Source organism: Prorops nasuta, unplaced genomic scaffold (genome assembly GCF_024137725.1).
Source record: "Prorops nasuta isolate Cenicafe-Biocafe unplaced genomic scaffold, Cenicafe_Pnas_1.2 PNAS00009, whole genome shotgun sequence".
Lineage (NCBI taxonomy): Eukaryota > Metazoa > Arthropoda > Insecta > Hymenoptera > Bethylidae > Prorops > Prorops nasuta.
In genome coordinates, this window is record NW_027116806.1 from 2,300,641 (window position 1) to 2,372,729 (window position 72,089).

At 39.3% G+C, this 72,089-nt stretch overlaps 6 protein-coding genes across 9 annotated transcripts; 5 read left to right on the forward strand and 1 right to left on the reverse strand.

Moving 5' to 3' along the window:
* The first annotated feature begins 5,378 nt into the window (after window positions 1-5,378).
* On the forward strand, window positions 5,379-8,488 carry LOC136776150 (uncharacterized). Its single transcript, XM_066731526.1, has 2 exons — window positions 5,379-7,344; window positions 7,407-8,488. Exons 1-2 carry the CDS (start codon window positions 5,379-5,381, stop codon window positions 8,486-8,488), a joined length of 3,048 nt encoding a protein of 1,015 aa, XP_066587623.1.
* A 511-nt stretch (window positions 8,489-8,999) lies between these two features.
* On the forward strand, window positions 9,000-14,147 carry LOC136776152 (uncharacterized). Its single transcript, XM_066731527.1, has 2 exons — window positions 9,000-9,797; window positions 9,852-14,147. The coding sequence occupies exons 1-2, from the start codon at window positions 9,000-9,002 to the stop codon at window positions 14,145-14,147; spliced, it is 5,094 nt and encodes a 1,697-aa protein (XP_066587624.1).
* Window positions 14,148-20,461: 6,314 nt separating this feature from the next.
* LOC136776153 (uncharacterized) lies at window positions 20,462-25,609 on the reverse strand. Its single transcript, XM_066731528.1, has one exon. The coding sequence runs from the start codon at window positions 25,607-25,609 to the stop codon at window positions 20,462-20,464; it is 5,148 nt and encodes a 1,715-aa protein (XP_066587625.1).
* Window positions 25,610-27,590: 1,981 nt separating this feature from the next.
* LOC136776411 (uncharacterized) lies at window positions 27,591-29,833 on the forward strand. Its single transcript, XM_066731920.1, has 6 exons — window positions 27,591-27,766; window positions 27,880-28,101; window positions 28,437-28,727; window positions 28,811-28,941; window positions 29,009-29,207; window positions 29,744-29,833. Exons 1-6 carry the CDS (start codon window positions 27,689-27,691, stop codon window positions 29,768-29,770), a joined length of 948 nt encoding a protein of 315 aa, XP_066588017.1. The 5' UTR covers window positions 27,591-27,688; the 3' UTR covers window positions 29,771-29,833.
* A 15,406-nt stretch (window positions 29,834-45,239) lies between these two features.
* LOC136776154 (zinc finger protein 862-like) lies at window positions 45,240-47,315 on the forward strand. The gene has a single exon (XM_066731530.1). The coding sequence runs from the start codon at window positions 45,240-45,242 to the stop codon at window positions 47,313-47,315; it is 2,076 nt and encodes a 691-aa protein (XP_066587627.1).
* Window positions 47,316-48,176: 861 nt separating this feature from the next.
* On the forward strand, window positions 48,177-54,880 carry LOC136776393 (uncharacterized). Of its 4 annotated transcripts, none has more exons than XM_066731887.1 (8): window positions 48,177-48,385; window positions 48,590-49,076; window positions 49,281-49,768; window positions 49,974-50,483; window positions 50,932-51,688; window positions 52,143-52,917; window positions 53,187-53,443; window positions 53,760-54,880. In XM_066731887.1, the coding sequence occupies exon 8, from the start codon at window positions 53,890-53,892 to the stop codon at window positions 54,541-54,543; it is 654 nt and encodes a 217-aa protein (XP_066587984.1). In that variant the 5' UTR covers window positions 48,177-48,385; window positions 48,590-49,076; window positions 49,281-49,768; window positions 49,974-50,483; window positions 50,932-51,688; window positions 52,143-52,917; window positions 53,187-53,443; window positions 53,760-53,889; the 3' UTR covers window positions 54,544-54,880. The 4 variants fall into 4 exon arrangements, with proteins under 4 accessions (XP_066587984.1, XP_066587985.1, XP_066587987.1 ...); XM_066731888.1 differs by having other exon boundaries at window positions 53,230-53,443; XM_066731890.1 differs by lacking the exon at window positions 53,187-53,443.
* Window positions 54,881-72,089: the final 17,209 nt, after the last annotated feature.

Genomic DNA, 72,089 nt, shown 5'->3' on the forward strand with positions numbered 1-72,089 from the left:
TCTGTGCCCTTGCTGGCTAGACTATACGTATCCTGTTGTCAGGAGGGGTCTGGACAGTCTGGGTGGGGATTGGGGTGTGGGGTGAACTGAACAGTCTCTCTCCTCTTGGAGGGTGGCTGTTCATAACGCATGTGTGCTGCCCTTGCCCTCCCAAAACTCTAAAACTCATAAAATTTATAATTCAAAATCCTTCTAAGATGAAGGACCACCTCCTACTTCTTCTCCTCCCGAACTGTACTCTCTCTCTCTCTGGAATACCCACCCTATATACACTTACTACTACTCAATTACTATTTTCCCTTGACCTTTGGCTTGACTATTCGTCTGCGGGAGTGGACTGGCCTATTCGAGCGTGGACCTGGGTGAGGAGCAAGATGAATGGCTGTCTCCTTTTCTCTCTCTCGGGAAAAAATTATGCTTCGGATGCTCTCTCGATACATTCACCCTTCGTTACAAAAAAAAAAAAAAAAAAAATGATGAATGAAGAGTGGGAGATCACCCCCCCCCCCCTACCTCCCTTGTTTTTCCCCCCTCCCCCTCTATGTGAGGGAAGTGAGGGGTGTGGAACATGGAGGAAATTTTAATAATAAATTCTATTAGCACACTTGCTTTACTCGGCCTCCTCCTGGTACCCTTGTCTGGGTGCTGACTGGGGGCGAAATGGGCAGTCAATCAGAATGGACAGTCGTTCTCTCTCTCTCTCTCCCCTCCCCTACCCTCAATTCATATCAGAGTGCGAGGTCTCCTCCTTCTTCCTCTTCAGAAATTTTATATCTTTATCTATCCTGGAAGGTACATTTGCTATACTCGATCTCCATTTATTGCTCTTACTCGCCGGACTGGCTTGTCTGAGTACGAGTGGTGTCGAATGAACTGAGCGCTTGCTCTCTTCATGACTGATTCGCTCACATGGAGGAGTAGGTGCTCTAACGCATTTGTCCCCCCCCCCCCCCCCCCAATCTCTTGTCTTATGTATAATTTTATTTTTGTTTCATCATTATATTTTTTGTTTTCTATCCTGGAGAGTACATTTGCTATACTCGACCTCCGTTTATTGCTCTTACTCGTCGGACTGGCTTGTCTGAGTACGAATGGAACGAATGAACGAACGCTTGCTCTCTTCATGATTGATTCGCTCACTTGGGAGAGTGAGTTCCAACGCATTTGTGCTCTACCCCCAACTTTCTCTCGACTGGAGCGACCAGTGTAACTCGTGGGGAACTTAATTGTACAATATTCGCGACACTGGCACTCTAGTCGAGAGTTCTTTTCACCTCATCCCCACCATCTCCATCAACATTGTTACAGGACTATTTTTTCTACTCTCCTCTCTTCGGATCGGGTAAAACCGATCCAAAAGCGACTTAAATGTCGTCCCATAGTCCACTGGTAGCTGAAGTAATACTAACTGTAAATCCGGCCCAGTGTTGACTCATGGATGGGTTTTGGTGGGTAGGTGCGGAATAACCGTAAATCCTATCGAATGCGCAGGTGGAATTAAGGTTCACGGTCTTAAATTCTCTCTCTTGCTAGGTTAGGGTGCTAAGGGGTTAGGCTGCTCCGAGGCTAGGGTGCTAAGGAGGAGTCTTGACGTTGACACGTTTCGGAGTGACACGTTTTATACCGGTCATTTTTGAACGCGAAGTTTTTGGAGTTAATTTAAGTGTTTCCACAAATATATTATATTCGTTCGTTTCGTTTACAACTGCGGAACATAGTGATGTAATAGTTATTGTGACAACCATATGGATTGCTGAGAAAATTGTGGATATTGGTGGCAGGTGCCAAGACTAAGGGGGCCGCCATCTTGGCCGGAGCGGAGCGTGGGCCCGGCTGGGACTTGTAGAGAACTTTGGAGTACAATTAAGCGACCTGGGCTGGCTGGACTTGGAGTATTTGCGGATGCCTGGTATAAGAAAGGTCTGTGCAATTATTTATCCACTTTAACCCAGGACCACAGAGGCTGGCTGTGCCGAAGAAGGAGCGAACGGAGTTGGAGGCCATTTGTACTGTAGGAGTGTGTCTGTGATGCATGGGGGCCTCAGGTGCCTGCTTTTAGACTTAGGAGTGCCGCAAGGAAGCAGTGACCCAGAGTGGCTGATTCTAATTGGGTTTTATTTACTCTAAAACAGTTGGGAGCATCAGATTGTGTGTTGCGAAGGGCCCACCTGTCAAGTAACAGGGGGCCGCCATCTTGTTTGCCACGTGTATGATCTCTGTGGATAGAAAAGAGTCCCTGCCGTGCGCAGATGAATTAATTTGGAGTAAAAAAACGTTATGTGTTACTTCGTCATATTTATTTGCACATGTAGAACATTGATGCGTATGATAAGGTGATCTATATTACAGGAAATAACTTATATAAACTAATTTGCGACCCTACGGGCCTTCTGCGCAGGAGTGGCAGGGTTGCCAATCCATTTTTGGGCTACTGAGGCAAGTGTTGCCAACCCGTGAAACCTTCACCTCATAACTTTAAAGGGAGTCATTTGCGTCGTGCATAATTAAAACTGGAGCAGTACTCATAAAAAAGAAGCGCACTAAGAAGAAAATATTACGTAGCTATAAATGCATGAGTAGATTCAATGACCCTTGCCCTTGTCAAGTGAAGTATTCACTTGTACCATATCGGGGGACACCGTAACTGTATAGGGTGGAGAAGGCCTAGATAGTTCATTTCTACGTAAATGGTTGCTACGTGATGTGCTAGACCGGGATAACTCGAGCTGTATAATAACGAGAAGGATCCTGCATATGGTGACGTTCCTTCGTGTGCTTGATAGTAGCTTTGCGCCGACCTGTCATTGGGTGGGGGCCGCCATTTTGTGTTGGCTATAGGCACGGTGGATTCGGATAGTTAGGAGCGGTTGAGGCCTCTCTTGGGCTTTAAATCGGAGATTGGGAGTTGAGGGCCGTTCTGCACGCTAACCTGCGTACAAGGAACATTAGGGCGCATAAATAGATGAACTATATTATTAATAGTAGCTAATTAAACCGTTCTGCGATATTGCGGGCTGACTGCGCAGGTGGAGCAGGGTGGCCAATTCACTTTCGGCTGGCGGTGAAAAAAGTGTTGCCAATCCGCCTATATTGCCACCTCGTAATGATAAATCGAGTTTAATCAAGCGGCTTGCCACTTAGGTTGCTCCGACTACTAAAAAGAAGAGGACTGGCATGGAAGACGATAGTTAAATATACTTAGTACGGTGCGATAAACAGTGCTGAGGCACGCTGGTCAATTAATTGAGTTGCCACTTAACTTTCCCGGGCGACGCCATAGCATCTGTTGGAAAAAGTACGGAATATATTTACTGATGAGAGGATTAGAGTGGATGCGGTAATTACTTAATCGGTAGGTTGTTGCTGTTTACCCAAATACTCGCGCAAATAAAGAAAATCCAAGCGTGGGAGACGCGAGAATATATATATTTAGCTTAGTGCAGGGCCACCTGTCAAAATAGTGAGCGCGGCCATACTGGATTTTCTATATATGGACATACGCGATAATACAGACTATTAAAGTGGTTTTTTACGAGAAGAAAGCTATTACAGAGAGGAAATAAAGTGGCGAATCCCGAGGATTATTGCATTAGGGCATTTGTGAATTGAAGCTACTGAAGGAACGAGGAACTGACCACTGAGGCGCGCACATGCATGAGGTTGAACTATGAAGACCATAGCCGGATAAAGTACTGTTTGTAAACAAGCGGAAAATAAATAAGGGAACCTGGGAGTTGTACTGTAGAGTGAATCTGGCACATCAGCAACCGATAAGGGGGAAGCATTGCTGAATTCACCAAAGGCACGCCTCACTGCTGTCCGCGTGGCGACAGGGCTGACCATTAACCGCGCGAAGGGATATAGCAGTATGCTGCAAGCAGAACGTCATAGGTTGCAAGAAGCACTTTAAGACGGAAAATCAACAGTGAGGCAGATATTTATTGTAGGATAAACGCGGTTCTACGCGATCGGTCCAAGTGGGGACGAGTCAACCTGTCACTCGTCCTGGGGGCGGCCATTTTATATTCGTCGGCCATTTTGGCTGGTACAGGTGAACGCCACGAGAGCCGAGACGGAATAAAGGAGTACTACTGCGCCAACACACTACCGACGCTGTTGATAAAGAGAATCACCATTATATAAGCGCTGCCATCTGTAGTGGCGAGCAGAACTATAGTGTGCGTACCGCGCAAATACACTGCCGACGCGGCGGATAAAGAAAACCTTTACTATATGTGTGTGCTGCCATCTGCAGCGGCGGCCGCAACATTAGCATAGTACCACGCAACTACGCTATCGAAGTGGTTGGTAAAGAGAAACCCTAGTCTATGTGCTGCCACCTGTAGTAACGACGGGAATATAGTACGAGCACTGTGCAAATGCTGCCATCTGTAGTGGCGAGCAGAACTATAGTGCGCGTACAGTGCAACTACACTACCGACGCGGCGGATAAAGAAAACCTTTACTATATGTGTGCTGCCATCTGCAGCGGCGGCCGTACATTAGCATAGTACCGTGCAACTACGTTATTGAAGTGGTTGGTAAAGAGAAACCCTAGCTTATGTGCTGCCACCTGTAGTGACTACGGGAATATAGTACGAGCGCTGTACAATTACATTATCGACGCGGTGGATAAAGAGGAAACTAACTCGGTGGGTGCTGCTATCTGTAGCGACTATTGGAACCTTACACGTTTTCTATGCAACAACGCTACCGGCGGGGCTGATAAAGGAAAATTCTACTATATGTGCTGCCATCTTTACGTGCAACCTACATATTAACGGAGCCTGCCGAGGAAAGGTGGCTATTCAGCCTTATCGGCGGTCATTTAAACCACATATAATACAAGTTGGAGCACATAAATTATAACTCGATCATTAAATAAATAGGATATAAGTGCTCACACACATATAGGTGTTGATAGCCTGGGCGATAAGCTGTACGGAGAGAATTGGAGGAATTTAAGCGGTCGAGTGGTGGTACATGCGAGAAATATCTAACCCCGAGCGACGTGAGGCCACCTTGCTTTAAGGGAAACAGGTCGTCACGCACCAATACATCCAACACTGTTACGCTCCTAAGGCAACTTAGGGCACTATTAACACAGTAACAGACTATAGTTATAAGCGGAGCCATTGTCGGGGCTTACTCGTATTTAATTTAAATTAAGAATTGTAAATGCGATACTAAGCTACTAACGCAAAGGGCGCGCTTCTAGTACCACCAGCTGCAAGACACATTTTAGAGCGACGTCTTCTAGAGCCACGAACTAAATTTTTCTTTTAGGGGGTTACGGACAAGGGTAAAATCTTAATACAGAGAAAGACGCCTGTAACAAGATTTGGGCCATATTTGGGCAAACGGAGCGTGGCGCGAGAATGGAAGAGGCGGAAGACGATCCGGATGACGGTTATGAGAACTTTAAGAGTCCCGAGCCGGTACCTAGAACGAACCTGAATAAAACTGCGACACCAACCGCCCAGGCGAACGAAAGTTTCCAACTAGACCCCATTACGGGCTTGTTCGAAAATGAGGTAACCCCCAGTATACAAACTGAGGCAACAGGTGGACCCACGGTGGGGAGAATTAGTCTACCCCAACGCCCAATGAGAAGCGACGACCCAGAGACACCTGATGGAATTAAGACGGTTGAAGAGGAAATGATGGGAGTGGTAGGGATGATAACGACCAGTGCATGCGAAAACGCCAACGCACTTGATATGGCCCTGGATGTTGCGGCAAAGGAGGTAGCGAACTTGGTTACCGGCGAAAAAAATACAAGGGATAACATGAAAACTGCGGTAGAAAAGCTATGTGCACAGATAGACCAGTTATATGAAATGACAGAAAAGAAAAAAGGTGTGAATAGAGAGATCCAGGAAGTAGTACGGCAAGTTAAGGGTGGTATGGCAAAGTTAAGAGGGAATATGGAAGTCATTAGCAAGGGCAGCGAACTTCTGGAAAAAATGGATACGCTAAGTAAAAAGTCGCAACAGTTTGCCGGCAGGCAACGTGATAGCATGGCGGAGGTGGCGCGTAAATGTGAGAAGATGGTGGAGGAAAAACTGCAGAAGGTTGTTGACAGAGAAGCGAGGCGAGTGAAAAGAAAACGAACATCACCGGAGGATCTAGAAGTATATAAAAAGAGGACGGGACCTGCTTACAGTTGCGACGGCGGAAGTGTACTAGGGGGACAGAGCGCTTCAGGTAGAGCATTTACATTCAACATGGCATCTAAAGAAGTAGAAAGCGAGAGAAGTAAGGAGAAGAGAGTCGCGTGGGAGAGAACTCCCGTAAGTAACAGAGGGGAATTGACCGTAGGGGACAAAGCAGAGGTTATGCGAATTCTGGGGGATGTAGGATCGTTAATGGCCAGAATATCCGGGGTCGAAGCTCCAAGGATACCACGTGTAACAGAGGCAAGCGAGAATAGATCTTGGGCTGAGGTGGCGAGAAGAGGACGATACGGTGGAGAAAGGAACTCTTGGCGCGGCAGGGGCCGCGTGCAAGGAAGAAGGGAACTCTTTAACGCCGGGACGTCAGGTGACGAGGCGACTGAAAGTGAGTTGGAGACCGGTGAACCGCGAAGGGAGATACAGAGTAGTGAGCTAAACCTAAACGGTACGGAAATTAGAGAGCAAAATGAAAGGAGGCTGACGAGAAGACCTAGGGAAGAAGCGGTCTGTATAACGGTAGAGGATAGGACTAAAAGGGCCCAAATTCTGGCAAAAATAAGAGCGGCGGTAAACCCGAAACAATGGGGCTTAGTGGTAAGCAAGGTAAAGGAAACAAGGGAAAGTGGCACGTTAATTGAAGTATCTGGCGGCGATGGTACGGCAGTGGAAAAGTTGCGGGAAGAGATACAGGCGGTAGTGGCGGAGGAAGCAACGGTGAAGACCTTGACGCCAAGGTCTACCATAGAGTTAAAAAATGTAGATTCGATTTTGGAGCAGCGAGACATAATAGACGGGCTAGTGGAGCACTTCGGAGATGATGTTAGGCATGCACGTGTAGTTTTTATGAGACAGTCCTACGGGGGAGGGAGCACGGTACGTTTAGTAGTAAAAGCGAAACTAGCGGCGGAAATAGTAAGGAAGGGTAAGTTTGCCCTGGGTTGGACGCTTTGTACAGCCAGGGAGGTCGATACACCCTTGCGATGTCTCAAGTGCCATGCGTTCGGGCATAAGGCAGCTGTGTGCAAGGCATCAATCGACAGATCAGATCTCTGCCTAAGATGTGCGAGAACAGGACATGTAGCAAGGGACTGCGAGAACGAACCCCGCTGTGTACATTGTTGCGAGGATCTAGGGGAAAACGGCAATCATGCGGCCGGCTCAAAAAACTGTGCGGCGATAAGGAGAAGGAGAATACGGTAGAAAAAATCAGATGCGCGCAAATTAATTTAGGTAGAGGAAGAGCGGCGCAAGCACTTTTCTTGGATTGGAGCGTCGAAGTAGGCATTGATATCGCAATAATCTCTGAGCAATACAGGAACATCGCTTCTGAAAGATGGTTCGCGGACAAAACCGGCAAATGTGCAATTTATCTGGTGAACAAGGAGATCAAAGTGGAAGAGCACGAAGCGCAAAATGGATTCGTTGCAATAAAAATGGGAGTAGACTGGTTGATCGGAACCTACTTACCACCAAATACGGCAGTGAGAATCTTTAGGGAACAATTGAGCGTACTGTCGAGCTTCATGACAAGTAAAAGAAACATAACTCTGCTTGCGGGGGATTTCAATGCTAGGTCGCGACTTTGGGGAAACCGGGTGGATACAAACAGAGGTAGGAGCTTGGAGGAAATAATAGAAGAGCATAACATGCTAATAGCCAATAACGGCAGGCATACTTTTAAAAATTCGAGAGGTTCTTCGGCAGTGGATGTCACATTAGGAGGTCAGGGTAGCGGAATGGTGATAACGGAATGGAATGTGCAGGACCTGGAAACCCTCAGCGATCATTTATACGTAACGTATAACTTGGTACCTTCGACGGGTCTTAATATCCATAGGAGTGTAGCAAAATGGAATAGGAAAACATTGGACAGGGAAATCTGCGCGCTAAACGCAGTATGGTGTGAGAGTTTTTCATGCGACAAGATGGAATGTGGCGCGAAGGCGATCAAGGCGATTCTCACGGGTGCTGCGGATGCATCCATGAAGCGGTTCTCTGTGCTCGGTAAACGCACTCAATCCTTCTGGTGGAACGATAAGGTGGAGACGGCGAAGAAGGCGGCAAATAAGAGTCGTAGGAAATACCTAAGGGAGAAAAGAGAGAATGTTAGTGTTAGAGATCGGAGTGGGGGCGCGAGCGGTCTGGGACTCTCAGGCCGTCTCGCTCCTGCTCACACTCAGTCTCTCTTGGTCCTACCTCCAATCAAGGCCGACAGATGGCTCACAGCGCAGAGCTCTCTCTCGCTGTTACAATTTGTGTCCCTTGTATATATTAACTCCCCAAGAGTTCCGTCAATTTGCGGCTCTATTTAAACGGTCTAGACTCTAGACTTTGTCTTTTCTTTCTTCGCGGTAGCTTAGCCATCACTACCTTCCTGCGACGCCACTAAGTCTCTTAGTACGCATTTCCGCTCCATCGTCGATTTCTTGGACTCCAAGAAATCTTCTTCCTTTCTCTCTTTCTTCGTAGCCTGGGAGTCTCAGGTTCGGAGAATCCTGTCCTGGGACCTGGGGATCACAGGGTGGGATTTCGTATTTGCAAACTTTGGGTGGATTACTCATTTACTGTTCAGCCTCCTTTGGAGCATTTTTATTTTGTATTTATTTTTCGCAATCAAATAAACTGCCTTTTACCAGATTTCCTGGGCGTTGTTTTTTGCCACTCTAAAGCCTCCCTTCCTAGACATCCTCGCGGACATCACACAATCAACTTTCACACAAATTTCTGGTCCTTCGAGCCGGATATAACCGGTACATTTTCCATTGAGTTGAATTTTGATTGGTGATTCTTCGAGGTGACTGGGGGAGTGTCTCTGGTGGCAAAATGGTAACGCAGGAGGAAATCCTCATGTGCGCAGGTCACGTTGGTCTTTATTGCACAGAATTAGAACGGCTACTGGTCAACACCAAAAAGCGGGGTGTAGGTAACTTTACCGTTCCTTATTTAAATGGTCGTCTGGCTAGTGCCAAGGAAACTCTCGCGAAAATACAAACGAATCATGTGACGATTACTAATCATTTAACGGAGAAAGATTTGCAGCAGTTTAACTATACGACGCAGAATACTTATGAGCGAGCTATGACGGCGTATTTAACTGCGGAAGAATACATTCTAGAGCAAATCGAGAATTTAAGCGGCGAGCAAGTCGCTCCTGTCACTGCAGGGCAGACCCATGCTCCCTCATTGAAACTTCCTAAGCTAGATTTACCCAAATTTAGTGGTGACTATTCTGAGTGGTCAACCTTCTATGACTCTTTCAAATCAATGATTCACGATAATTCGACACTACCAGGTGTTCAAAAGTTTCATTATTTAAAGGCATGTCTTCACGGAGAAGCTAGCTCAGTAATCCGATCCTTAGCCGCCAGTAACGATAGTTACTTAACAGCATGGAATGCGTTGGTGATTAGGTACACAAATGAACGAATTATTACGTCCAACCTTCTTAGCAAACTAACGCTCATTCCGAAAGTCTTTTCTGACAACCTCATATCCATAAAAACACTGCGCGATACCACTATAGTTGTGCTTGACTCGCTGAGGACGTTAGGATATCCAGTTGATGGTTGGAGTGCTATATTAGTCCACATTCTCTCAAATAAACTAGATCAAATTCTCAGTGTAGAGTGAGAGAAGGAAATAAAACGTGTTTTGAAATATCCCTCCTTCACTCAGTTCTTGGAGTTCATCACCGAGCAGATTAATATGCTCGAATCTATCAGTAACAAGTTCAAAGGTAGTAAACAAAACACTGATAAAACTTCTCGCCCTAAGTCGTTGAAATCACTCAACGCAATCGTTGATAAACCAAAATGCTTTTATTGTGACGCGGATCATCCTCTCTATCAATGCAACAGCTTTATTGCTTTGAACCCTCAAGCCAGATACAAAGCAGCGCAGAACAACTCACTTTGTATCAATTGCTTGAGACCTGGTCATTCGATATCGTCTTGCCGAAGTAATTCTCGATGTAAAAAATGTTCCAAGGCACATCATACGCTTCTGCATTTTGAGAAACAATCTAATCCGACGTCTCAACGTAATCCATCTCAAGCTAATGCACCCACCAGTCTTCAAACCATTGATCAGCCTTCGACTTCTGTTGTTGCCCATGTGAGTGCCATGGATGAACGCACGGCACTCCTTGCAACTTTTCTTGCGCGCGCTACAGCACCAAATGGCCGTCAAATTATGATTAGAGGCTTAGTCGACCCGGGCTCACAAACGTCTTTCATGACGGAAAATCTAGCCCAGTTATTAAGAGTTACACGCCGCAAAGTTAATGCAACGATTTACGGAGTCACAGGAGGTGCGGTACGGAACGTCTCGAGCAAAGCTGAACTCATCTTACAGTCAGTCAAACACGATCAGGCCTCACTCAAAGTGACGGCATTAATTTTACCAAAAATCACGAATTATAGTCCTCGGTCGTATTCACCGCTTGAATTCCCTCAATTAGGTTCTCTGGACCTCGCGGACGAATATGCTTCTGCGAGAAATCCAATTGATATTTTAATTGGTGCAGATTATTGCCCTCAGCTCTTACTGAATCAAATAATTCATTCATCGAACCGTGCACTGATAGCACAAGATTCGTTATTTGGCTGGGTTGTGTATGGTACACTCGCGTCGCCCACGCATACTGCAACAGTAAACGTTCTTCATTGTTGTGACTTCGATAAAACGCTTCGAGATTTTTGGGAGATTGAAGAAGCTCCTAGCACTTATAGTTTGACCCCTGAAGATCAATTATGCGAGGACATTTTCGCGAGCAACGTTACTCAATTACCATCAGGCCGCTATCAGGTTGCATTGCCTTTCAAGACAGAGTCCTCCAAATCGGCACTGGGAGCCTCTCGCAGCATCGCCGAATCAGCTTTAAAGCGAGTTCTCTGTCGCATTAACAAATCTCCTGAGCAGTCTGAAAGCTATACTAAATTCATTAGAGAGTACGAGCAGTTAGGACACATGGAGAAGGTCACAACAAACGCGATTGACGCAGGCTCCTTGGTTTACCTGCCTCATCACGCAGTATTTAAACTCGAGAATGGAAAACAGAAAATACGTGTCGTATTTAATGCGTCCGCTAAAACTAAGAGTGGTCTATCACTCAACGACGTACTCTTAGTAGGGCCAAAATTACAAAAAGATATAACGGCCATTCTTATGAATTGGCGTGATTTTCGTTTTATTGGCGTAACAGACATTGTTAAAATGTTTCGCCAAATTCTAATCCGTCCGGAAGACAGAAAATTCCAAGCTATAATTTGGAAAGATGATTCTGGAAATACTCAAATATATCAATTGAACACGGTCACATACGGTACCGGACCTGCACCGTTTTTAGCTTCACGGGTAGTGCAGGAACTCGCAAATCAACATGGTAATGACTTCCCAGATGCGAAGTCCACCTTACTTCACTCAATCTATGTCGATGACATTCTTTTTGGAGCTAACAACCTTGCGGATTTACGCAATATCCAATCTCAATTAGTTCAGTTGTTGGATAAAGGTAAATTCGAGCTCAGTAATTGGGCCTTCAATTCAGCAAGCTCAGCTCTCCAAGAAATTTCTAATGATTCTAGTAACGCTAATCTTAATTTTAGTAGCGAAAGTCTTAACGAAACTAGCAAAGTGCTGGGCATATCTTGGAATACCAGCTCTGATTCATTTCAGTTTATAATTTCGCCTTCTTCCATCACTAAGTTAACAAAGCGCATGTTACTCTCGGAAAACGCGAAGATTTACGATCCTTTAGGCTGGATCTCACCGTTCACCATTGTGTTAAAGCAAATAATGCAATCCACCTGGTTGCTCAAACTTAATTGGGATGACGAGGTTCCCGAGCTTATCCAATCTAAATGGATGTCTTATTACTCGCAAATGTGCGAATTAACAAAAATCACCATCCCGCGCTGGAATGGTCAACTTAGTGAAGCAGATAAATTAGAACTCTATGGGTTCTGTGATGCTTCAAATGTATCATATAGTGCTGTGGTGTATGCCAAATTCACCAACAACAATAATAGTCAAACATCAGTCAGCCTCTTAATGGCAAAAGCCAAAGTAGCCCCTCTTAAAGCAATTAGTATTGCTCGACTTGAACTAGTCGCCGCTGCTTATCTGACTAAACTAATGCTTCATATCAAGTCATCACTTAAACATTCAGTGCATGACATTTTTTGTTTCTCTGATTCACAAATCGTGTTGGCTTGGATTGCACAACATTCGTCCAAATGGAAAGTTTTTGTAGCCAACCGAGTCGAATATATACAATCAAGTCTACCAGAGGCTCATTGGTCTTATGTCAATACTAAGTCCAATCCTGCAGATCTCAACTCGCGAGGAATTCCTCCAAGCCAATTAATACACAGTGCGCTTTGGTGGAAAGGACCCTCAATAATTCGGGAAATGTCATCGGGAAATTCTCCTTTAATGTTTGAAACCAACGAGGAAATAAAGACCTCGTCGATCTATTCAAATCATGTCACACGAGACTTACCGTCATTTCTTTGTAACTACTCGTCGTGGACAAAACTAATCCGTGTTGTTAGCTATGTGTTGCGATTTATAGATCGAGCGCGTAGAAAAAATGTTTGTCAACACGCGCACGTGTCAGCTCTCGAGCTACGTACTGCAACACTGCGTGTTGTGAAAATAATTCAAGCTGCTGCCTTCTTAACCGATATCTTAACGTTGCAAGGCAAAAAGTCAATTCCGTCAAATTCTCGATTACTTTCTCTTGCACCGTTTTTAGATGTGCAAGGAGTTCTCCGAGTAGGTGGGCGTCTACAACACTCATTCCTGTCAGACAACCAAAAGCATCCCATTATTTTACCAACCAATTATTTAACCGAGCTACTCATTCGGCATATACACATTACGACCTTGCACGGTGGCCTACAGCTTACGTTAACAGTATTGCGGCAAAAGTATTGGGTAATCAATGCACGAAACGCTGCGAAAAGCATAATACATAGGTGCGTCACTTGCGTTCGTCAGCGTGCCAAGCTAGGAACACAATTCATGGGATCTTTGCCTACTGCTCGAGTAAACCGTAGCCATCCGTTTGAACATACTGGCATTGATTACGCCGGGCCCTTCCTTGTAAAACTGCATCAAGGCCGAAACTCAAAAACAGTTAAGTGTTATATAGCTGTTTTTGTATGCATGGCTACTCGTGCCATCCATCTTGAGCTTGTCTCCAAATATGATACGGATGCATTTTTAGCGGCTCTAGCTCGTTTTACTTCACGTCGTGGTAAACCCGCAGTGATTTACTCTGATAATGGGTTAAATTTTCAAGGAGCAAATAAGGAATTGAAACTTGCATTCCAAGGCTCTCTGAAACATGCGCAATCTATAGATTTTGAACCTATACGCGAAATAGAATGGAAATTTATTCCCGTGGCCACTCCTCATTGGGGTGGACTGTGGGAGAGTGGAGTACGAAGCGTAAAACATCATTTAAAGCGTATTCTCGGGACTTTTCTTCCTACGTTCGAAGAAATGACCACATTGCTTTGTCGTATTGAAGCCTGTTTAAACTCCAGACCTCTTTCTCGCTTACGCGATGACATTGAAAGCTTGGAATGTCTAACGCCAGGGCACTTCTTGGTCGGTCGCGCTTTACTCGCTCCACCCGAAATGTCCGTTCTAGATTTAAAGGAATCTACTCTAAATCGATGGCAGAAAATCACTCGGATTACCGAGCTTTTTTGGCAAAAATGGTCGGGCGAGTATCTGCAATCATTACAATCTCGTCCAAAATGGCAAATCAGAAATAACGATTTTCGTGAAGGGGACATCGTTATAATTAAGACTCCAAACGCTCCACCTTGCAAATGGAACTTAGGCCGAATTACTCGTTTAATCATCGGTTCAGACTCAGTAGCAAGAGTAGCTGTGGTTCAAACAGCTAATAAACAGATTCAACGCAGCCTAACACAATTGTGTAGGCTCCCGGCATAAATACAAATATTGACAAACAATCCCAACGGCTTTGATCTGCCGAATCGTACATCTTCACCTTGACGCTCTACTTATTAAATCAGTTCTCCGTAATCATGGCTAGTGACAAGGTGCCTAATTTAGTCGACAACGTCGAAATGTTCTTAAGTGAGGTTTGGGGTGAAGAAGCGAACGCGTCCGATGTACTGGACCTTTCCTTCAGTGACTTGAGTCTTTCGGACGATGCTCCTTGTGTGGACTCTCTCCTGGAACTTCCGGATTTGCTTGTGTCAACGAAGGAGGAAGAAGACTCCAGGTTGCCGTTCATTTCAGATTCGCCCTGTCCACCCGAACCAGAATCAGCTGACGTTAGCATGGAACCCATTGCGGGACCTTCTCGTGCACCAGCACCAGCAATTGACTTAGCTGTTTTGTACGCGAGCAGTTGGGAGAAGGGAATCTTATACGATTCTACCGCTAAGGAGCTGGAGCGTACAGCAAAGTACGTTACAGTTTTAGCCTTCGGACTCACACACCGTATACCATTGCACGCTGTGTTGAAATATCGGCAGTGGAAGACGTGGGATCCCCAAGGAAAATTGCTCTTACGCTGGACTCCAGCGCTAGAGCTGAAAACTGCCAAACTCCTCGTTAAAAAATGAGTTAGTCTATGACCACTGGTGGATATTCGGAGCTTCGCTCAAAGGTTTTTTTTTTTCTCTCTCCACCATGGTCTTTGCTCTTACGGTGTTTTCACCATTTCAAATTTTAGCACATAAGTTTAGTTTCATGTCCAACATCTACGAGATTCATTTGAATTGACGCAGGATCGTCAATGCGGGGGAGGATTTGTTAGAGATCGGAGTGGGGGCGCGAGCGGTCTGGGACTCTCAGGCCGTCTCGCTCCTGCTCACACTCAGCCTCTCTTGGTCCTACCTCCAATCAAGGCCGACAGATGGCTCACAGCGCAGAGCTCTCTCTCGCTGTTACAATTTGTGTCCCTTGTATATATTAACTCCCCAAGAGTTCCGTCAATTTGCGGCTCTATTTAAACGGTCTAGACTCTAGACTTTGTCTTTTCTTTCTTCGCGGTAGCTTAGCCATCACTACCTTCCTGCGACGCCACTAAGTCTCTTAGTACGCATTTCCGCTCCATCGTCGATTTCTTGGACTCCAAGAAATCTTCTTCCTTTCTCTCTTTCTTCGTAGCCTGGGAGTCTCAGGTTCGGAGAATCCTGTCCTGGGACCTGGGGATCACAGGGTGGGATTTCGTATTTGCAAACTTTGGGTGGATTACTCATTTACTGTTCAGCCTCCTTTGGAGCATTTTTATTTTGTATTTATTTTTCGCAATCAAATAAACTGCCTTTTACCAGATTTCCTGGGCGTTGTTTTTTGCCACTCTAAAGCCTCCCTTCCTAGACATCCTCGCGGACATCACACAATCAACTTTCACACAGTTAGAGAAATTAGACGTGTAACTTACCTGGAGGCGCGGGCAAACCTGAGAAGGGAAATTATCACAGCTAAAGATATGGCGTGGCAGGCCTTTTTGGATACGCTAAACGATGACCCATGGGGAAGGCCGTATAAGCTGTACGTGAGTAAATTCAAACGCGTGAAATTTGTTAATATACCTTTTGATAGAATACCGGGACTAGTAAATGAGCTGTTCCCCCAAAGTAGTGCGAGATTCCCAATTACGATGTGTGTACCTGATGGTGTGACCCCAAAAATGGTATCTGAGGAGGAAATTAAGGCGGCAGTCAAGCGGATGAAACTCGTGTCGGCACCAGGTGAAGATGGGATTTTTGCAAGCGTAGTGGGAGTTGCGGCGGTTGCGGAGTATCGCAGATTTGCTGTATACTTCGACAGGCTCTTTGAAAAAGGATATTATCCGTGTGACTGGAAAATACAGAGACTGGTACTGTTGCCAAAACCCGAAAGCGATAAGTATAGGCCAATATGTCTGCTATCTACCACGGGGAAGCTTTTTGAACAAATAATCAAGGGCAGGTTAGAGGATATTTACGATGAGGAGCTGGCGTCTCAGCAATTTGGATTTAGGAAACGCAGATCCTGTGTAGACGCGCTAAGAAGGGTTTTGGATTTAATGACGGTAAATAGAAACACAGCGCAACTGATCAATGCAAGGAGTTTAGACGCAAATGGAGAAAGGGGAGAAACGTTGAGGAGAATCGAGTGCGTAACCGATGTCTGTGTCTTGATAACTCTCGACATAAGAAACGCCTTCAATACTATCGAGCACGAGGTCATTCTAAAGCAGCTCCGAGAAAATAAAAGGGTACCGGCATATCTGGCGGAGATGGTGCGGGCCTATCTAACGGGTAGAACGCTGAAATATGTAAATCCTGCTAAGGAAACTGAGGTATTTGAGGCGAAGGTGTCATGCGGTGTCCCCCAGGGATCGGTATTGGGACCATTGATATGGAATATCGGGTTCAATGCGGTCTTTGGGCTGGCCTTACCTGAGGATTGCTATATCACGGGATTTGCCGACGATCTGGCGCTAGTAGTTAAGGCAGTGGGGGTTCAAAGGCTTAATGAGGCAGCAAACATGGCGCTAAAAGTGGTGAACGAATGGTTAAGTTCGGTTGGGTTGGTTTTGGCGGTGGATAAGTGCAGGGCACTGCCATACACCAGGTACGATGCTGATAGGCTGACGGAAATAGAAATAGGAGTGGCGAACCAAAATATTCCCATGGCGGAAACGGTAACTTACCTGGGGGTAATAATAGATCGGCGTATAACTTTCGATGCGCACGTGAGTTACCTGTGCCAGAAGGTTAAGAGGGGAGCGAACCACTTGGCAGCTTTAATGCCGCGATTAAGGAGCCCATCACAGAGAGTGAAAACTCTATATGTGAGTATTTTGGAGTCTATCATTTTGTATGCAGTGCCGGTGTGGGGAAAGGCCCTTAAAAAGTGCAGAAACCTGGAACGTTTGGAGAAGGCAATAAGGAACCCTCTTTTGCGTGCGTGTGGTGCCCATAAAACGGTGTCCATAGATGCGTTGTACGTAATTAATAGACGAATACCAATAGACCTTTTGGCAGAGGAGCGATGCGAGGTGTATAGGAGGCGTTGTGCAGCAAGACTTGCGAACACATTGGGTGATATGCCCAGAATTAAGAGGAGTGTTAGAATACAGACTATGGCGAATTGGCAGACGAGGTGGGGGTCACTAAACAAGGCGAGGTGGACCTATAAATTGGTACCAGTGTTGGATTCATGGTGCTGTATAACGAGGGCTCCAGTTGACAACTACATAGCGCAGGTAATGACGGGACATGGCAACTTTGAAGTGTACAGGCTAAAAATAGGCAAGACTATGAGAGATGCGTGTATTTGGTGCAATAAGGAGGGGGAAATAGACACTGCGGAGCACACCCTGACACACTGTGCGGCATGGGGTAGAGAGAGGGCAACCCTGATCAGAGATTGTGGATTCCAGTGGGACATAGACCCCCGTAGTTTCATAACCATTGCGGCGAAAGAGAACAATTGGAGAGCGTTCGCAAAGTTTTGTGGGGTGGTAATGAGAGCCAAGGATCAGTGGCGGAGCGAAGGAGCACCCATGGAGGGAGAAGGCCGAGTACAAAACCTCCCTATGGTGGAGGAATAAGAGGGAGGGGCTGCATCCATAGCACGCGGCTTGAAGGATTTCATATTAAGCTACCAAGCCAAGGATGTAGTCACTGTTGGGGTTTTAGTGGGTAGTCCCAGAAATGGGGAGTCCCACATACCCCGCCTAGAAGAGGCGGGTATGCGTAAACGCATTTCCCCAGCAGAATAAAGACAAAAAAAAAAAAAAAAAAAAAGGGTGCTAAGGAGTTAGACTGCCCCGAGGTTAGGGTGCTAAGGAGTTAGGCTGCTTCTAGGTTAGGGTGCTAAGGGGTTCACTTTTAATACCCCTTTAATAACTCAAATCTAACTTCTACCTTCTCTCTCTCTCTCTTTATAAAACTCTCCCCATTGCTAAGACAACCTATCAAGAAATTACTTCTCCTTCCCTTATTAATTTCTCTTATCTCTCTACAGCCTCTTTCTAAGAGTTAATCTACCTGCTCGACGCCACGGGACAACAACTTTTATAATTCTACCATCACCTAAAAGGAATTAGACTCCAAATACTCGACTCATCTTACATAAACTATTCTGGCCTTAACTAAATGGCCTTAGGAATTCATTTTATCCTACACCTACATTAAAAATTTATTGCTCTCATGTAACATTCTTATCGCTTTCTAAATCACTTAAATACGCCCTTCACTGATCCTTCCTATCATATTTATGCGTCAACATGTCTTAAAAAAAAAAAAAAAGAGCTCTCTAGATACAATTTCTTTAACCAATCTCATCTTTTTTATTATAAAGTCTCCTACAACTTTTTCTTCCTTATTTATATTTTGTCAACAATAAAAAAAAAAAAAAAAAAAAAAGAGAGAGAGAGAGACGCAGAGGCGGATTCCTCCTAAAAGCCTTACTCCCTCACCCCTCCCCATCACTCTCCAAAACACACTGTTCTCTACTTTTCACTTAGTAACAACACTTAGTAACAATAGGTAGTGGGAGGTGGGGAATTAGGAGTAGGAATTAACAAAAGAAGGATGACCTTATCTCTCACTTGTCCACTCTCTTCTACACAGCTGTATCCTCTAATTGCTCTCATAAGGTAATATTTGATTTATTTCACTCTAAATACATCATTCTTAATATCTTTTTATTCTTTAAACATATCTTACTCTAAATACTAATAGCACATCTCTTTCTCTCTGAACATAACCTCCAAACTCACTCACTCATTCTACCACCTACCCTCAAGTTGGAACATTCTCTTTTACACAACTACTTTTAATAAACTTACTTCCCAACCTGTGTGAAAGTTGATTGTGTGATGTCCGCGAGGATGTCTAGGAAGGGAAGCTTTAGAGTGGCAAAAAACAACGCCCAGGAAATCTGGTAAAAGGCAGTTTATTTGATTGCGAAAAATAAATACAAAATAAAAATGCTCCAAAGGAGGCTGAACAGTAAATGAGTAATCCACCCAAAGTTTGCAAATACGAAATCCCACCCTGTGATCCCCAGGTCCCAGGACAGGATTCTCCGAACCTGAGACTCCCAGGCTACGAAGAAAGAGAGAAAGGAAGAAGATTTCTTGGAGTCCAAGAAATCGACGATGGAGCGGAAATGCGTACTAAGAGACTTAGTGGCGTCGCAGGAAGGTAGTGATGGCTAAGCTACCGCGAAGAAAGAAAAGACAAAGTCTAGAGTCTAGACCGTTTAAATAGAGCCGCAAATTGACGGAACTCTTGGGGAGTTAATATATACAAGGGACACAAATTGTAACAGCGAGAGAGAGCTCTGCGCTGTGAGCCATCTGTCGGCCTTGATTGGAGGTAGGACCAAGAGAGACTGAGTGTGAGCAGGAGCGAGACGGCCTGAGAGTCCCAGACCGCTCGCGCCCCCACTCCGATCTCTAACAAATCCTCCCCCGCATTGACGATCCTGCGTCAATTCAAATGAATCTCGTAGATGTTGGACATGAAACTAAACTTATGTGCTAAAATTTGAAATGGTGAAAACACCGTAAGAGCAAAGACCATGGTGGAGAGAGAAAAAAAAAAACCTTTGAGCGAAGCTCCGAATATCCACCAGTGGTCATAGACTAACTCATTTTTTAACGAGGAGTTTGGCAGTTTTCAGCTCTAGCGCTGGAGTCCAGCGTAAGAGCAATTTTCCTTGGGGATCCCACGTCTTCCACTGCCGATATTTCAACACAGCGTGCAATGGTATACGGTGTGTGAGTCCGAAGGCTAAAACTGTAACGTACTTTGCTGTACGCTCCAGCTCCTTAGCGGTAGAATCGTATAAGATTCCCTTCTCCCAACTGCTCGCGTACAAAACAGCTAAGTCAATTGCTGGTGCTGGTGCACGAGAAGGTCCCGCAATGGGTTCCATGCTAACGTCAGCTGATTCTGGTTCGGGTGGACAGGGCGAATCTGAAATGAACGGCAACCTGGAGTCTTCTTCCTCCTTCGTTGACACAAGCAAATCCGGAAGTTCCAGGAGAGAGTCCACACAAGGAGCATCGTCCGAAAGACTCAAGTCACTGAAGGAAAGGTCCAGTACATCGGACGCGTTCGCTTCTTCACCCCAAACCTCACTTAAGAACATTTCGACGTTGTCGACTAAATTAGGCACCTTGTCACTAGCCATGATTACGGAGAACTGATTTAATAAGTAGAGCGTCAAGGTGAAGATGTACGATTCGGCAGATCAAAGCCGTTGGGATTGTTTGTCAATATTTGTATTTATGCCGGGAGCCTACACAATTGTGTTAGGCTGCGTTGAATCTGTTTATTAGCTGTTTGAACCACAGCTACTCTTGCTACTGAGTCTGAACCGATGATTAAACGAGTAATTCGGCCTAAGTTCCATTTGCAAGGTGGAGCGTTTGGAGTCTTAATTATAACGATGTCCCCTTCACGAAAATCGTTATTTCTGATTTGCCATTTTGGACGAGATTGTAATGATTGCAGATACTCGCCCGACCATTTTTGCCAAAAAAGCTCGGTAATCCGAGTGATTTTCTGCCATCGATTTAGAGTAGATTCCTTTAAATCTAGAACGGACATTTCGGGTGGAGCGAGTAAAGCGCGACCGACCAAGAAGTGCCCTGGCGTTAGACATTCCAAGCTTTCAATGTCATCGCGTAAGCGAGAAAGAGGTCTGGAGTTTAAACAGGCTTCAATACGACAAAGCAATGTGGTCATTTCTTCGAACGTAGGAAGAAAAGTCCCGAGAATACGCTTTAAATGATGTTTTACGCTTCGTACTCCACTCTCCCACAGTCCACCCCAATGAGGAGTGGCCACGGGAATAAATTTCCATTCTATTTCGCGTATAGGTTCAAAATCTATAGATTGCGCATGTTTCAGAGAGCCTTGGAATGCAAGTTTCAATTCCTTATTTGCTCCTTGAAAATTTAACCCATTATCAGAGTAAATCACTGCGGGTTTACCACGACGTGAAGTAAAACGAGCTAGAGCCGCTAAAAATGCATCCGTATCATATTTGGAGACAAGCTCAAGATGGATGGCACGAGTAGCCATGCATACAAAAACAGCTATATAACACTTAACTGTTTTTGAGTTTCGGCCTTGATGCAGTTTTACAAGGAAGGGCCCGGCGTAATCAATGCCAGTATGTTCAAACGGATGGCTACGGTTTACTCGAGCAGTAGGCAAAGATCCCATGAATTGTGTTCCTAGCTTGGCACGCTGACGAACGCAAGTGACGCACCTATGTATTATGCTTTTCGCAGCGTTTCGTGCATTGATTACCCAATACTTTTGCCGCAATACTGTTAACGTAAGCTGTAGGCCACCGTGCAAGGTCGTAATGTGTATATGCCGAATGAGTAGCTCGGTTAAATAATTGGTTGGTAAAATAATGGGATGCTTTTGGTTGTCTGACAGGAATGAGTGTTGTAGACGCCCACCTACTCGGAGAACTCCTTGCACATCTAAAAACGGTGCAAGAGAAAGTAATCGAGAATTTGACGGAATTGACTTTTTGCCTTGCAACGTTAAGATATCGGTTAAGAAGGCAGCAGCTTGAATTATTTTCACAACACGCAGTGTTGCAGTACGTAGCTCGAGAGCTGACACGTGCGCGTGTTGACAAACATTTTTTCTACGCGCTCGATCTATAAATCGCAACACATAGCTAACAACACGGATTAGTTTTGTCCACGACGAGTAGTTACAAAGAAATGACGGTAAGTCTCGTGTGACATGATTTGAATAGATCGACGAGGTCTTTATTTCCTCGTTGGTTTCAAACATTAAAGGAGAATTTCCCGATGACATTTCCCGAATTATTGAGGGTCCTTTCCACCAAAGCGCACTGTGTATTAATTGGCTTGGAGGAATTCCTCGCGAGTTGAGATCTGCAGGATTGGACTTAGTATTGACATAAGACCAATGAGCCTCTGGTAGACTTGATTGTATATATTCGACTCGGTTGGCTACAAAAACTTTCCATTTGGACGAATGTTGTGCAATCCAAGCCAACACGATTTGTGAATCAGAGAAACAAAAAATGTCATGCACTGAATGTTTAAGTGATGACTTGATATGAAGCATTAGTTTAGTCAGATAAGCAGCGGCGACTAGTTCAAGTCGAGCAATACTAATTGCTTTAAGAGGGGCTACTTTGGCTTTTGCCATTACGAGGCTGACTGATGTTTGACTATTATTGTTGTTGGTGAATTTGGCATACACCACAGCACTATATGATACATTTGAAGCATCACAGAACCCATAGAGTTCTAATTTATCTGCTTCACTAAGTTGACCATTCCAGCGCGGGATGGTGATTTTTGTTAATTCGCACTTTTGCGAGTAATAAGACATCCATTTAGATTGGATAGGCTCGGGAACCTCGTCATCCCAATTAAGTTTGAGCAACCATGTGGATTGCATTATTTGCTTTAACACAATGGTGAACGGTGAGATCCAGCCTAAAGGATCGTAAATCTTCGCGTTTTCCGAGAGTAACATGCGCTTTGTTAACTTAGTGATGGAAGAAGGCGAAATTATAAACTGAAATGAATCAGAGCTGGTATTCCAAGATATGCCCAGCACTTTGCTAGTTTCGTTAAGACTTTCGCTACTAAAATTAAGATTAGCGTTACTAGAATCATTAGAAATTTCTTGGAGAGCTGAGCTTGCTGAATTGAAGGCCCATTTACTGAGCTCGAATTTACCTTTATCCAACAACTGAACTAATTGAGATTGGATATTGCGTAAATCCGCAAGGTTGTTAGCTCCAAAAAGAATGTCATCGACATAGATTGAGTGAAGTAAGGTGGACTTCGCATCTGGGAAGTCATTACCATGTCGATTTGCGAGTTCCTGCACTACCCGTGAAGCTAAAAACGGTGCAGGTCCGGTACCGTATGTGACCGTGTTCAATTGATATATTTGAGTATTTCCAGAATCATCTTTCCAAATTATAGCTTGGAATTTTCTGTCTTCCGGACGGATTAGAATTTGGCGAAACATTTTAACAATGTCTGTTACGCCAACAAGACGAAAATCACGCCAATTCATAAGAATGGCCGTTATATCTTTTTGTAATTTTGGCCCTACTAAGAGTACGTCGTTGAGTGATAGACCACTCTTAGTTTTAGCGGACGCATTAAATACGACACGTATTTTCTGTTTTCCATTCTCGAGTTTAAATACTGCGTGATGAGGCAGGTAAACCAAGGAGTCTGCGTCAATCGCGTTTGTTGTGACCTTCTCCATGTGTCCTAACTGCTCGTACTCTCTAATGAATTTAGTATAGCTTTCAGACTGCTCAGGAGATTTGTTAATGCGACAGAGAACTCGCTTTAAAGCTGATTCGGCGATGCTGCGAGAGGTTCCCAGTGCCGATTTGGAGGACTCTGTCTTGAAAGGCAATGCAACCTGATAGCGGCCTGATGGTAATTGAGTAACGTTGCTCGCGAAAATGTCCTCGCATAATTGATCTTCAGGGGTCAAACTATAAGTGCTAGGAACTTCTTCAATCTCCCAAAAATCTCGAAGCGTTTTATCGAAGTCACAACAATGAAGAACGTTTACTGTTGCAGTATGCGTGGGCGACGCGAGTGTACCATACACAACCCAGCCAAATAACGAATCTTGTGCTATCAGTGCACGGTTCGATGAATGAATTATTTGATTCAGTAAGAGCTGAGGGCAATAATCTGCACCAATTAAAATATCAATTGGATTTCTCGCAGAAGCATATTCGTCCGCGAGGTCCAGAGAACCTAATTGAGGGAATTCAAGCGGTGAATACGACCGAGGACTATAATTCGTGATTTTTGGTAAAATTAATGCCGTCACTTTGAGTGAGGCCTGATCGTGTTTGACTGACTGTAAGATGAGTTCAGCTTTGCTCGAGACGTTCCGTACCGCACCTCCTGTGACTCCGTAAATCGTTGCATTAACTTTGCGGCGTGTAACTCTTAATAACTGGGCTAGATTTTCCGTCATGAAAGACGTTTGTGAGCCCGGGTCGACTAAGCCTCTAATCATAATTTGACGGCCATTTGGTGCTGTAGCGCGCGCAAGAAAAGTTGCAAGGAGTGCCGTGCGTTCATCCATGGCACTCACATGGGCAACAACAGAAGTCGAAGGCTGATCAATGGTTTGAAGACTGGTGGGTGCATTAGCTTGAGATGGATTACGTTGAGACGTCGGATTAGATTGTTTCTCAAAATGCAGAAGCGTATGATGTGCCTTGGAACATTTTTTACATCGAGAATTACTTCGGCAAGACGATATCGAATGACCAGGTCTCAAGCAATTGATACAAAGTGAGTTGTTCTGCGCTGCTTTGTATCTGGCTTGAGGGTTCAAAGCAATAAAGCTGTTGCATTGATAGAGAGGATGATCCGCGTCACAATAAAAGCATTTTGGTTTATCAACGATTGCGTTGAGTGATTTCAACGACTTAGGGCGAGAAGTTTTATCAGTGTTTTGTTTACTACCTTTGAACTTGTTACTGATAGATTCGAGCATATTAATCTGCTCGGTGATGAACTCCAAGAACTGAGTGAAGGAGGGATATTTCAAAACACGTTTTATTTCCTTCTCCCACTCTACACTGAGAATTTGATCTAGTTTATTTGAGAGAATGTGGACTAATATAGCACTCCAACCATCAACTGGATATCCTAACGTCCTCAGCGAGTCAAGCACAACTATAGTGGTATCGCGCAGTGTTTTCATGGATATGAGGTTGTCAGAAAAGACTTTCGGAATGAGCGTTAGTTTGCTAAGAAGGTTGGACGTAATAATTCGTTCATTTGTGTACCTAATCACCAACGCATTCCATGCTGTTAAGTAACTATCGTTACTGGCGGCTAAGGATCGGATTACTGAGCTAGCTTCTCCTTGAAGACATGCCTTTAAATAATGAAACTTTTGAACACCTGGTAGTGTCGAATTATCGTGAATCATTGATTTGAAAGAGTCATAGAAGGTTGACCACTCAGAATAGTCACCACTAAATTTGGGTAAATCTAGCTTAGGAAGTTTCAATGAGGGAGCATGGGTCTGCCCTGCAGTGACAGGAGCGACTTGCTCGCCGCTTAAATTCTCGATTTGCTCTAAAATGTATTCTTCCGCAGTTAAATACGCCGTCATAGCTCGCTCATAAGTATTCTGCGTCGTATAGTTAAACTGCTGCAAATCTTTCTCCGTTAAATGATTAGTAATCGTCACATGATTCGTTTGTATTTTCGCGAGAGTTTCCTTGGCACTAGTCAGACGACCATTTAAATAAGGAACGGTAAAGTTACCTACACCCCGCTTTTTGGTGTTGACCAGTAGCCGTTCTAATTCTGTGCAATAAAGACCAACGTGACCTGCGCACATGAGGATTTCCTCCTGCGTTACCATTTTGCCACCAGAGACACTCCCCCAGTCACCTCGAAGAATCACCAATCAAAATTCAACTCAATGGAAAATGTACCGGTTATATCCGGCTCGAAAGACCAGAAATTTGTGTGAAAGTTGATTGTGTGATGTCCGCGAGGATGTCTAGGAAGGGAGGCTTTAGAGTGGCAAAAAACAACGCCCAGGAAATCTGGTAAAAGGCAGTTTATTTGATTGCGAAAAATAAATACAGAATAAAAATGCTCCAAAGGAGGCTGAACAGTAAATGAGTAATCCACCCAAAGTTTGCAAATACGAAATCCCACCCTGTGATCCCCAGGTCCCAGGACAGGATTCTCCGAACCTGAGACTCCCAGGCTACGAAGAAAGAGAGAAAGGAAGAAGATTTCTTGGAGTCCAAGAAATCGACGATGGAGCGGAAATGCGTACTAAGAGACTTAGTGGCGTCGCAGGAAGGTAGTGATGGCTAAGCTACCGCGAAGAAAGAAAAGACAAAGTCTAGAGTCTAGACCGTTTAAATAGAGCCGCAAATTGACGGAACTCTTGGGGAGTTAATATATACAAGGGACACAAATTGTAACAGCGAGAGAGAGCTCTGCGCTGTGAGCCATCTGTCGGCCTTGATTGGAGGTAGGACCAAGAGAGACTGAGTGTGAGCAGGAGCGAGACGGCCTGAGAGTCCCAGACCGCTCGCGCCCCCACTCCGATCTCTAACACAACCTCTTTTCTTTCTTAACTTTCCACTCACACTACTTAACTATAGTCCTTTTTCACAGCCTTTTCAACTTTGCTGCTGCTCTTGGGACTGGTCTCCATTGGGGACACTAAAAGATTAACTCGACTCCTAATTACTGACTAATTGTTTAACATTACTCAGACCTGGTGACCAAGTTGCGCCACTGCGACTCTGACTCCTCAACCCTTCAACTACTAGTACAACTCAACGTTTTATTTACTCTGTAATTCTTAAAAGGTAAATTTTATTTTCTATTTTATTTCTATTTCTGACTTGTTCGTTAAAAAGGAAAAATCAAGCCTAATTTCTCTCTCTCCTACCTGTTTCTTTCCCTCAAACCCTTCCTAATGGCACTATCTTTCCTAGGCCCTCACCCGCACTAGCTCTATACTCTCAGCCTTGCTTACTCTTACCGAACACTTAGCTCACCCCATAGAAATATAATATATAGTCAATTTGCTTCAACTATTTATCCTTATAGTCAACCTCGACTCATGTATATCCCATGCGCCACTCTAGTCTTACTACTAAATGAATAATACACTTTTACTTCCTCCAATATTTTATTCAAACTTAACCAATTCTTTATTAACAGTAGCTTAATCATAAATTCTTCTTTAAACCTACAATTAAATAAACAATGTCTCCAACATAATAGCCTCTTCCTCTTTCTTCACGCTCTTGAAATCTACTTTCCCATCTCATACTCCTACATATCTCTCACATTTTTATACTTAGACTCCCTACGTTACTCCTCTTGCAGCTTCAACAAAACTCTCAGTGACCTACCTGGAGCTCCGAATAAAATTCTCTTACTAATTAACCTACAATAAGAGTCTCTAATTACTTGCAATGGCTACCAATGGTACCGTCATGATTGGGCATTGCTCTCTGAAAACAGTTAACCTAAAAACTTAATTTTAACTCAGTGGATCATTAGACGTATCTTATAGGAGTTACCCTCCTGTGTGAATTTGAGCTCCAAAATGCCAATCTGCACTCGATTATAACCTGGATACTTGAGTTTGAACTTTATGTGGGTGTTACTGAGTGATCATGGAGTGTCGAGCCCAGGAGGTATAACTCCAGGCTATTTTGATGTTAAAGTTACACGCTGAATTATGGTCGAGATGTTAGTTCCAATAGGGGCGTTAATATCGCTTAGGACCATTCTGGCCAGGCCACTAAGTATCCTATCTACGTAGTTGTAGTGCTCTGCGCCCACTGTGCCTGTATTGTAGACAGCGTCTCGAGCCGTGTTTAAAAATTCACTTATCGCTCCAAAATTGGTTGTTTTTTGTATAGCTTTTACTTAAACAAAGTTGGAAAATTTATATTTTTTTAAAATGGGGAAACGATGTGCAGTCGACAACTGCAGAAGTGGATTGAAAGGAAGAAAAGTGTCCATTTTTCAAGTTCCAAAGGTATAGTTATATTTATTAATTTAATAATTACTGTATGATTATTTAAAATAAAAATGTTTAAAATGGAAAATTGAATCAATAAAATTATGCTTATTTCTTTTGATTTGTATAAGTGTCCAATCCGTCAAGCAACATGGAGAAATATTTTAAAATGCTCAAAATATCTAACTGAAAAGGATGGTATATGTGAGCTACATTTTGAAAGAACACACATTTTAAAAAATTATACGACACTCTTACCTGATGGAACAATTGATTTAATGCAGCGAGAAAGGAAAGCTCTGAAACCTAATGCTGTACCCTTCTATATAAAGAATGACACAAATACTACAATGGTATAGTATAAAGTATACATAAGGAATAGAATTAAGAAGAATATTGCATAGAACGTTTTACTTAGTTTTGGTTACATTTATCTAATCTTTCATGTTTCATAAAATGTATTGTATTTACTAAATATTTGACATCTGAAAGTGAGTACTGTGGAGTAAATGTTTTTTTTCCAATGACAGTTTTTACTATTTTAATTTATATCATCAATAATCATACTTAATTCATTATGTGATCTACTACTTATTTGGTGCATTGCAAATTAATTTTTTCATTTTTAAGCACTTATATCACTTTATTTATTTCTAGCTTTCATTTTTAAATCATATTGTCATTGCAGGAGTTGGATATAAATGAAAATATAGAAGAACCTGTTACAATAGCACAAAACATGAATGTATTAGAAAATATTGATAACGAAGAAGCTGCAGAACTCAACTATGAGAGAGAAAATAATAGAAATTCTACGTGCTTAACTTTTGAAGAGATTGTAGAAATTATAAAGGATATAAATATTGAGGGGTGGGCCTGGATTTTTGAGCCAAACACCTTTATAGCATACATGCATATAAGCAAAACTGACTTCCAGATAAAATCTATTGTAAATATAAGCAATGATTTGAAAATTACGGTCAGTATGAGAAATAAAATTTTAAATTATAAGAAATATAGGAAGTAACATTTAATCTTATTTAATGTCAATATATTTTTCAGGTTTCATTGCCTGGAATGTCAGTAATAAAAGATATAAGTGTGCAGCTTACAAACAGAGCAGATGTATTAAGTTGGCTACGTAGCATAGAAAATTTAAAAATTTGTGTAGGAACAGGATTTAAAGAAAAAAAGTGATTATATATTACTTATAAGTACATTTTTCTGTATATATAATATTATATTATATATTTTTTGCAGGTATTCACTGAATTGTAGTGCAATTATGAATCAGGAAAATGAGTACAAAAAATGGATGGGATTCCAACGTTGTGTTAGTTGTAGATTAGCACGAAAAGATTTACAAAAAAAACAGAAACGACAACAAGGAATTAAAAAAATGAATTTTAAAGTTAAATACAATATATGTCGTAGAGAAAAACGGTGCCTACAAAATAAGGTAAATAATCCTATATCATGAAATTATATTTATTATTATTTATTCACCAAAACTTAGTAAAATCACTAAAATACTATTTTTATAAATGAAACAATAAAAATGAGTATTTTTCTAACTCGTTTAAGGACAAAATATATAATTCAAGCACAGCTATTGTACTTAATTTTTGTCCAAATAATGTTTTTGCATTAATATAGTATCTCTGAAGTCGTGTTCGGTAATTACTGTAAGTAAACTTCAAGTACCGAGAATCTATATTTTATGCGACAAAAATTATGAATTTCTACTTGCAACTTACTTGCAATAATAACCGAACACGGCCTGAATTCTTTAACAATGGTTTGATAAAATGAATAAATTAATCTTAATGAAGTAAATTTTAGCAAATAAATTTGGTTACTACTGGATATTTTTAGTTCAAGATAAAAAAATACTAACCCCTTATATTTTTATTTAGGCAATAGTCCACTAATATTATATAGCTGTATAATAGAACTAATGAATATAAGGTTATAATTTGTTTAATACATTTGCAGAAATTTTCACCGTGGGATGGGTTTTGAAAAATCTAATATAGATTTTTGACAAATTGGAAATCAGAAAATTTCTTTATATTTTTATTTAAATAGCATAACAATTTCATAATAGAAAATATCAAACAGTCCACTTCGGTTAATAACCACCAGCGACTAATAAAATAATATATTTTTAATTATGCTATTTAATAAAAAAATAAAGTGAGAAGATGACTATGAGGGGATAAAACAACTAATATTGATCAATCAAAAAACAACTAATATTGATCAGTCACTGCAAACACCAAGCTGAACCAGCTTCACCAAATAAAAGAATAAGTTAAAGCATTGTAAAATGTATATTACATTGTTTTTCTTTTTATGAATAATATTACAAAATTCCAAATTTAAAATAGGTGTATTTGTTTTTAATAAAAAATAGATTTATTATAGCTTATTCGTGCTTTTTCTTAAAGAGTATATGGTTTTTACATTAATTGATTCATTCATTTATAAAAAAATGTTTGAATTCCATTTAGATTAAAATATACTTAAATAATTAATACAAATTTTTTAATTAATTTAATTTTTTTATTTTTAATTTCAACTTTGTATTTCTAATTGATAGGTAAATTTGTATAAAGGCATAATAAAAGAAAATAAGGAAAAATATGATCGTTCAAAGGCAGAAATATTTCAGGAAGAATGTTCTAAATTTCCGATTGAACAACAAGAATTAGTGAAGGTATGCCAAATGTCAGCGAATGTAAAGAGCTCAAAGGGAAGACGTTATTCTCAACAATGGTTATATCATTGTCTTCTTCTAAGAATAAAAAGCAAAAGTGCCTATAACCATTTACGTTCCCGTGAAATTTTGCCACTCCCGCATATAACAACACTAAATAATCATTTAAAGAATATAAGTAGTGATTGTGGTTTTCAAGATTCAATTTTTCACTGTTTGAAAATAAAATCTTCTGAAATGAATTTAGTGGATAAACGAGGTTTTTGTTTATTGCTTTATTATAAACTTTCATGTAAACTTCTATAAGCTAATTGTGACTCCTACCACAACCTGTAAGGTAAAATTTCATTATGTAGGATTGCAAATTTTTGGAAAATACGTATACTGATTAAATAACTTACAATAAATTGGTAATCCTACACGGTAAAATATTTTATCTTACAGGTCTTGATAGGACTCACCCTAAGTTATTGCAGGTTTATTTCATTTTTCTCTATTATAGGTACATTATTACTTGATGAAATGAAGCTGAACGAAGCTATCCATTTTGATTCAAAACTCCTAGAATTCAAAGGGTTTACATACATTGGCGAGAAAACTCCTGCATTCCAAACAAAAAAAATGGCAGATCATGCGTTAATTTTCATGTACCAACCATTTCGAGGTACATGGGTTCAAGCAATAGGAGCTTTTTTAAGTAAAAATTGCGTTACGAGTGATGCTCTGGAAAAATTAATCATTGAGGCCATATTGCTACTAGAAAATTCAGGTTTTAACGTAGATGCAGTTTGTATGGATGGGGCTTCATGGAATCGGAAAGTTTGGACATCTTTAGGTGTAAATGAAGGATGTGTGAGCAGTAGGCATCCATGCGACGTTTTAGAAGAGATCGATTCGGAAGACAGCGAAGCAACTGACAACGCTTTAGAAAGTGGCCGAAGATTATTTTTTTTATCAGATTTTCCTCATCTAATTAAAACTATGCGAAATAATATTATCAGCAGATCTGAAACTTTGGTAATCTTTACATTTTGTCTAACTAGAAATTTGGCACTTCAAATGAATATAATTAAAAATAAAATCATTTATAGACTCCAGATGGCATCATAAAATTATCTCATTGGGATGCTGTTGTTGCTGCAGAAGGGCGAACCATAGCAAGTTTAAGAATTGCATCTTTAAAGCCAGAACATATTCGACCGAAGCATTATCAAAAAATGAACGTAAAATTGGCATTTGATGTAAGTATACACAATTTATCTTAATATTCGTAATTATGAAATATTCAATTCTGTTACAGTTATTCTCAGAGCGTTCACAAGTCTCCATGAAAATTTTAAAAGATGAGGGGATCCCAGGTCTAGCAGACTGCGATGCTACTATTGCTTTTATGAAAAGAGTAAATAATTTAATATCAGCAATGATGTCTAGAACACCAATTAACGCTCTGCGAGCACAGAATGAAGAAATGAATGTGAGTTTATAATAAAATATTTAATTTACTACATTATCAATGATATTTATTTCATATTTCAATCGCAGGCAATTAAAGATTTTTTGGAATATTTAGAAGAGTGGGAATTATTGTGTAACCGAAGTTTTAGCCCATATATTTCGATACAAACGCTGACTGGATTTAAAGTGACTCTGCAAGCGACAATAGAAATTTTTCAATATTTAAGTAAAAATCATGATTACTTGTATTTAATGACAAGTCGTTTAAATCAAGATGCATTGGAGGTTTGTTATAATAGAAAATTTTGGTTAAACGAGTTAAGAAAATTAATAAAGTACTCTTTTGTTTTTAAGAGATTCAATGGTATGATTCGAGGTGCGTGTGGAAGTAATGACCACCCTGACACAAATCAGTTCATTCAAGTTTATAAACTTTTAAGCTTGTACTCATTAATTAAGCCACCGAAAGGGTCAAATATTACTGGAGAAGAAATTTTGAATTCTTTGATAACTCCAAATACTGTCTCTTTAAATCAGAACAAAGTAGAAAATAATAATGAAATTTGGCAATCAAAGTTGAATGAATTAATTGACTCTGTCGATGAAAATAATATACTTGATCCCTTGGAAACAGCACAATGCAGTACATTTGTATTAGATAAATATATAGAAACATATATGGCAGGATATATTGCAAAAAAAGCAGCAAAATACACAAACTGTAGTGAGTGTCTCAAAACAATTATAAATAGTATACAAGAGGATGAAAATAATGATAAATATAAAATGATTACTTTATTAAGTAAAGGAAATATGATATTTCCATCTAAAAAATTGTACCATTTAGTAACTGAAATTGAAACCAGTTTCCAATTAATTGTTGGCGAAAATAACGAATTGCATGCGCAAACGTTATTTGAAGTTTTACATAATTTATCTATAAAAGAAAACTTATGTCTTTTAGGATGTCAATTGCATGATAAATCTTTTACTAAGAAAGTAATAAACTTTTATTTGGTAACAAGAGGGCACTTCTTAGCAAAAAATTTTAATAAGAAATTTAGTGAAAATAGAGAAAAAACAAAAAAGTTAAGGAAAGCTTCGAAATTATAAAAAATATCTGTTAAATAGGATCTTCCTTCAATTAATAATCCAGTCTTATTAAAGTATCAAATTGTTTCAGCTTTAAACATAATTTTAATATTATACATGTATAATTATTTCTGTGATGCTTATATGTATATTTAATGTTACTATTTTTGTAAAAAATAATGTTACTATTCTTTAAATATTTAATAAATGATGTTTAAATTTTCAATAATTTCTGTTATTTATTAATTTTAAAATAATATAAGCTATACCTAAAATATTTGAAGAAAAAACCATTTATCTCTTACAGCATAATAATTTTCGTCATTTTTTAACATATTTCTACTTTACGATGATTAATATGCAGTTTGAAGCACAAATGAAACTTTGGTGATGTACATGCAATGTTAGTTCGAATATATTATAGAAACATGTATTATTTCTTCGAATACAGTATACGGTTCCTAACGAGGCGAGCGCCATTGGTGGGGAAAATACATACTAAGATAGAGGGGTAAAATTCAGTTCAGTCCAAATGGCCAAGTTATACAGCGTTGCCAAGTGTAGTGTAATTACACTACGTAGTGTCCATATCCTATAGCGTAGTGTCCTTTCGGACACTACGCTATAAGATGTGTAGCCTTTGGGATACTACGCTATAAGATATGTAGCATTTGAGATACTACGCTATAGGATGTGCAGTATTTCGGATACTACGCTATAAGATGTGTAGTACGACACTATAATTTCTGTTAGTATATAAGTTTTCTATAATGTAGTAATAGTCTTACGAACAATACTTCGTAATACTTCTATCTTCCTCGTGTATTTTGACAGTTTATCTAGAATTGTTTGTTATTATTGAACATTGTAAAGAATATTGAAGTGAAAATTGTTCTGATAATGCATTTATATGCATATATAATTACCTAGTAAATTGAAAATTAAATAAATTTTTAAATATCGTGTTGGTCATTATTAAATAAATAATTTTATTCTTTTATTTTATCCCGAGGATGAATGATCCCTTATAATAATGCTGTAAAAAGTTTATCCTTTTTATAATTTTTAAGAATTTTAAAAAGTATGAAAATTTATTACTCTTGTATAATAAATATTTGTTTTTCTTGTTTATATGAATTTTATTGAAATTAAATGTCTTTATTTATGTGAAAATGATCGTTGTGGAGATTATAAATTTATGTAAATGTCAACTGAGTTATTTTTCCTATAAATTATTATTAAGGGGTGATACTCCTGTAAAACGTTGTTTTTTAAAGAATTTTTATTACAAGAAGAGTAAAATATTTATTGATTCGCCGTAAAGTGCATGTTAATTAATATTAAAGTTAAAAGTTGCTGATTCACCCAATGCTGATGCCAATGAATAATCCATCGTTATGGATATTTACAACTCCGCATAAAGAAATTCTAGAAGTAATTTGTAAAAACAAACCTAAGTTCAGCATAGAATTAGTGGGCTCCGGAACGATTTATTTACATAATAATTGTTTGCTAACAGCTACTGATTTTATGTTGGAAACCGTACAAACCTATAAAATAAGCAAGTGAAGGAATTATATTCCAAGCCATAAATTTTCTCTTAATACAATTGATCCCAAAAACAGCATAAATGCAGCGGACACCAACAAGATACCTCGATTCCACACTATACTAAGTAAACTCAACGAACATATAATACCCTCAGCGCCCAGCTCAAGGACCTCGAGAAGGACCTAGATAAAAAGGTCAAGGGAGAGGTCACTACCTGTTTCCTATCAATTTATTTTATACTATTCAACATTGTAAAATAACTCTACGAGGACAGAATAAATTTAGTTGTACCAATGTGATTGAATTTGCTTATCGCAGTGTAAACCCATAATAATATAGTGAAATTTAACAAAAAAAAGTCTAAAAATTACAATTTAAGGTTGTTTTGAACAGAAATGTCGTTTTTTTTTTAAACAAAAGGAGAAAAAATTTATTTATAATGGTTTTTTTAATGAAGTTTGAGGTATACTTTGCTTATTGCTGAGGCGAATAAGTTAAAAAATGTATTTGCAAAATTTCCAGTAAATTAGACAAATAATTTTTTCTTTGCATTTCACGACGCGAAAAATTAAACGTTTTGAAAAAAACGCGTTTAAAGTTTTTGGACTTAAAAGTTCTGTTTACTAACACTTTTATGAATTTCATCCTTATCAAAGTTTAATCTGTTTGCCGTACATGTACATATATGTATTGAATAATATTCAAATAGCAAATTATGTATAAAGCTTATCAGGCCACACAAGACATAAGACAAAACTGCGCACACTCGTTTTCCTATTTCATCTCAAATACGCGTTTCGAGAGTATAGCTTCCATAGCTTTGTAAATATTCTTAAATTTTTTTTTCGCTTGAGACTTTGGAAATATATTCTTCACATGCTAAAGAAACTTTTTACAATAAAAAAGTGTTAACAAACGATTTGTATATTACTCTTCCACCATAATAATAGTCATACTTCTCCAAATAAAGTATTTGTATATACAGGAATAACGAAAAGTGTGGAATGTTACATGCTGGCTCACTCTCCAGTAGCACCATATATGAGCTAGACGAAATAAAAAATAAAGCAATGATATTTGAATATCAGGTAGACATTGAACTTATTGATATAACTATATTAAAACATAGATTTTAAATAGAATATACATTAGAGTAAACATTCCTATCCTGGGTACATAGAGAGCATACCATAACTTCTCTACCTGAATTATCTCTTATACACTAATAAACCACGAACCGTCTATAAAATTTTCCCTTATTGAACATCCTTTTCCACACACCGGAAATCATATCTGCGACGCAGCAGAGCCACCCGCGAGTTTCTCTTTTTTTTTTACTATCTACGAAGCTTCGTAGATAGTAAAAAAAAAAAGAGAAACTCAAGGGTGGCTCTGCTGCGTCGCAGATGGGATTTCCGATGTGTGGAAAAGGATGTCCAAGAAGAGAAAACACGAAGACCCATCCTGTTACGTAAACATCCTGCTGTAGGATTTTTCCTTTACCTCGCCAAATCTCTCTATATGAGAAATCTTCCTGTGACGTAGAAGATCTACTTCCCACCTGAAAAACATCCTGCAGCCTTCCCCACTTCTTGCACTAAAAACTTCCTCAGCAACGCAGCGATATTCTCTAAAATGAAAATCTGATTGGTCCAGAGTGGCGAAGCTGGACCCCTTCCTTTTCTTCCTACAGAGGGTTGGTTACTTAAAAACCCTTGTCAGCCCTTAGGCGATGTATTTTTGGCTTTTTCCTTTTTGAGCTTAACTTTTACGTTTTTGCTCTCAGTGTATTATATTATTTTTTTGTTACGCACTATTAGTTCATCTATATTAGCTACATTGCTGAATTAGTTTAAATTCATTTTTGAATTTACTGATTTCTGTGGTGAAGTTTAGTGTAATTCAACAATTAACATCTGTTTCTAATGCAAATAGAAACGTTGTAGGGTTTCATCCCCAGATTAAAACGGACTCTAGCCATAAATCAGAGTATCGTAAAACCGTCCTTTTCAGGACGTAACAACTTCAAATTTTTTGTGTTAGCGGTGGATTCCGTTTTGGAATCATCAACATTAAAACAACATCGACGATTTGTAAATCCGGAAAGTCAGCAGAACTTGGAATTCATAGTCGCTACCTGAGATCTACTACTCTTTAAACTTCACTACGATTCAATATTGGAAGAAATCATCCTACACGCTGATCTCTCTTTTCTTCACTGCGTAATAACTGCTAAATCGTAAGTCTTAAAAGTACATTAAGTTAAGATACCAGTATAAATAAAATATTAATGGAAAATATTACTGTATTCAATTTATCAAGCGATTCTTAAAAATCTATAGATTCTATTTATATAATGAGCCAATTAAATATTTCTTGGAAAAACATACCAAACTTCGATGAAACTTTTTTTGGGTGTCCTTTAATAATCTGTCTAAAGAAACTTTCTGAATTGAGACCATATTTAATCAACATACCGGAAAAAAACTAATTTTATCAGCTATTAAAAAATATTCCTTACAAGTAAAAAATCAATTTCGAAATAAACAAATCAATATATAAAAAAATTCTGAGCATTATTTTAAAAATATATATTAGGTAAAACCATAAATATCAGCTCTTTTGACGAATTATTGTAATTTTAACCTTGAACTATATTAGACTCTGTAAGCACAGTCGACGAGAATATTAAAAGTTTTGCTCACAGTATAAATGATTTTGCAGAAATAAATGGTTTGAATATTCAAAATGCAATAATTGAAAAATTAATTATAGAACAAAATTTTCCCATTTTAACAACAGGTATTTGGACATATTTGAAAGAGTAATATAGGTCAATACACGATGTTGTAGTGGATGCTCAAATATTATCCGACAGGCAAAATAAACTATTAAGAACTGTTAGAATTAGACCATCTAAACGATGAGGAAAAAGTCCATGTAATTAACCTACTTAGCGAATACAATCAAACATATATCAAGAGACACATTAGTGCCTCGACGGCACAAGTATATATAAAAGTAGAAAAAATCATGGCTATACCACCGTCGTGACACTACACTCATATACAGCTAGTTAGGATGTCTCAAGTTTCAGAGCGATTTTTCTCCGCGAATATACCATTGCCATTATTTAAGTAAAGGTTGTTTTAAAATGGGTTGATTTACCAGGTAAACCTTTGCAAGCTACAAACACACACAGACATTAACGCACATACTATCCTTACTAAAGATGAAATACACTGCCGTTCAAAAGTTTAAGACCACTTGAGAAATTTGGTTCAAAATCAGTGACTTCTCTAAACCCGCATAACATCGTAATGAGGAAAGATACAATAAAATTCAAAAAACCGTTGGAAAACTGATAAAGTTCTACATACAATGGAATTAGCTAAATTCACGCAAAACGTGTACTTGTCGAATTACAATTAAAGAAAAATGCTGCTAAATTTAAAATTTTCAATTTTTCGTTACGTCAATTCAACTTATTCTAGCACTTGCAATAAGTATGATAATTATGTGAAACTTTGGAGACATAAAGTTCAAAGTTTCAGCTTTAATTTGAGCCATCAAACGTCACGATATTTATTGTATTTCCTTATTCTCATAACTTTTTTCTGAGTAATGTCGAGAAAAATTTTTAACCAAAAAGCAACTGCCTAAGAATTTGAAACAATTTCATATTGAAGAATCCGTCGGTATTAAACTCCCTATTTTACTTTTTTCATATTGCACTTTCATTAAATTAACAAAAAAACCATTAATTTTTAAATTAAATCAACAAAAGTAAAGTAATGATTAACCAAATGTAAATATTAATTCTAAGATTTACAAAGATCATATTTCTTTTAACTGAATAAAAGTGCAATATGAAACTAGTAGAAAAGGTCGTTAAATACCGTCGGATTTTTCAATCCGAAATTGTTTCAAAATCTAGGGCAGTTGCTTTTTGCTTAAAAATTTTTATCGACATTACTCAGAAAAAAGTTATAAGAATAAGGAAATACAATGAATATCGTGACGTTTGATGGTTCAAATTAAAGCTGAAATTTTGAACTTTATGTCACCAAAGTTTCACATAATTACCATACTTATTGCAAGTGCTAGAATAAGTTGAATTGACGTAACGAAAAATTAAAAATTTTATATTTAGCAGCATTTTTCTTTAATTGTAATTCGACAAGTACACGTTTTTCGTTCATTGAGCTAATTCCATTGTATGTAGAACTTTATCAGTTTTCCAACGGTTTTTTGAATTTTATCGTATCTTTCCTCATTACGGTGTTATGCAGGTTTAGAGAAGTCACTGATTTTGAACCAAATTTCTCAAGTGGTCTTAAACTTTTGAACGGCAGTGAACCTGTAAACACTAGACAATACAAATATCCTCTTACACAAAAGTACAGAAACAAGTAGCAGATCTCAATAAAATAGAAATTATCGAGTCATTTGTTTCACCTTATTATTCATCCCTATAGATAGTATTGAGAAAATTTTATTCTCAAGGAAAAAAAAAATTGGAGATGAGTTATTTATCATAGAAAATAAAATGATAAAACCATAAATATAAAAAAACTTCCAGTAAACAAAGTAAGTTTTTCCTAATAATGAAATATCGGATGAGAATGTACCTATCGAGGAAGCAAAAGGCTCAGTAATAGCCGATAGCAGACCCGACACAAATATTAACCTAGTGTATGAAACAATAATATACCTACAAATGCTATACCTTTACCCATAAAAACTAGCAGCAAAAAACCTTCTCTCATAGCACAATGAGATACTTCCTTACCCTTCAATTTTTCAAATTTCTATAACACGCAAGATATTACACTTTAGAAAAATACGACAAACAATTTAAATTCTTACATCGAAACAAACATTAATTTAGACCAATCAAAATGCAATAATAGCTCAAAGAAGACAAATAATTACGTAATCTATACTCAGGATAACTTATTAATGAGGAAAGATATAATCATATGTTTAGCAAAAACATACGGAACTTTACTTAGTAAAAATCAAAACAACATTCCCACGAAATTCATTTGAAAAATTCAACATTGGAGAAATAAAAATAGAACAAACAGAAAAATATTAAATTTGTATACTATCCATAATGGATAATGATTCAGCATATCTTATCTAGGATAATTTTGTTAAAACATTGGAAAATCTGGAAAAAAACATGTTATAACATTATTTTTTCATCGCCAGAGGCAGCTAAATTACAATCTAAAAATTACTATGATAGAAAAATAAATCCAGTACAGTTTAAATTCGGTACACAAATATATTTCATTAAATATCTTAAGTCAGGAAAAATAATTGATAATTATAAAGTGCCTCATACTATAACATAAGTATTCCTAAATTGTAAAACAACACATAGAAATAGAAATAGATAAGAACAAAAATAATTTAATTCATTAAGTTAGACTTAACGTTGCATTTAATCCTAATAACTAAGCAAAAAAATAAAAATATAATATTTTAACTGTTTCAGATAATGAAAGGGGAAGCAGCTATTTTTCTCCTTCTCGCGTCCCTCCACTTACAACTGACCAAGAGCTTCATTGCATATGATTGTGGAATGCCGTCTATTAACATTACTACCTTAGATACTCTACATATAAGGGATTGCAATAAACCAATATCTGATCCTCAAGTTACTGACACTGCCATACAATTACTGCAGATCAAAGATTTTTCTTCAATTCATGTCAAGCAGTGTAAAATAGAAATTCTGAGAACAGTATTACGATGCGGTATGTATTCACATGTATCCGCAGTCAATGAGGGATTAATAGGATATATTGAAGAAGTAGCCAAAGATGAATGCATAAAAATACATAACACTAAATCATTTTCAACTAGAAGAGCAACATTCGATCAAATTATAATAAATCAAACCATTAGTAGACCAATAACATTAGCGGGTTCTCTTGCGAGTGACGGAACTTGTGCAGGAGAATATTACTCAGATTATTACGGTTCGTGGAATAGTGTGGTCGTATTTGGACAAATCAAATTCACAATGACAGATTACCAAGCTTCGGTAAATTTGGAAAAAAATGAAATAATTCTTCGTTCGGGAATCAGATGCGGCTTTACATCGGAATCTTGCATGGACTCTGAGGGTGGAAATACCTATTGGGAAGTCAAGCAAACAAACTGTAATTCTAAATCATTCTCGATTTTATACGAGGGACCTGCAAATAAGACTATTGACAAAGAGAAGAAGGAAACGGTCTTTTCCGTTGCCAGCGATTCCGTAAGCTTCGCATTAGCCAGCCGAGGTTCGGAGAAGATATGCGGTTACCCCATTACAAAAACAGAACACCCCAAATTATTTATCATTGATGGATCTACCGAACATCATTTCTTTCATGACCTCGAATATGATCTAAAAAACTTAGATATTTTCGTGTATCTAAATTCAAAATTAATTTTTCTCGAAAGACATATGCGACATCAAATAATAAACCTGTACAATGAAGTAGCAGTGAAACATTGCGAATTAAGTAATCAGTTACTAAGAACAGAATTAAGTACTCAGGCGATTCGCCCAGCAGATTTTGCTTACTCTTTTATGAAAAAAAAGGGGTACATGTCCTACAGGGCCGGCGAAACAGTACATATTTCGAAATGTCTGCCAGTTGAGGTTACGGTCCGCGAAACAAAAGAATGCTATCAAGAATTACCAGTTTCGCGTGGAAATATTAGCCTATTTATGACACCTGTGACTCGAATCCTAGTGAACACGGCGAATAAAATTCAATGTAACAAAATAGTAGCACCAATGTATTACGTTAATGATCAATGGATAAAATTATCACCCGAAATTCATAGAGTAATTCCTCCTGAAGTAATTGCATCAAACCTAAATATAAACTGGACTTATGAAGCTCCTATTAACCTCGCATCAGGTGGTATATACTCAGATAAAGATATAAAGCAATTAAAAGAAGTTATTATGTTCCCACTTGAGAAGCCAACTGTATTGAACACAATTGCTAGAGAAGCCACGGGTCATTACTCTCAAAATCACGGGTTACAATTAAATACATTATTAGATAAAGAAGCTCTACAGAGTACGATCAAAGAAACGTGGAACAAAATATTTAACGTTTTTGAGAAAATCGGAAATTTAAGTGCTATTGTCATGGGTATTTGGATGGTAGGAAAAATAATAAAATTCATAATCGATACGTTAATTCATGGATACGCACTCCATGCTGTTTACGGCTGGAGTCTATATTTAGTTGGCGCCGTTTGGGATTCGATAACTAATCTCTTACTTCACCTTAGACGAGGAATCAGAGTCATAAGTTACAACAACAATTCAAACATAGAAGCTATAACACAAAACAACGAACTACACACCTCACCTACACTAACCACGCTAAGTATAAGTAACGAGAAAAATTCTAACGAGGGAACTTCCAAAGAAGGGTCTGCAAAGGAAGGTTCTTCTAAGGAAGAATATCATAATGAAGGAATTTCCAAGGAAACATTTTTAAAGGAAGGCACAAAATCTCAATTATATCCTTCATTGTAAATATTTATTACCATTTACACATACAACAAATACACACTTAATTAAAGATAATCACATATTAATCTATGAAAATTAATAACTTCCTCTCTTTCCAACCATAACTCTTCATCTCTTCCATTATAAAATTGAGGGTTCCAATCGATTAAATGTCCACTTTGTAACCACCGTATGCCGAAAAAGTCAAAATCCAGTTGAAAGCAATCATATCCTACTGAACATTGTTTCTCCCAATTTTCCTGCTCCTGCTTCCTTTCGGATCTTACTCGCTGCATGTAGGTCTTATAATTTAAATCTATTGTGACAACTGCGAATTTAAATACACGAATACATAAGATATACATACATACCCGACAAAACAAGGAAAGAACACAATGATAACAATAATAATATTTTTTTATTTACCTCGCTTGAAAAAGGGCCCATTGTATCCGTTTCTTTTCATTTTCTGCATGCTCGCATTTAATTTCTGTATGTCCATGGAATAAGCCATTTCTCGTTTCTTTTTTCACTTTGTAAAAAATTCAATACGACACAAAGCAAGTACTACACGTTTCGAATATTCATAGAAACTAAGACCATACCGACACTTTCAACCCGTTTTATACCAACCATCCCTACCATAAATAAGCAGGTAAAACAACCCTATCTCTTTCAAACCATGCGAATAGGGAAATACATTTTCAATATATACCGAATTCCGAAAAATAGCAATAATTAGCATTTAATATAAAAATATTTAACCATTAAAATAATCATAATAATAATAAAAAATTTGTTATATTCATAAGCATAATATTAATTATATAATAATTGTAAAATTGAAAAACAACATAGAAATAAAAATAGATAAAACCCAAAAGAAGTCATTTCATTGTAATAGAGCTAAATTAGCATTTAATCATAATAACTAAACAAAGAAATAAAAATATAATATTATAATTATTTCAGATAATGAAAGCAAAAACAGTTATTTTCCTCCTTCTCGCTTTCCTCACTTTTAACGTATTAAAAATAAACATTAGTATATATTATGTATTTAAAAATTTTTATTTAAAAGTAATTAATTTTTTAACGGATATTCTTGTACCTCTAGATAGGCTATTATTATTTAAACAATAACATAAAATTTATTGATCGACCAAAATTTATTGTTAAAAAAAGCGAAACTATTATATTTCTGGTTTGCTATTAGTCATCTCGCTTTAATAAGTATTACTTTTATAACCGCCCTGGATTTCTTATGAAAATTAAAATTCTATGAGTTAATATATTTAGTTATATAATTATTGTATACGGCAAGATAAATTTCTTTTCGATTTGTTTCTTATTATTATTTTTAATTGGATGCAAGCTGGTATTCATTGCAAATTGTAATCTTAACAAGTGCAATTTTTATGAAAATTTATATTGTAATATGCCCTGGCTTCTACCTTCGGACATGTCTACATGTATAACTTTTGACAGCTAGAAATGTGAACAGCGTATACCGCTTTTTGATAATGCATTCGTATACAAAAAATTGTAAATACGAATGCTCGACTACAAATAGGAATTAGTCGTTCCCCTTGTGATTTTCAGACTAGTAACACAATATAATTTGCGAATTTTTACTTAATTTAGGAGACCTGCACTACTTTCGACAATACATGTGAAACATATGTGAAAGAATATGAATATCAATGTAAAATGTATTAAATATTAATTTGAAACAAAACAATTTCATTTATAAGTGAGTTACATGTATTTCTTAATGATTTTCATTAGCTTTCCAAAGGTACAAATGAGGTTTGTACCTTTGGACATCTGTAAATTTGATTACATTTTATTACATTTTTCAATCAATCCAACACATCTAAATTTTCATTATATATTTTCAAAGATAAATAGGCAATGTATGCAACAAAAAAATAAAATAGTCCAAATAATTATTTGACACTGAATTATAGCAAATTGAACAAAACTGTCCAGAGGTACAAAGATTTCACCTATTAATAGTTTCCATAAAACCCTCAGTGATCATTTTACCTCTAGGGATTATTTAGACTCACTCTCCCCTAACTATTAAAACTTAAATTTAAAATGGAATATACATAAGAGTAAACATTCCTATCCTGGGTGCAAAGAGGGCATCCCTATACCTTCTCTATCTGCATTATCGCTTATAGAGCAATAAACCAAGAAATGTCTACAGAATTTACCCTTTTTGAGACGTTTCTTTTTACATACGGGGAAATCCATCTGCGGTGCAAATGAGCCACCCGGGAGTTTATCTTTTTTTATGACTATCTACGAAAACCCATCCTGCGATGTAAACATCCTGTCATCGCCAACTTTGTTTCTAGGATAAATCTTCCTGTGACGTAAAAGAGGTACTTCCCGTCCAGAAAAAATATCCTTAACCATCCCTACTCCGTGTACCAACAATTTCCTCAGCAAAGGAACAACATTCGCTAAACTGAAGATCTGATTGGTCCACAGGGTGGACGATGGACCCCTTCCTTTTCTTCTCAAGGAGGGATAATTCATTAAAAGCCCTCGTTAGCCCTTAGACAATGTCTTTTTGGCTGTTTCGTCTTTGGTCTTGGTTTTTAAGTTTTTGCTCTAAGCGAATCAGCGAAAATCGATAATTAGTTTAAATTCATTTCTTAATTTACTGATTATTTTGGTGAAGTTTAGTGTAATTGTGTGAAAACATTTTTAAAAATAGTAAAAGTGATAAATAAAGCAAAATATAAGCTTTAAATTAAACTACATCATTCAACTACCATATTCTTTCCAATTACGCTTAGTGACACAGACGGTATCCCGAATATACAAATCATCGATAATAAAAATCTCTTTGTAATCCAAAGAAATACGGTTTATGGTTTAATCCCCAGATTAAAACGAACTGTAGCGGTAAAGCAAAGTATCGTAAAACCGTCCTTTGTTCGAATTAAATAAGTGTTCGATAAGTGGATTATCAATAACATCGGTGAAATACATTTGAAGCATATATCAGAAAAATAGGGGTAAGTTTGTTACATAAAATCTCTTTTCGTCGCTTCTACTAACATTCTTTATTTTTTAAATTTGTAACAATTTCGTTGATATTTCTTTAAAGGATTTTGATAATGGAAGGCGAGCAAGAATTTTCAGTAAATGCCCTGTCTGAAAGCAGGGGTCAAACGTATCGAAAGGTTTGGGAAACGGATCCTGCTTTGAAAGATTGGGTTCAGCCTCACGCTTCCAACAAGAAAGCATTATGCTCCATGTGCGAATCTTCCATTTCGGCGCACTATCATACATTACGAAAACACGCTCGAAGTAAAAAACATTTGGATTTGATGAGGCGTACAAGTAGCTCAAATAGTTTGGACACCGTGGAAACTGCTTTAGAAATTCAAAAAAAAGTAACAAGAATCGAATTAATTTTGACAGGATTCTTTGCAGAACATAACATAGCGTATCGTATAGTAGATCATCTAATACCTCTATTAAAACATTGTTTTCAGGATGTAGATGTTTGCAAAATGTTACGTTTGGGAAGAACAAAATTAACCGCTATGACAGGTGTAATAGCATCTTCGTATAATAATAAATTATGTATTACTTTACAAAAACGCAAATTCAGTATAATGACAGACGAAAGTACAGACGTCTCCAATATTAAAGTAATTTGCATTATTGTTAGATTTTTCGATGCAGAAATACAACGTATTCGTTGCGCTTTATGGGATTTAATAGAAATTTATAGAGATGAAGATAGCAATGAAACAGCAGAAAATTTATATAACAATATTATTAATTCATTCACTGTTTGCAACATTCCTTTAGAAAATATAACCGGATTTGGTTCAGACGGATGCAATAGTATGATGGGTTCACATAATTCAGTAGCGTCTAGATTTAGAAATGATTGTCCTAATATTACTATTTTGAAGTGCATATGTCATACTGCACATTTATGTGCGAATTATGCTTGTAAAACATTACCACGTGAATGTGAAGATTTAGGGCGCAATATTTATAATTTTTTTAAACTTAGTAGTAAGCGGCAACATCAATTTAAGGAATTTCAAATTTTGTTGGATGCTGAAGTGCATAAAATGTTATATAGTGCTCAAACGCGATGGCTTTCATTAAAAGCAGTTGTAGATCGAATTTTAGAGCAATGGGAGCCTCTTCAAATGTATTTCACACAGTTGTGGGAAGAACAGCATTTACCAGCAGCAGAGATAATTTACTCATCCATAACTCATCCATTCGTGAAATGTTATTATTTGTTCTTAGAATGGGTATTACCAAAATTTACAAAATTTAATTTACTATTTCAGGCTGAAAAAGTTATTATTCCATTACTTTACAATCAAGCAGCAGAATTATTTAAAGATATTCTAATTTGTTATATGGACAATAGCTATGTTCTCAACACGAATGTGAAGGACATAGATCCTGATAACGAGATTCATTTTCTACCAATAAATGAAATTTATTTAGGTTTAAAGGTAAATACTGAATTGCAGAAACCCGAGATAATACAACAAGCGGATCATGTAGAGAATTTTCGTATGAATACGTTTAATTTTTTGAAAGAAGCAAGCAAAGAGTTACAAAAACGTTTTGATTTTAATGATTTACGTTTGAGAGAATTGGAATGTTTTATTCCTCACAACGCTATTGATCGCCAATTTCATGTAACTGTACCAACATTAACTTCTATTTTTGAAATGTTTCCTCGTAATTTAGATTCTTCCTCTTTCACCAGTCAATCAGTAGATGATGAATGGCGTCTACTAGGTTTCGCACAGCTACCACTCAACATTACAAATGAAAAGTTAATAGATGTTTTTTGGGTTAAATTATTAAATTATGAAGATGTTATGGGCCTACAAAAGTACAAGAGTTTATCTCAATTTGTTTTAAACTTGCTTTGCTTACCTCATTCAAACGCTGAGTGCGAACGACTTTTTAGTAAAGTTAATTTAACGAAAACGAAAAACAGGAACAAAATGAAGACAACTACATTAAAAAATAATTTGACTGCGTGGGAATGTGTTAAGAATAATGGTACTTGTAAATTGTTTGAACCATCCGCAGATATGATAGATCATTGCAATCAAAGCATGTACAATTTTAATACATCAAATACAGATCATGAAAATGAAGGTGTTTCCGATGAAGATTCAGAATACTTTATGCCGATGTAACGCCCGTTTCTCGAAATTGCGTAATTTACTGATATTTCAATTATTATCTTAAATTTAAGAAGAATATATAAATTTGTAACTTAATCTATAGTTTTTATTTGAATATTCGATATTTGAAAATTCTTTGAATTTGTAAAAAAGTTATATGCTTTTAAATAAATAATGTTTATTCTTACTATGTTTTTCTTCTTTTCATTTTCATTGCATAAAAATAGTGTTTTATTTATAAATATATAAAAACAAGTAGCTAGATTTCATACAAAAATTATTAATATTATGAAGTACTGTTGAAAATTTAATCAAGATCGGTTGAATAATTTTTAAATGAGAGCTTATGTTACTTCCTAAACTTTGAAAAATATGCATCACATTATTATTTTATTGAGTTTCTGTTATATGCATCATCATATTAATGACGAAAATTGCAGCTAATACAGCCAACGAAGCTAGTCAAAACGCCAAAGACCGATCCTGTGAAAATGGAATTTCAGCTTATCAAAGTCTTAGTAAAGATCAATTTTTCTCGATTGAACCTTCCATACAAGACATTACTCTTCATCCTAATTAATTAATAATATGATTTTATGTGTACTCAGTTAATTGGCATACGATTTTCGGCATAAATTCTCAGTTTTGCAGGCACAGTAATCGAAATCTTTTACTTTGCAAGTGACTTTTCATGATTGGTCAACGTCCTTCCAAATTGACCAATCATATTTAGTCATTCATTCTCGAACGCATCTTAGATATACTTCCAGTTCAAACTACAGTTTGAAGTCTAGACACTTGCTATACCACGTAGAGTAGTATATTTTGTTCTCGCCACTTACTATGCAGCGTAGTGTAATTCAAAATGGCGGACTTGGCAACGCTGAAGTTATACCTCCTGGGCTCGACACTCCATGTGAGTGATAGAGACTATTTTTTTTTATTTTGAGGTGATTCTAAGTTTGATAACCTCTAACGATACTAGTTGTGTTAATGTACTTTTGTAAATAGTTTTCTTATCCTTGAATTAACTGATATACGACATCACTGAAGAAATACATCTTTCTTCTCGATTCATAAAGGTAAATCTTGTTTTCTCTTCCCCTAATTTGACAGGAAAAAATATTAATAACCTCTCTGAGCAAAAGAACTCCCTTTGATTAAATTCTATATATACTCTCCTCTATCAACATTTTGCACATTTCTAAATTATCCTCCCATTTTATACTTTACACGCCCCTATACACCTTAGCTCTTCACCATGCTTATTTCGCCTCTTTTTACAGCTTTCATGCATATCTCAACTTGGTTAATAACAGGACCATACTTCTGCGCTCACATACTAGCCTCTCACAACCTACTTGGAGCTCTGAATACAACTCTCGACTGCCTAGTCTTCCTATAAAGGGACTCTCCAACTACCTGCAATGGTCACCAATGGTACCGTCTCAAATGGGCATAGCAATTGGAAGTCAACCTAGACTTCTCAATTTAAACTCAGTGGACCATAGTGCGTGCCTTGCAGGAGTCGTCCTCCTTGTGAATTAGAGCTCTAAAATGCCAATCTGCAATCGATCATAATCTGGATACTTGAGTTTGAACTTTGTGGGTGTTACTGAGTGATAGAGACTATTTTGTGGTGATTCTAAGTTTTGATAACCTATGACGATACTAGTTGTGTTGATGTTACTTTTGTAAATAGTTCTCTTATCTTTTAATTAACTGATATACGACATCACTGGAGAAATACATCTTTCTTCTCTGTATATAAAGGTAAATCTTGTTTTTTCTTCCCCTAATTTGACAGGAAAAAATATTAATAACCTCTCTGAGCAAAAGAACTCCCTTTGATTAAATTCTATATATACTCTCCTCTATCAGCATCTTGCACTTTTCTAAACTATCCTCCCATTTTATACTTTACACACCCCTAAACACCTTAGCTCTTCACCATGCTTATTTCACCTCTTTTTTCAGCTTTCATGCAAATCTCAACTCGGTTAATAACAGGACCATACTTCTGCGCTCTCATACTAGCCTCTCACAACCTACTTGGAGCTCTGAATACAACTCTCGACTACCTAGTCTACCTATAAAGGGACTCTCCAACTACCTGCAATGGTCACCAATGGTACCGTCTCAAATGGGCACAGCAATTAGAAGTCAACCTAGACTTCTCAATTTAAACTCAGTAGACCATAGTGCGTGCCTTGCAGGAGTAGCCCTCCTTGTGAATTCGAGCTCTAAAATGCCAATCTGCAATCGATTATAATCTGGATGCTTGAGTTTGAACTTTATGTGGGAGTTACTGAGTGATAGAGACTGTTTTGTGGTGATTCTAACCTTGATAACCTATGACGATACTATTTGTGTTGATGTTACTTCTGTAAATAGTTTTCTTATCTTTGAATTAACTGATATACGACATCACTGGAGAAATACATCTTTCTTCTCTATATATAAAGGTAAATCTTGTTTTCTCTTCCCCTAATTTGACAGGAAAAAATATTAATAATCTCTTTGAGCAAAAGAACTCCCTTTGATTAAATTCTATACATACTCTCCTCTATCAGTATCTTGCACATTTCTAAATTACCCTCCCATTTCATACTTTACACATCCCTAAACATTTTAACTCTTTACCATGCTTATTTCACCTCTTTTTCACAGCTTTCTTACAAATCTCAGCTTCGTTTTCGGACCATCCTTTACTAATAACAGGACCATACTTCTGTGCTCTCATATCAGCCTCTCATAACCTACTTGGAGCTCTGAATACAACTCTCGACTGCCTAGTCTACCTATAAACGGACTCTCCAACTACCTGCAATGGTCACCAATGGTACCGTCTCAAATGGGCATAGCAATTGGAAGTCAACCTAGACTTCTCAATTTAAACTCAGTGGACCATAGTGCCTGCCTTGCAGGAGTCGCCCTCCTTGTGAATTAGAGCTCTGGAAAGTCAACTACATTTGGCTATTATTATAATAAATGAGTCAGACTCCACATAGGCTTTACTTAAAAGTTGAGACCATTCAATAGTGATTAAGCCTGATAACCTCTAACTATGCTGAGAGTGTTGATGTGGTTCTGTAAATGGTTCTCTGATCCTTGGACTAATTGGACTTATTGGCATATGGTATCACCAGGGTAATACATTGTTCTTCTTAACTCACAAAGGTAAATTTTGGCCTACGCTCTCTTTAAATGACATAGAAAAGACTTAATAATTGCTATATTTAAAAAAGGGACCCCTTTTGATTAAAATTCTACACGCACACTCCTCTATCTGTATCTATTTTACTCTTGCTTTCCTAAACTTTAGATTTTAATTCACTAATTTTGCTATACAATCAAAAATGTCAATTTACAACTCTTTATACTGTTTTAATGCTTTACTGATTTTAATTCAAAAAAAAAAAAAAAAAAAAAAGAAAAAACTCTCTACATAACACCTCTGTTAACTCTCCATACACCTATTCATACTAAGGTTAATTTCCTAACATCATAGACTTTTTCGCTGATCTACCTTACTGAAACCGGGCCGACCTCTCACTTAATCGTCGTTTTAAACCCCTCCTCCCTTTAACTAATCCACTCTTGTACTCATTCTGTTCCTTTTTCACAGCTTCTACAATAACGGTCTTACTGATTAGCCTCTTTTAGGGATACTAAAAGATGTGCTTAATCTAAGTTAGCCTCCAACCATTGTCTGACCGACCAATACGCTACTTTTGGGAACTGGAAACCTCTCTTCTGCCACTTTGCATCCTACAACCCCATAATACAACGGGGAAACATAATGCTGCGATTCTCAGATCCTCTTTAAGCATGGCTCTAGAATTCTACATCTACTTCACGTTTCTTAGAGCATCCAGGATAATCTCAGCTTGGTTCTTGGGTCACCTTCAATTAATAAAAGGACCATATTTATTCTAACCTTCCAAGTTCTCTTATCAATCTCTTACGGTCTATATGGAGCTCTAAATACAACTCTCTGACTGCCTAGTCTACCTATTAAGGGATTCTCCAACTACCTACAATGGACACCAGTGGTACCGTCTTAAATGAGCATCGCAATTGGAAGTCAACCTAGACTTCTCAATTTTAAACTCAGTGGACCATAGTGCGTGCCTTGCAGGAGTCGCTCTCCTTGTGAATTCTAGCTCTGGAACGTCAACTACATTTGGCTACTACTTAAATATATGAGTCAGACTCCACATAAGTTTTACTTGAAGGTTTAGTCCATCCAATAGTGATTAAGCTTCATAACCTTTAATTACGCTGAGAGTGTTGATATGGTTTTATAAATGGTTCTCTGATCCCTGGATCAATTGGCATTCAGTATCATCGGGGTAATACATTGTTCTTCTTAACTCACAAAGGTAAATTTTGGCTCCTGCTCTCTTTAATTGACATAGAAAAGGATTAATAATTGCTATATTTAAACAAGGAACCCCCTCTGATTAAATTCTGCACACACACTCCTCTATCTATATCTATTTTACTCTTACTTTCTTAAACTTTAGATCTTAACTCATTAATTTTGCTAAATAATCAAAAATGTCGATTAACAACTCTTTATATACTGTTTTTTAATGTTTTATTGATCTTAATTCAAATAAAAAAAAAAAATAAATAAAAAAAAATAAAAGAAGCTCCCAATCTAACACCTCTGTTAATTCTTCACACACTTACTCACACCAAAGTTAATTTCCCAACATTACAGACTCTTCTGTGATCTACCGTACTGAAACCTTGCCGACCTCTCACTAATTCGTCGTTTAAACCCCTCCTCTCTTTAACTACTCTGGTACTCATTCTGTTCTTTTTTCACAGCTTGTACAATAATGGTTTTACTGATTAGCCTCTTTTAGGGATACTAAAAGATGTGCTTAATCTAAGTTAGCCTCTAACCATTGTTTGATCGACCAATACGCTACTTATGGGAACTGGAAACCTCTCTTCTGCCACTTTGCATCCTACAACCCCCTAATACAACGGGGAAACATAATGCTGCGATTCTCAGATCCTCTTTAAGCATGGCTCTAGAATTCTACATCTACTTCACGTTTCTTAGAGCATCCAGGATAATCTCAGCTTGGTTCCTGGGTCACCTTCAATTAATAAAAGGACCATATTTATTCTAACCTTCAAAGCTCTTTTATCAATCTCTCACGGTCTATCTTGAGCTCTAAATACAACTCTCTGACTGCTTAGTCTACCTATTAAGGGATTCTCCAACCACCTGCAATGGTCACCAATGGTACCGTCTTAAATGGGCATTGCGATTGGAAGTCACCCTAGGCTTCTCAATTTTAAACTCAGTGGGCCATAGTGCGTGCCTTGCAGGAATTGCCCTTTCTGTGAATTTAAGCTCCAGAACAACAACCTCACCTGGCTACACTTTGAATACATGAGTCAGACTCCAACCATTAGTCTACTACACGTGTTTTTACTTAATGGCTGAGACTATTTTATTATGACTTTGAGTCTGATAATCTTTGATAATACTGGATGTGCTGATATGGCTCTGTGAATGGTCTCTTGATCCTTAATTAACTTGGTACAATGTATCACAGGAGTAATACATCTTTCTTCTCGATTTATAAAGGTAATTTGTTTTGTTTATTTTGTCTTCTGCTCCCCCCTCTTTAACTTGACAGAGGAAAAAGCTTAATCACTGTCATGCTTGAACAAGGAACTCCCTTCCACTAAAGATTACTACTCGCACACTCCCTCATTTGTAATTTTAAACTTTATCATACTAATCTCTACAAGATAGCTCGTTAAATTCTTCTCTTATTCCACCTAATCTTTGCTTAAACCCCTCCTCTCTTTAACTAAACTTTTTCACGTACTCATTCTACCTCTTCTTCACAGCTTTTGAATCCATGGCTTACTATTTGGACTGGCTTTCTTTTAGGGATACTAAAAGATAAGTTTTGATCTACATTAGTCTCCCAATTGATCTCTTGATACATCCTTACCTGATGACAGAGGGATTATACTACAATTTTAAGACTCAGGGAATTTGTGGACTCTGAACTCACATTGGTCCATACAAACCCTCGAAATACAATATTGTTCTACTTTACGAGATTTAAACTTATAAGCAATCACCGGCACATTCTATTAAGGTAAACACTTAACCTAATTTTATTTATTTTATCATTATGAATTTGTATGCTTGCCACTTACTTATGCACCCCCCCCCTATTCTTTGTCTCTTTAACTTATACTCTGTGTGACATAATCCACACTTACCCCTTTATCATATAAATCGTCAAAGACACCTTGCTAAGCCTACTAGTTGCTGTTACAAAACTTAGTCTATTTCTTGCATTAAGTACATAAATAAACAATAATAGTAGTCCTAATTATAATTCAATTTATTTTTTATTACTTAATCTATCAACCTCTGCAAATATCTTTTTCTTTAAACTCGTGTTTCAGAATATCAATCCACTCTTTAACTTAGGAGCGGAAATTACGTCGTTCATCTACCTCCGGGTTTATCAAATAACTTGCGCTAAAACTTGTATATAAAATTCTCCTTGAATTTCATAAAACACGTGATAGGAAAATGAGCAGCAATAATACCCCCCTAAACAATCATTTGTTAAAATTAGCGGGCAATGTTCTCAATAAAAGGAATAAGAGGAATGGTAAGAGGAGGAGGAGATATAATAAATTGAATGTTTCCATTTCAAATGCTACTACCAAAAACCCCCCTATTGCTTCCTCTGATCCTACTGTTGCTGGACCCTCTAACAGACCTGAGACAAATAATCTTCTCACTGACTCTGTTGACGAGAATCTGGAATCTTCTGACACGGCGGCAGATCTTCAACGAAAACTAGTAATACCCTCAACCTCCTTAAAACCTTCTCAGCCATCTAATCAGGCTACCTCACTGATCGTACACAGTGAACTGAAGGAGAACATCATGGAAGACAAGGAAGAAAAAGGGGACTCACCCAGGACCCCTCCTGGACATTCTATTAGCCCCCCAGTCGAATTAATTATAAAACGGTCGTCTCTTAATTTTATTAAAACGCTCGACACGAGTATAACAAAAGGGGAAAGTAAGAATGAAGGAAACAAGGAGGATGAAACTTTAAATAATTCACCTCATACTAATACTCCTCCTCTTACCATTAATAAACCTTCCTCCCAGGATAACTTACCAACTGGTAATTACTATAACTTGCTTCATTCTCTTATCACCAGTAGATAACCCCATCTCTCCATATTTTAAACCACACACACGCTTTCCAGATACCAGTCGGTCGCAGACTTTGTCCTGCATTACCGACACCACCCCTACTTTACCTAGGGACCACTCTGCCAGTGATGGTAGAACTGAGTCGGTCGATATTAGCGCGTTATCCACTGACTTAAATGATAATACCATAAGAGAGGCACAACCCACTGATAGCTCTATTTACCAACCACGAAGGTCTGAGGATACAATCAATTCTGAAGACACGAGTCCTTCACAATTGAACCAAATACAGACCTTTCATAGAAAACTGTTCTCTATTAAGAAAAGGATCTTTCCCCTGCTAGACGACACCAAAATCTCCACCTACTATGACTACTATCGGCCAGTCATTAAAGTTTATAACAATATCTTTGGCCACTGCCCCCTCGATACATTGAGGAAATTTAACTTTGAATGTGTTGAATCCTTCAGGCAGACGATAAACTATGTTACAATTAAACTCATTCCCAAAGGAGCCTACCTTCTGCCCTTTAACTTGACTACCTGGTCCATTGTGGCCTGCACACCACCAGCCAACGTAGTGATACACTCTTTATTAAACTCCAACTTTATAAATATCTCCGGCCCACTTCTTAGGAAATTTTCCAGGAACAACATTGATGATATGCTTACATACTGGCAGTCTATTTGGCTTCACACCTCCTCCATAGAAGCAAATGATCCACAAATTTCACATCTTTACGCTCTCATACCAAATTTAAATAACTGGTTCTATAGACCTCACGGCCTCCTTACTCCTGGCATCTGTCTCTTTCTGTTATCACCATTTCCACCTGTCAGAACCTGTTATTGTAAAAACTCTACACTAAGACCAACCTGGGAGCATATCATCTTTGTCTGCCCTAAATGGAAACACTTTAACTTCGCCTCTTTATCTCCCAATAGCCTACATCTTTTAATGACATCTATTCTAAAATCGGAGGAATCCTGGCTCCTTTTGGATACATTTTTGCAACAAGTATTTTCCCTCTTTTAACATGGTTACATGGTTTGTTCCTATGCCTGAAGGAATCTAAAAAATCTATATCCTTAAATGTTTTTAATGCGACTTTGTTTACTTCTATAAATAATTTTGTTACTTGTTACACCTTTTGAGCGGACTCCTAATTTTGACTATTAGAGACTCAATATGACAAACAGCCTGAAATTTATCATTACTCCCAACATCAACCAAGATCAGGCTCCTATACAGAGTACCCCTTCAACCAATAGTCTCACTTCTGATCTCTGCCCTAATGTTGAACTGTTGAACTACAATGCAAATCGCTCTAATAATGTCAGAATTCGCAGTCTGCTCAAAAAGAAAAGTTCCACTGGTTCTAATAAAAATCTATTTAACCCACTATTCGAATTAGCTAATATTCTTACTGATCCAATACTAAACCAGATACCAACAGAATACATTAAAATCCGGATTAATAAACAGGATCAAACCATCGTTAACATTATTGAAATTAGCTTGGAACAACGGGACCTTTTAAACAACAAATTAGAACTTATCTTTGGAACGACCAGTCGTTTTTCCTACAGTCTCTTTGATGACTATAAGACCAAACAAAATCTCGTTAACTTTTCTACCTCTGTCACCATAAAGAGAGTACCCATTGAAATTAATGACAGTCTAATCATTGACACGATTAATCCTCTACTATTAAGCTTCGGCTTCACCGAACAACAAATCACTGAGCTTAAGACCCTAAATTCCTACAACATAGTAAGAGACCTGAATTTTTCACTCAATGGCAAACCAAACTCCAATACCCTGCCAAAAAACATTAAATTGACTGTGGATAAGGCCAATGGGCGTTCCAAGATTTACACCTTTTGCGTTAAGATCAAGATCCTTAAAACAATGAATAACATTAAAAAATCCAAGACAAAAACTGCTGGAACCAAGGATGGAGTTCTACGCGTACTCCAAATAAATCTAAACACTTGTCCCAAAGCTCAAGCCATTATGGAGCAGTACATCTTTGAGAAAAGTTGTGATATAGTTCTGATCACTGAACAAGCTAGAAACATTACCCAAAATAACTGGATTACTAGTACACTGAACAACTGTGCAATTCTTCTGGTTTCTCAGCGTGTCCCCCCCATCCTTGGTTCATTCGCAGCTGACGGATTCTGTGCCTTTGAACTCCCTTTACTCTGGATCATTAGCACCTACATTACACCAAATTGTAATCTCGCTGACTTTCAGGCATACCTAGATAAATTGTCTGAGTTTCTATACAAAACAAATAAGCCTGTCTTGATCGGTGGAGATTTTAACTCACACTCTTACGCATGGGGCTCTATTAGGGAGAACAGAAGAGGCTGTATACTGAATGATTTTTTCCTCAAACATGAACTAAATCTCTGCAATCAAGGCTCTTCTCCGACCTACCAGAGATTCAATGCTGAATCAATCCTAGACCTCACCTTAATCTCTGGTAGATTTCTGGACAGAATAAAAAACTGGTCAGTGAGCAAAGACTACTCCGGTAGTGACCACAATTATATTCTTTTTGAATTTCTCACCGAAGATGCCTCCTTCGCACAGGCCAATATGTTTAGGTGGTCTAATAAGCATATAAATGAACTAAACATATTTGGCAGATGGGCGATCGAAGCGCCTCAGCTCTTTAACAAGATTCTTGAAATTTCTATGTCAAACACTGCTGCCGAGTCCAACAGTAACATAGATAAAATGTACCAACTCATTCTACAGGCCTGCACCAGAGTTTGTGATGCATCAATGAATATTATTAGACAAACCGACGCGAAAAACCGCACCACTAAAAGACCGGTTTACTGGTGGAATAACGAAATACAAGATGTCAGAAATCTTTGCCACAAATCCCTCAGACGCTTCATTAGGCTCAAGGCCAGGTTCGGTATTGTCTCCAATATTACCAAAGATGCCTTTATAGAACTACAAAAGCACAAGATCAAACTGAAGAAGCTTATCTTTAAATCTAAAACAAAGTGCTGGAACAGCATCTGCACTGATCTCAAGTCCAATCCTTGGGGACTTGCATACAAAATAGTAAGGAAAAAGCTCCTATGTAGAGCAATTCGCCTTGAACCGACTGATCTGAACAATATCATTGACTGTCTTTTCCCTACTAACTCTGCAGCCCCATCAAACTGCCTCACTCCGATTATACAACATCAAACAGATACCTTCGAACAAATTATTGTACCTGAGGATATCACATTATTAGCCAGAAGAATCTCTTGCAATAAAGCCACTGGACCCGATGGTATCCCTGCAAAAATCATAAAAGTTGCCACTCAATGTATCACTGATACTCTAACCACCTTGATTAATCATATATATAATGCAGGCTACCTTCCCTCTGAACTCAAACAACAAAGACTGGTATTGGTTCCTAAAGTTAATCAACCCAATGTCTCGACTCCCAGTCACTTCAGGCCCATTTGTGTAATAAATTCGTTAGCCATCTTTATCGAGAAAATCATACACTTCAAACTGAACTCTATTATAGAATCTAACGATCTCCTCAATAACAATCAATTTGGCTTTCGGCCCAATCGCTCTACTGTTACGGCAATTAGCACAGCTCTAAGCCACTTCAAACGACCTCCTCCATATACTTCTGCTAGGAAATCTAATCATATACGAGCATTAATTACGCTAGACGTAAAAAACGCTTTTAATACGGCCTCCTGGTCCTTCATTAAACATGAGATTCACTCTTCTCAATCTATCCCTTATTACCTCAAGCTTCTCTTAGACAACTATCTCTCTGACAGAACTCTTATTGTACAATCACACAGCACTGTCTTCACTAGAAACATCAACACTGGTGTTCCCCAGGGCTCCGTACTTGGGCCTATTCTCTGGAACATTATGTACAATGGTGTTCTTGAACTCCCCCTTCCTACTAACACGCACATTGTTGGCTATGCTGACGATATTGCTGTAATCATTGCAGCCCTCGACATCGGGTCTCTTCTATCCAAAGCAAATCGTGCCTTCCTCTCTATCACTGAATGGCTAGACTCTCGGGGCCTTTCTCTCACCCCATCCAAAACGGAGGCAATCATCAACCTAAACAAACCCTCTACAATTCCTCTCAGAGACACCAAGACCATAACCTTCACTCTCCTGGACTATCAGTTTAAGCCCAAAGACTACCTCAAGTATCTTGGGGTTTTAATTGACGGTAAGCTAAATATTCAAGCCCATATAGGCTATGCTACAACAAAGGCTAAAAAAGTGGCCCTGCAACTTGCTCCTTTAATGCCTAACACCTATGGCCTTGAATGGACTGCCAGAGCCTCCTACCTCTATGCCATTAGCAGCATCACCTACTATGCACTACCCATCTAGTACGGGGCACTCACTCTCATAAAAAACCAGAATTCCATAAACCAAGTAAATAGAGCTATCGCCTTGAGAATAGCCAGAGCAGCCAGAACCGTCTCCTACGAAGCTGCTTTTGTTATTTCAGGCATCCCTCCCACTCGCTTACATACTGACTTTCTTATGCGTATGGAAGATAGGAAATCTGGCCTGTTAAATGACTCGTTTAATCCTCTCTCAAACAAATACGATGACGAACTCTACCATCACTGGCAGGACCTATGGGACAACGCCTCCAAGGGAAGACACACCCATTCCATTATTCCTCAAATTAAGAGCTGGGTCGAGAGACCACATGGCGGAAACTCCTTCTACCTCACACAAATCCTCACGGGGCACGGCAGCTTCGGTCCTCATAGACTTAAGTACAAAAAAGATAACAGCAACATATGCCCCTGTACATCTGACGTGGACACCGTTGAACATACAGTCTTTTCGTGTCATCTCTGGGACAGTCAACGAACCTCGATTGCACATCTTCTTGACAATCCTCCTACTTTGTCTCACCTTATCAATCAAATGGTCTCCACGACAGATAACTGGCAAACTGTAATTAAATTCTTGACGCTAGTCATTAGAGGCAAGGACAGGTTATATGACGATCGTAATCTTACCCCTGGTACCACTAGGTTCAAAAGACGGATTCAGTCTTCTAACCTTCCCCCTAATCCTCTCCCTGCCTCTCTTGCTAAAAGAATTAGAATAAACATGTCTCGACCTTAGTATTTCTAAATCTACCATCGTTATTTACATTGTATAAATGTTTATAAATTGTTATTATAAGTTCATAATTGTTAATATATCTTTTTCCAACAATACAAATAAATACCATTATATCTACACTCTCTATTCTCTATAATCTTTTGGCCTATATTATGAGGGATCAAAACATCTTATAAAAACATCTTACAAAACTTCTTACTATACCTTCCTAATGCTTTAATACTGAAACACCATGGCGACTCGCGAGGCGAATGTCCAGCTCTACGGCGGCACGCTCAAAGGTATGTTAAATTCAAATCAAATCAATAACTTGATCCATTCATGGACAATCTTCTAAATAATAAAATTCACTTAAACCCCTCAACTCATGGAGGATCGCTTCTTGCTTGCTTTAGTATTATCATCCACAGAGCTGTCCTTGCTGCCCGACTGGCCTCTGTTGCTGTGACTGGCCTTAATCGGCATGTGTTCGGCGATTTGGGCTTTTTTCGGGGAAGCACCTAACGCTCTATGGGTCTCTTCTTTCGGTCCTGGTTCGTGCTCTTGGGGCTTTGGTGTTGAGTTGCTCTCTGACCCTTGCCCTTCCTGGGCGCGTCATGACCGGCAGAAGTCTCCCAGCTGATCCTCTTGGTCCCCTGATCCATCCTCTCGGGTCTGACTCGATCGCCGGCCCTCCTTGTCCCCCCCGTCGGTCATTAGCATGCGATTGATCATCTGAGGACTGACCTTCTGACCCCTGGCTGAATTGAATGCGCGGAGCCTTGACTCCTGTGAATTTCTCGTGGGCGGGGATGTTGGTCGTATGAACAAAAATGGATTTGTGATTTTCTTCTAAAATCATAGAATGGAGGGTATGATTAGGTGCGGGTTCAGATACGCGACCTCCCCGTCATGGACGGGTGCTCTTTCCCCGTGGCTATCCGCTTGGCTTATATCTTGACCAGGGTGGGCCCCTTCGGGGGGCCCTGATGCAATAAACGCTGTAATCCTTCTCCAAACTCTATCTAAAATTTTCCTCAATCCATAAGTGAGGGGATATGGCCCCCCTCTTTCGCGGTCTCGAAGAATTTGGGGTTGCTGAGCCCACCAATGGTCCCTCGTAAGAGTCTGATGAGATTATATTTATCCATTGACTTGACGGATCCGTTGGGAGGGCCTGGAAATGGCTTTGCGCCGGTTGGGGGGGGGGGGTGTTATTCGGTGGAAGCAGGGGGCTTGGCTGTCTTTACTGACCCTTGCATGGCTTCCATCGTGGGCACTCCTCCCCCGAGCCTGGCGGCCTAGAACCCCACCCTGGGGCTCCAGTGTCCGTCCGAACGATGGGCAAAGCTGGACTGGGAATTGATTTGATGGGATATTGCTCTCCCTGCTGATGTCTTTCCCCTAAACCAGAGTGATTAATTGCCTATCCATTGGATTGCGGGACTCCTCGGGAAGGGCGAGCTGGGGGGATCTTCCTGGCGTGATCCGGACCGCTTTGGAGGGGAGCTCTGACCTTGGCTGTCATCACTGACCCTTGTGAGGCTCTTTTCACGGACGGTCCTTGTCAGGGTCTGGGGGCCCCTCCCCATCTTCTTAATTTCTCAGACTTTGGCTACCCCATCACCACTAGACCGATATCGGAGACCCTGGGGAAATTTCTCTTCTGGAGTGCGTTGGACGGGCCCACCCCCCCTCTCTTTCCTATATTCAACCTCTCAGCGGCATCATTCCTTTCTTGATCTCTGCACGCGCTGATTGGCCCCGCACTATCTGGAGTGATATCCATATATCCTCTGGATCTCGTGGCTCTTCGGGGGAGTGCGGGGATTGGTTGTCCTGGTCCCGCTGGGTTTTTGCCTACGGAGGTTCGGACCCTGTCTGGCCCTCCTTGGGTGGGACCTTTTCTGGGCCTGGATGATCTATATCTTCCCCCCCGTCTCCTCCTTCCCTGGTCCGATCATTGCCGGCACGAGGCCTTGGGGAACTCTCGGTGGGACTTCCCTACTGTTTCACGCGGTGGGCCTATGGTTCTCTCGAAGATACTTGGGACGGGGCGAGACTCTAGAGTCGGACGATTACGGTCAATTTCCTTACGGCTACGAGACTCTTCACATCTGTGGAGTCTGAGATGTCTTGGCCGTTACTTCGATTTCGGCTGGGTCAATATGAGATGACTCATGGTCTCGCTGCTACTGGCCCGCGGGTTCGGGGTGGAGGCTCACGGGGTGAGATTTGGACCTTGTATGGGTCTGGGGTCCTGGTGGGATTGGTAATAATAGGCTTAGCAGTAATTTTTACGCTTCCTCTCACACACAACCATCGCTAAACCAGCCCATCTCATTAGTTTGCTCAAAAGACCATTCTTGAAGTGGTCAGTAGCTAGTCTAATATCATTCACACCCATTCTCTTTCACCAACTCCATCAAAGAAGAGGGGGATCGCCTTGCACTCTCCCCCCCCCCCCCCCGTAATAATAATAATAATAATAATAATAATTCCGCCCCCAGATTTCTTAACTGGGGGGGATCATCTCTCTCTCTTTCATCTACCTAGCGCGCGCACTTAGCCACTTAACCCTCCCCTCTTTTGATGGCCAGGCCGCTCGCGCCTCCTTGACGATTGTGAGTAATTTATTGAATGTTTGCAGTCCGACTGCCCTTACCCCCATACCCCCAAACTCCTCTTAGGTGAGCAATCACCTCCTCCTCTCCCTCCTCTCTCCTCTCTAATATCCTGGGAAGGCTCACCTGCTATACTCTGCCTCCTCTCAGTACCCTTGCTGGCCTGACCATACGTATCCTTCTTACAGGAGAGGTTTGGCTTGCTCGGGTGCGGTCTGGGGCGCGGAATGAACTTGGCAGTCGCTCTCTCTCTCATGGGAGGGCGACTGTCTCTAATGCATCTGTGCTACCTCTCCCCCCAAAGCTCCACTATGGTGAAAATCACCCTCTTCCTCTCCTCTCTCTTATCCCATACCCTGAGGGACTCACTTGCTATACTCTGCTCTCCCTTCGGTCCCCTTGCTGGTTAGACCATACGTATCCTGCCAACAGGAGAGGTCTGGCTTGCTTGGGTACGGTTTGGAGTGTAGAACGAACTGAGTAGACACTCTCCCTCTTGGGAGGGTGGCCGCCTCTAATGCATCTGTGCCACCCCTCTCTCCAAAATTCTTCTAAGGAGAGGAATCACCTCCCTCCCCTCTCAATCCAACTAACACATCCTGGGGGGGGGGGCTCATTTGCTATACTCTGCTCTCCCTTCGGTCTCCTTGCTGGTCAGACTATACGTATCCTGCCAACAGGAGAGGTCTGGCTTGCCTGGATGCGGTTTGGAGTGTGGAATGAACTGAACAGTCGCTCTCTCTCTTGGGAGGGTGGCTGCTTCTAATGCATTTGTACCACCCCTCTCCCCAAAATTCTACTAAAGTCTAGAATCACCTCCCTCCTCTCTTTCTTCATCTAACACATCCTGGGGGGCTCACTTGCTATACTCTGCCCTCCCTTCGGTCCTTTCGCTGGCTAGACCATACGTATCCTGCCAACAGGAGAGGTCTGGCTTGCCTGGGTGCGGTTTGGAGTGTGGAATGAACTGAACAGTTACTCTCTCTCATTGGAGGGTGGCTGTCTCTACTGCATTTGTGCCACCCCCACCCCAAAAACTTCGTTAAGGTGAGGAATCACCTCTCTATTTTACATATCATGGGGGAATTCACTTGCTATATTCTGCCTCCCTTCTGGGTCCTTGCTGGCTAGACTATACGTATCCTGTCAATGGGAGAAGTCTGGCTTGCCTGGATGCGGTTTGGAGCGTGGAATGAACTGAACAGTCGCTCTCTCTCTTGGGAGGGTGGCTGCTTCTAATGCATTTGTACCACCCCTCTCCCCAAAATCCTACTAAAGTCTAGAATCACCTCCCTCCTCTCTTTCTTCATCTAACACATCCTGGGGGGCTCACTTGCTATACTCTGCCCTCCCTTCGGTCCTTTCGCTGGCTAGACCATACGTATCCTGCCAACAGGAGAGGTCTGGCTTGCCTGGGTGCGGTTTGGAGTGCGGAATGAACTGAGCAGTCACTCTCTCTCATTGGAGGGTGGCTGTCTCTAACGCATTTGTGCCACCCCCACCCCAATAACTTCGTTAAGGTGAGGAATCACCTTCTTCCTCTCTTATTCTATCCTGGGGGGCTCACTTGCTATGCTCTGTCTCCTGTGCCCTTGCTGGCTGGACTATACGTATCCTGGTGTCAGGAGTGGTCTGGCCAGTCTGGGCGTGGATTGGGGTGTGGGGTGAACTGAGCAGTCTCTCTCCTCTTGGAGGGTGGCTGCTCATAACGCACGTGTGCTACCCTTGCCCTCCCAAACTCTAAAATCCTAAAAAATTTACAATTCAAAATTCTTCTAAGATAAAGAACCATCTCCTACTTCTTCTCCTCCGGAATACCCACCCTATATACATTCACTACCACACAATTACTATTTTCTCTAGATCTTTGGCTTGACTGTTCGTTTGCGGGAGTTGACTGGCCTATTTGAGCGTGGACCTAGGTAGGAGCAAGATAAATGGCCGTCTCCTTTCCCCCTTTTCTCCTCTCGGGAAAAAACTATGCCTCGGATCCCCTCTCGATACATTCACCCTTTGTCAAAAAAAAAAAAAAAAATGAATGATGAATGAAGAGTGGGAGATCACCCCCCCCCCTACCTCCCTTGTTTTTCCCCCCCTCCCCCTCCATGTGAGGGAAGTGAGGGGTGTGAAACATTGAGGAAATTTTAATAATAAATTCTGTTAGCACATTTGCTTTACTCGGCCTCCTCCTGGTACCCTTATCAGGGTGCTGGCTGGGGGCGGAATGAGCAGTCAAAAGGACTGGAAAATCATTCTCTCTTTCCCCTCCCCTACCTCAATTCATATCAGAGTGCAAGGTCTCCTCCCTCTTCCTTTTCAGAAATTTTATATCTTTATACATTCTGGAGGGTGCATTTGCTATACTCGATCTCCATTTATTGCTCTTACTCGTCGGACTGGCTTGTCTGAGTACGAGTGGTGTCGAATGAACTGCGCGCTTACTCTCTTCATGACTGACTCGCTCACATGGAGGAGTAGGTGCTCTAACGCATTTTGTGCCCTTCCTTCCCCCAACCTCCTATCTTTTATATATAATTTTATTTTGTTTCATCATTATATTTTTGTATTTTTGTATTTCGTTCTTTATCCAGGGGAATACATTTGCTATACTCGACCTCCATTTATTGCTCTTACTCGCCGGACTGGCTTGTCTGAGTACGAGTGGTGTCGAATGAACTGAGCACTTGCTCTCTTCATGGCTGATTCGCTCACGTGGAGGAGTAGGTGCTCTAACGCATATGTTCCCCCCCCCCCTCTTATCTTATGCATAATTTTTTATTTTTGTTTCATCATTATATATTTTTTGTTTTCTATCCTGGGGAGTACATTTGCTATACTCGACCTCCGTTTATTGCTCTTACTCGTCGGACTGGCCTGTCTGGGTACGAACGGAACGAATGAACGAACGCTTGCTCTCTCCATGATTGATTCGCTCACTTGGAAGAGTGAGGGTTCCAACGCATTTGTGCTCTACCCCCAACTTTCTCTCGATTTGAGCGACCAGTGTAACTCGAGGGGAACTTAATTGTACAATATTCGGGACACTGGCACTCTGGTCGAGAGTTCTTTTCACCCCATCCCCACCACCTCCATCAACATTGTTACAGGACTATTTTCTCTACTCTCCTCTCTTCGGATCGGGTAAAACCGATCCAAAAGCGACTTAAATGTCGTCCCACAGTCCACTGGTAGCTGAAGTAATACTAACTGTAAATCCGGCCCAGTGTTGACTCATGGATGGGTTTTGGTGGGTAGGTGCGGAATAACCGTAAATCCTATCGAATGCGCAGGTGGAATTAAGGTTCACGGTCTTAAATTCTCTGCTAGGTTAGGGTGCTAAGGGGTTAGGCTGCTGCGAGGCTAGGGTGCTAAGGAGTTAGTATAACCTAACGTTCCACTTACTCTGTCATTCCTATAAGGTAAGTCTTATTCTCTATTCTCTACTCTCCATTTCTGACCTGTTTGTTATAAAGGAAAAATTCTGACCCGTCTCTTCCCTTCAAACCCTTCCTAATCGCACTATCTCTCTCAGACCCTCACCCGCACTAGCTTCTTACTCTCAGCCCTGCTTTCTCTTGCCATACACTTAGCTCACCCCATAGAAACATAATAAATAATCAACTTGCTTCAATTGCACTCCCCCTAAAGCTAACCTCTACTCAAGCATATACGCCACTCTGGTCTTACTACTGAATGATTAATACACTTACTCCCTCCAACAATTTACTCAATCTTAACCAAATTCTCTATAGTAGCTTAACAGTAAAACTTCTACAAACCTGCAATCAAATAAATAGTGTCTCCAACATGCTAACCTCTCCTCTCCTCTCATCTCATACTCCTACACATTCTATACGTTATTCCTCCTGCAGTCGCAACAAAACTCTCATATTTACTTCTAGTGACCTACCTTGAGCTCCAAATAAAACTCTTCTACTAACTAACTTACAATTAGAGTCTCAATGTACCTGAAATAGCTACCAATAGCACCATCATGATTAGACAGCGCCTTCTTAACAAATTAAAAAAAAAAAAAAAAAAAAAAAAGAAAAGGGGGAAGTTAACCTAAAAACTCGACTACAACCCTGTGGAACATTGGACGTGTCTTGTGGGAATTGTTCACCTGTGTAATTTGAACTCTAAAAAGCCGTCCTGCACTCATTTTAACCTTGATATCTAAGTCTGAATTCCATGAGGAGAACTACTAAATGATAGAAATTATTTTGAGCTCTCATGCATATCCCAACATGGCTAATTACAGGATCATACTTTTACGCTCACATACTAGCCTCTCACTACCAACTTGGAGCTCTAATTACAACTCTCGACTGCCTAGTCCTCTTATAAAGGGACCCTCCAACTACCTGCAATGGTCACCAATGGTACCGTCTCAAATGGGCATAGCAATTGGAAATCAACCTAGATTTCTCAATTTAAAACTCAGTGGACCATAGTGCGTGCCTTGCAGGAGTCGTCCTCCTTGTGAACTGGAGCTCTAAAATGCTAATCTGCAATCAATCATAATTTGGATACTTGAGTTTTAACTTTGTGGGTGTTACTGAGTGATAGAGACCTTTCGTGATGATTCAAAGTTTTGATAACCTACAACGATACTAGTTATATTGATATTACTTTTGTAAATGGTTCTCTTATCTTTAATTAACTGATACATGACACCACTGGAGAAACACGTCTTTCTTCTCTATATATTAAGCTTTTATGCAAACCTCAACCCAGTTAATAACAGGACACTACTCTGCGCTCTCATACTAGCCTCTCACAACTTGCTTGGAGCTCTGTATACAACTCTCGACTACCTAGTCTAAAGGGACTCTCCAACTACCTGCAATAGCCACCAATGGTACCGTCTCAAATGGGCACAGCAATTGGAAATCAACCTAGATTTCTCAATTTAAAACTCAGTGGACCATAGTGCGTGCCTTGCAGGAGTCGTCCTCCTTGTGAACTGGAGCTCTAAAATGCTAATCTGCAATCAATCATAATTTGGATACTTGAGTTTTAACTTTGTGGGTGTTACTGAGTGATAGAGACCTTTCGTGATGATTCAAAGTTTTGATAACCTACAACGATACTAGTTATATTGATATTACTTTTGTAAATGGTTCTCTTATCTTTAATTAACTGATACATGACACCACTGGAGAAACACGTCTTTCTTCTCTATATATTAAGCTTTTATGCAAACCTCAACCCAGTTAATAACAGGACACTACTCTGCGCTCTCATACTAGCCTCTCACAACTTGCTTGGAGCTCTGTATACAACTCTCGACTACCTAGTCTAAAGGGACTCTCCAACTACCTGCAATAGCCACCAATGGTACCGTCTCAAATGGGCACAGCAATTGGAAGTCAACCTAGACTTCTCAATTTAAACTCAGTGGACCATAGTGTGTGCCTTGCAGGAATCGTCCTCCTTGTGAATTAGAGCTCTAAAATGCTAATTTGCAATCAATCATAATCTTGATACTTGAATTTGAACTCTGTGGGTGTTGATGAGTGATAGAGACTGTTTTATGGAGATTCTAAGTTTGTGATGACCTATGACGATACTAGTTGTGATGATGCTACCTTTGTAAATAGTTCTCTTATCTTTTAACTAACTGCTACATGACATCACTGGAGAAATACATACAAAGCTTTCATGCAAATTTCAATTCAGTTAATAACAGGACCATACCTCTGCGCTCACATATTAGCCTCTCACAACATACTTGGAGCTCTGAATGCAATTCTCGACTGCCTAGTTTTCCTATTAAGGGACTCTCCAACTACCTGCAATGGTCACCAATGGTACCGTCTCAAATGGGCATAGCAATTGGAAGTCAACCTTGACTTCTCAATTTATACTCAGTGGACCATAGTGCGTGCCTTGCAGGAGTCGTCCTCTTCATGAATTAGAGCTCTGGAGTGCCAATCTGCTATCGATCGTAATCTGAATACTTCAGTTTGAATTTTGTGGGTGCTACTGAGTAATAGAGACTTTTCGTGGTGATTCAAAGTTTTAATAATCTATAACGATACTAGTTATGTTGATATCACCTTTGTAAATGGTTCTCTTATCCTTAATTAACTAATTAACTGATACACGTCATCACCGGAGAAACACATCTCTCATCTCTGTATATAAAGCTTTTATGCAAATCTCAACTCAGTTAATAACAGGACCTTACTCTGTGCTCTCATACGAGCCTCTTACAACCTACTTGGAGCTCTGAATACAACTCTCGACTATCTAGTCTAAAGGAACTCTCCAACTACCTGCAATAGCCGCCAATGGTACCGTCTCAAATGGGCACAGCAATTGGAAGTCAACCTAGACTTCTCAACTTATACTCAGTGGACCATAGTGCGTGCTTTGCAGGAGTAGCCCTCCTTGTGAATTCGAGCTCTAAAATGCTAATCTGCAATCAATCATAATTTGGATACTTGAGTGGGTGTTACTGAGTGACGGAGACCTTTCGTGATGATTCAAAGTTTTGATAACCTGCAATGATACTAGTTATATCGATATTACTTTTGTAAATGGTTCTCTTATCTTTAATTAACTAATACATGACATCACTGGAGAAACACATCTTTCTTCTCTGTATATTAAGCTTTTTCAGCTTTTATGCAAACCTCAACTCAGCTAATAACAGGACATTACTCTGCGCTCTCATACTAGCCTCTCACAACTTACTTGGAGCTCTGTATACAACTCTCGACTACCTAGTCTAAAGGGACTCTCCAACTACCTACAATGGACACCAGTGGTACCGTCTTAAATGAGCATCGCAATTGAAAGCCAACCTAGACTTTTTCAATTTTAAACTCAGTGGACCATAGTGCGTGCCTTGCAGGAGTCGCCCTCCTCGTGAATTCTAGCTTTGGAACGTCAACTACATTTTGCTACTATTTAAATATTTAAATATATGAGTCAGACTCCACATAGGCTTTACTTGAAGGTTTAGTCCATCCAAAAGTGACTAAGCTTCATAACCTCTAATTTACGCTGAGAATATTGATATGGTTTTATAAATGGCTCTCTGATCCCTGGATCAATTGGCATTCAGCATCATCGGGGTAATACATTGTTCTTCTCAACCCACAAAGCCTGTACAGATAATGGTTTTACTGATTAGCCTCTTTTAGGGATACTAAAAGATGTGCTTAATCTAAGTTAGCTTCTAACCATTGTTTTGATCAACCAAAACGCTACTCATGGGAACTGGAAACCTCTATTCTGCCACTCTGCATCCTACAACAACGGGGAAACATAATGCTATGATACTCAGATCCTCTTTAAGCATGGCTCTAGAATTCTACACCCACCTTACGTTTCTTAGAGCATCCAGGATAATCTCAGCTTGGTTCCTGGGTTACCTTCAATTAATAGATGGACCATATCTATTCTAACCTTCAAGGCTCTTTTATCAATCTCTCACGGTCTATCTTGAGCTCTAAATACAACTCTCTGACCGCTTAGTCTACCTATTAAAGGCTTCTCTAGCTACCTACAATGGACACCAGTGATACTGTCTTAAATGAGCATCGCAATTGGAAGCCAATCTAGACTTCACAATCTTAAAACCAATGGACCATAGTGCGCGCCTTACAGGAGTCGCTCTCCTTGTGAATTCCTGCTCTGGAACGCCAACTACATTTGGCTACTACTTAAATATCTGAGTCAGACTCCACATTATGTTTTACTTGAAAGTTTAGTCCATACAATAGGGATTAAGCCTCATAACCTTTAACTACGCTGAGAGTACTGATACGGTTCTCTGATCCCTGGATCAATTGGCATTTAATATCATCGGAGTAATACACTGTTTCTTAACTCACAAAGGTAAATTTTGGCTCCTGCTCTTCTTTATTTACATAGAAAAAGATTAATATTTTGCTATACTTAAACAAGAAACCCCCTCTGATTAAATTCTGCACACACACTCCTCTACCTACATCTATTTTACTTTTACTTTAGATCCTAACTCATTAATTTTGCTAAATAATCAAAAAAAAAAAAAAAAAAATGTCGATTAACACCTCTATATATACTATTTTTAATGTCTCATTGATCTCAATTCAAAAAAAAAAAAAAAGAAGCTCCCAAACCAACACCTCTATTAATTCTTCAATCCACCGTACTGAAACCTTGCCGACCTCTTACTAATTTGTCGTTTAAACCCCTCCTCTCTTTAACTACTCTGGTACTTATTCTGTTCTTTTTTCGCAGCTTGTACAAATAATGGTCTTACTGATTAGCCTCCTTTAGGGATACTAAAAGATGCGCTTAATCTAAGTTAGCCTCTAACCACTGTTTTGATCGACCAATACGCTACTCATGGGAACTGGAAACCTCTATTTCTGTCGTTATGCATCCTACAACCCCCTAATACAACGGGGAAACTTAATACTGCGACTCTCAGATCCTCTTTAAGCATGGCTCTAGAATTCTACATCTAATTCAAGTATCTTAGAGCATCCAGGATAATCTCAGCTTGGATCCTGGGTCACCCTCAATTAATAAAAGAACCAGATCTACTCTAAACTACAAAGCTCTTTCTCTCACGGTCTATCTTGAGCCTTAAATACAACTCTCTGACTGCTTAATCTACCTATTAAGGGATTCTCCAACCACCTGCAATGGTCACCAATGGTACCGTCTTAAATGGGCATTGCGATTGGAAGTCACCCTAGGCTTCTCAATTTTAAACTCAGTGGGCCATAGTGCGTGCCTTGCAGGAATTGCCCTTTCTGTGAATTTAAGCTCCAGAACAACAACCTCACCTGGCTACACTTTGAACACATGAGTCAGACCCCATTCATTAGTCTACTACACGTATTTTTACTTAATGGCTGAGACTATTTTATTATGACTTTGAGTCTGATAATCTTTGATAATACTGGATGTGCTGATATGGCTCTGTGAATGGTCTCTTGATCCTTATTTAACTTGGTACAATGTATCACAAGAGCAATACATCTTTCTTCTTGATCTATAAAGGTAATTTGTTTTTGTTTATTTTGTCTTCTGCTCCCCCCCTCTTTAACTTGACAGAGGAAAAGCTTAATCACTGTCAAGGAACTCCCTTCCACTAAAGATTACTTCTCGCACACTCCCTCATTTGTAATTTTAATCTCTACTAGATAGCTCGTTAAATTCTCCTCCTATCTTTGCTCAACCCCTTCTCTCTCTTCAACAAAACTCCTCTTATACTCATTCTGCTTCTTCCTTACAGCTTTTAAATTCATGGCTCACTACTGAGACTGGCTTTCTTTTAGGGATACTAAAAGATAAGTCCTAATCGACATTAGTCTCCTTATGACAGAGGGAATATATCTCAACTCTAAGACTCTGGGAACTTGTGGATTTTAACTTACATTGGTCCATACAGACCCTCGAAATACAATATTGCTCTACTCTACGAGATTTAAACTTATAAGCAATCACCGGCACATTCTATTAAGGTAAACATTTAACTTTATTATTCTATTATTTATTATTTTGAATGTGTATACCTGCCACACATATATGCACCCCCCCCCCTATCACCTTAATTTATTCTTGGGCGACATAATCTATACTCACCCCTATATTTTACAAACCGTCAATTTGATACCCTGCTAAGCCTATTAGTCGCTATTACAAAACTTAGTACATAAATAAATAATAATAGTAGTCCAAACTAAAATTCAACTTATTCTCTATCAACCTTTGCAAATATCTTTCTTTTTAAACTCGTGTTTCAGAATTTCTACCTACTATTTAACTTAGGAGCGGAAATTACGTCGATC

Bases quoted from the DNA above. Each gene is read 5' to 3' on its own strand.
- LOC136776154 (XM_066731530.1), top strand. From the start codon at position 45,240: ATGGAAGGCGAGCAAGAATTTTCAGTAAATGCCCTGTCTGAAAGCAGG.
- LOC136776411 (XM_066731920.1), top strand. From the start codon at position 27,689: ATGGGGAAACGATGTGCAGTCGACAACTGCAGAAGTGGATTGAAAGGA. The intron at 28,102-28,436 runs GTATAGTATAAA...TTGTCATTGCAG, and splicing joins ATGACACAAATACTACAATG to GAGTTGGATATAAATGAAAA. The intron at 29,208-29,743 runs GTAAATAATCCT...ATACATTTGCAG, and splicing joins AACGGTGCCTACAAAATAAG to AAATTTTCACCGTGGGATGG.
- LOC136776393 (XM_066731887.1), top strand. From the start codon at position 53,890: ATGAGCAGCAATAATACCCCCCTAAACAATCATTTGTTAAAATTAGCG.
- LOC136776150 (XM_066731526.1), top strand. From the start codon at position 5,379: ATGGAAGAGGCGGAAGACGATCCGGATGACGGTTATGAGAACTTTAAG. The intron at 7,345-7,406 runs GTGCGGCGATAA...AAATTAATTTAG, and splicing joins TGCGGCCGGCTCAAAAAACT to GTAGAGGAAGAGCGGCGCAA.
- LOC136776152 (XM_066731527.1), top strand. From the start codon at position 9,000: ATGGTAACGCAGGAGGAAATCCTCATGTGCGCAGGTCACGTTGGTCTT. The intron at 9,798-9,851 runs GTAGAGTGAGAG...TCCTTCACTCAG, and splicing joins AACTAGATCAAATTCTCAGT to TTCTTGGAGTTCATCACCGA.
- LOC136776153 (XM_066731528.1), bottom strand. From the start codon at position 25,609: ATGGTAACGCAGGAGGAAATCCTCATGTGCGCAGGTCACGTTGGTCTT.